General features: G+C 40.8%; 1 protein-coding gene across 2 annotated transcripts; it reads left to right on the forward strand.

The window, feature by feature from the left end:
- Positions 1–32,079: 32,079 nt before the first annotated feature.
- On the forward strand, positions 32,080–46,984 carry VLDLR (very low density lipoprotein receptor). Of its 2 annotated transcripts, XM_061477756.1 has the most exons (19): positions 32,080–32,247; positions 36,348–36,467; positions 37,389–37,511; positions 38,357–38,479; positions 39,819–40,190; positions 40,298–40,420; positions 40,506–40,628; positions 41,091–41,210; positions 41,288–41,413; positions 41,797–41,968; positions 42,301–42,525; positions 42,684–42,802; positions 43,165–43,304; positions 43,419–43,560; positions 43,860–44,006; positions 44,912–45,001; positions 45,373–45,450; positions 45,561–45,730; positions 46,340–46,984. In XM_061477756.1, exons 1-19 carry the CDS (start codon positions 32,109–32,111, stop codon positions 46,373–46,375), a joined length of 2,688 nt encoding a protein of 895 aa, XP_061333740.1. In that variant the 5' UTR covers positions 32,080–32,108; the 3' UTR covers positions 46,376–46,984. The 2 variants fall into 2 exon arrangements, with proteins under 2 accessions (XP_061333740.1, XP_061333742.1); XM_061477758.1 differs by lacking the exon at positions 44,912–45,001.
- Positions 46,985–72,089: the final 25,105 nt, after the last annotated feature.

The raw sequence follows: 72,089 nt of genomic DNA on the forward strand, positions 1-72,089 counted from the left end.
TTAAACAGCCAATATGACTAAGAAACAAGTTTTCATCCCACCACCTGAGAGAGGTTTCCTCTCGGCAATGCAGCTCCATGAAGGCACATAACAGCCAAAACCAAGAGATGCTCAAATGAGAGGACCCAGGTCAAGCACAGGGTGCTATAAAAATATAGGTAAATGCAGAGTCTCACAGTTTTTAGAAATTTTTAGAAACTTGGAAAAAAAATTCTCTGTTCGGTGATGCTGGCGTTATCCATTTTGTACAAATTAATAGCACCTTATCCTTAGAAATTTCATATCCTTTTCCAAAGTTTGTGTGGGTTTGCCCCACACAGTTGTAGACATTTACCAGAATGGCAGAACTTGCAAAGGGAATTATTTTGCACTAGTGACAGACACTTAGTATCTGACACTGCCCATAACTAGACCTGAGACTGGCCCCATGCAATAGGATTGACAGTGTCTTTGGAATGAGCTCCAGGATCTCCTTTAGCTCTGCAGTTTATAATGGATTCAGAAGTTTATCCATAAAAATCATGTCCTTTGGCTACAGTGCCTGGAGGACATCTTCTTGTTTATCTTTTTTGATACTTGTTTGCAAGTATCAAATTCTATGTGAGGTAGAGTAATACACGAGCTGAGAACATCATCTTTAAAAGGTATTGTGGATGTCATCTAAGCAGATAATCAATCTCTTTACAAGTCCTGAAGACTAGTTTGCTTTCAAACCTCATCTTTTGCTTGAGATGAAATTAAGAAGTTTCAAAAACATCTCTTACTGTGCCAAGCCCTCATTTTTGCAAAAGACTTCACTTAAATCTGGGGAAAGAGAGGGATCAGGGATGGTTTTGTTATGAGATGTTTTAAGTCATTAGAGGATGTTATGAAAAGGTAATTGCGTTGCTGTGCTGCAACAAGAAAGCAAAGTATAAAATGTGCTGGGGATACTACTTCCTCCACAGGATGGTTTGGAGTTTAGTACCAATAACTACTATAAATAATTTTAATCCTTCAGTTTAGAAGTAAAAGTAAAAAAGCAAAGTAAAAAAAGTAAAAAAAAAAAGTAAAAAAGTAAAGAGGAAGTGGACTTTTAGGTACCTGTCCTTCTGTACAGTCATGAATACTTGACAAACAATAGCTAATTTTGACAAACTGCCTAACAAATTAATTTAGCTAAACTAGAAGCAAAGCAGATCCTGCTAAGTGTAGTTGAGATGTAGTCCTTTCACAAGGACATTCAAAGCTCAGATATATTGTTATCCCATTCCCAAAGGAAATTAAGAGCATTTACAGCTAACCAGTGCTATTACTTTACACAGTTAGGAAGCAACTTAATGTTCTATAGCTTGAAGAGCTTAAGTTCAAGTTGCTGGCACACAGGAGAGTGGGTGCCACAGTCTGTGCCTTGCTTTTTTTTAACCTATGCTATCTTAATCTGGCACAGATAAACCAGCACACCACTGTAACAGCACCTTCATTCAGCTGCAGGGAGACACCCTTCAGCAAGTGATAAGCACCACCCCTCTCCAGAAGTAAAAATCTTACGAATAACAAAGGCTATTCCTACAGTTTTGCTTAGTTTGATACACTGTCTATATTTCTTTTTATTACTGAAAGTAGAAAGGATCTTTGCTATGGACAATTAAATTCCTGTATACAGGATACAGTTTTTCTTAACAAAGCATTTGTTACTACTGTTGTCACTACTGTTCAGCAAAGATGCCTCACCAGTCAGGCACATTGTATGTTCTTAGGCTGAAGAGGTCTTGAGTGGCTAGTGGTCTCAGGGGTATAAACTAGTCGCATGAGGATTCTGGCTGCTTAAATTGCTGGCTACTTACCTTTGCAGCATTAGAGGAAGGAAAATTAAAGACCTAAGTATTAACTGAGTAGCATCACCTATCAATATGGGCCTTGAAGCCTGTATAACTCAGATCCAGAAGAACTTCTGTCTCCAAAATTCCTTGGATCCCTAGTGTTGGGGCTAGAGAATTGTAAAAAAAGTCCCTAAAAATGCAAGGAACCAGTAAGGTTCACCAATCATTTTTGACAGCATTCTCAGCTGCTTTTTGGGTATTCACTGAACACACCTAGCAGGAAAAGCTGTATAGTGTAGGCACTGAACCATGCTCTGGTTGATTAGAAGTGCCAGTACATGAGGAAAATGCATGACTTGATCAGCACTAATTTGAACCATGTATTTTGGGAATACCCATAGGTCCATTTGTTCCAGAGAGGTACTTAATTACTGAATTAATTTTTCCTATCAGTTAGAATCATATTACAAGCTATCTCTGTAATGTTAACCTTACAAAATGGAAGTTGTATAACTACATTTTGCCTCACACTAGCACTAATCGTTGTCTGTGAGTGCTTTAACAAGTTGGCCATCACAAAATAGATTATATATCATAGCACAAAAGCCCCAGATGAAGATTTGAAGATACAGGGTGTCTTTTCAAAGAATTTGAATAATTCTTTTGCTTCTGGTTCTTAAGTACCCTAATCACAGAGTCATGGAATTGTTTAGGTTGTAAAAGACCTCTGAGCATTAACCTACTGCTGCCAAGTCCACCACTAAACCAGGTCTCTAAGTGGCACATCATCACACCTTTAAATACCCCCAGGGGCGGTGACTTCTCTGGGCAGCCTGTTCCAATGCTCAACAATCCTTTTAGTGAAGATATTTTTCTTTATATCCAACCTAAACTTCCCCTAGTGCAACTTGAGGCCATTTCCTCTTTTCCTACTACTTGTTTCCTGGGAGAAGAGATCAACACCCGCCTTGCTACAACCTCCTTTCAGGTGGTTGTAAAGAGTGCTAAGGTCTCTCTTGAGCCTCCTTTTCTCCAGGCTAAATAACCCCAGCTCCCTCAGCCACTGTTTTGTACCTCAGCTGTTGATATACCTTAGCAGAAAATCTCCAAATGCAGCTGTGATTTCTTCAGCATACCCAGGAGGACAGTGGAGAAGAATTCCTTTCTCTGTATTACTCCTTCTCCATCCAGACTGTTGGTGAAGTTCTCCTTAGCTCCTGGCAAAGGTAAGAGAAAACCTAATGTTTTTCCAGTTTCAGCAGCATCATCTACCAGGTCTGTACCATCCAGGTACACTCTTGTTCAAGGGTGTTCTGTCCTAATAATGCTATTTCTTTTAAATAACTGGACCACAAAAGAAAGCACAAAAAAAGAAGTTAGGTCTGAGAAATTGACCCAAAAGGTTTTGTTTGATAAGCAGTGGGATAAAAGACACCTAGGAGATAAAGTCCTGCACAGGTCTCATGGCCTCTGGCTTGTGGCCTGTTTAAGCTCTATCTCGACGTTGCCCTTTCCACCACACAGTTTAAAAGATTTTTCCAGAAGTTAATAATTTATAGCTCCTTATGCTAAAGGTTTGCAGTGCAGCATCTGAGAAGATTAAAATTTTATAACCAAATGAGGAGGATAAAAGTATTTTTATAATCAGTTCCTCATCAATTTCCTACAACCATGGTTAATACTAGAACTGAGGGATCTATGGTGGGCTTAATTAATTAATTTAGAATAGCACAATAGAGGGAATCTGTGATATATACTTCAGAAATTCCAGTGGAGGTTGTAGTAAGGCCTAAGCTGTTTGCTTTACACTAGTTTTAGACTCTGTTGTTAGCACTCTGCTCTTCTTTGAAGGCTATTTGGATAGAAGGTCCTCACAGCTCATCAGCAGCTGTTAAGTATGAAAGTAATGATTGCTCTCCTGATTATAGAGTCTCCCCTCACCTTAGGTTAAGGAAGAAGCTAGCAGTGAAGAGTCTGGAAATGCATGATGACCCTGTTACTCTATAGCTTACCACACTCACAAACAGGCTATTTCTTATATCACTTAATGCATAAATCATATTTTCCTACTGTTCTAAAAGTGATGTGTGATGTTAGCATAAGTGCCTTACAGGCTTACATGTGACCCTTGATTGTCAGAGTCTACAGTGCCAGTCCAGCTACCTCTCCTATAAAATGCTACAGAAGTAACATTCGATTTTCATTCTGCTACCATTGGCATCCCTAATAAGTAGTTCTCAAAAAAATAAAAAATTAAAAATCCAACATATCAATTTGAGACAAACACAGAGTGCAGTGCACTGCACTTGACATCCGTCTCAAAATCCTCAAGAAGATAGCCATAAATGCACATGTACATGGTGTTTAGTTTACAATTGTTGTTCATGATGGTGGCAGTAATAGTCATGATAACAATGGCTGTTGTGAGATAGGAAAGGTCTTTCTGAAAGTTCTGCCCTGGAAAGAAAGGTTGTGAAGTCAACTTATCTCCTTTCTTAGCTGAGACTGGCAATATTAGCCAAGTATTAGCTAATATTAGTTATTAATTAACTCAATATGAATATCTTGAGACAATGGATTAAAAATCATTTTTAAAATCATGACTTCAGCTTCCCTTTGTGACATTAGAGGCTATTGAAATACATCACAATCACTTCCCAAGTTTTATAATATGTCATGAACATGTTTCTGGAACTGTATAAGACAGTATACCCACAGCAGTGGGTGGATGAAAAGTGTATTCACCAGTGTACTTTATTTTGGACAAGAGCTCTTCCACAAAAAAGCTGCAGAAAACTCCTTCAAGAAGTATGCATGTAGTTGGCTAATTAGACCAGTTTGGTTATCCCAAAACATGCTGTTCTCTAAGGGTTATCTATAAGGGAAATGAGGATGTAAACTGGTTGAGATCAGAATATGATTCCGAGGATCCTAAGGAAAAAATAGAAGGGAGGCAACCTGTAATTTGGAAGCAACATGTAATTTGGACTGCTTCATTGCAAACAAAACCATTTTATAACATCTAATACTGAATTTGGTAACTTTGGTCATAAGTCATCTTTTTAAGGCATATCTCATGCAAAAGATTGGGATTGTAATTCTAAAGTCTGTAAAAATCCCTCTTAGGAAAGCGAATTCAGACTGCAGTCACTCAGACTACAGCCCCATCAGGTGTGTTCCTAGCCAGCAGAAGATTCCTCCAGGTAAGAAGCACAGCCTTTTCATCAGCAGAGCAGTTAGAAGTCTATTCACTTATCCCTGCCTCTAGGATCTCCAGATAACTCAGCATAAAAGGAAGATCCTGTGGTATTGCTTGATTCAGTCCTTGTGCCTGAGAACACATCTTTTTGTGCTCTGCTGTTCCCTGAAGCTGCTCCTTAGTTCCTGGGCTGGCTACAGCTGACTTCACTGAGCTGAGATTCTGACTCAAACACAGTCTTCAAATGTGCAGGGGAGAGGAATACATCTAGCCATGAAACGTTTGCTGACCAGAATGCGCCCTTGCAGAAAGGGGCAATAGATCACCGTGAAAGAGTAGCTTGAGCCAAAGAATGCCAAAATCACTAACCATCTAGAACAAAGAGCTCTGCAGCAGTATGCTTAAAAACTGCCATGTGTATACATTTAACATTTTGCATGCAGTGAACCATTTGGTGTGTATTAGTGGGAGAGGTATCTGATATCTCAGTCCATGGGTATTTGATCTAGAATATACCCTGCTTAGCGTGACCTGGCCATATCTTTCTGTTAAAAAGACCAAAAAATTTATTGCAAGCATTTAACAATTCATTCAAAACAGGACAGAGGGCATGCCTCTGAGCTTATGTAAAAACAGAACAATAAAAGCTTATTTTGAGAGACATCATGTTTTCTAGCTCTTATACTTCTTTATATAAGAAAGAAGAGCATAATAAAAAAACCTAATATTAAACAAATATACCAAGGTACCTAGAAACAATATTCAGAAGCTTATTGCTACAATCAATTACAGTGAAAGATGTAAACTTTCTTCTTTCTTTTCACTACCACCATGCAGCCTAGTCATCCACCTGCAGAACCTAATATGTCAAAGGTTTTGAAGTTTGGTATTGCACAGTGCCAGAAACTCTACCAGTGACAAAAGGAAACAAAAGGAGTTCCTTCTTCCCTGAAAGGGATGCTGTGCGATCCCATTTTATGCAGTAGAATCAGCTAGAAATGGAAGCTACAGATAAGAGTAGGAATTTAAGGAGTTTATTATTAAGAAAAAGAAAGAAGAAATAGCCATTAAACAGAGAATGGACTTGGAAAAGAAGAGACACCAGAGAAGCGCTAGCAGGAAACGCATATCATTGGCAATTGAATCAAGTGGGAAGGTGTTGGAAATGGAAAAGGACAGCAACAGCACACCCTGATAACCTAGGCAGTTCATGTATGTTTTTGACTGATTTACTTTTGTCTGGTCTCATTTTCCTATGCAAAGCAGAGAATAAAGGACGTTGTAAATATAGGCTTACTGTACTGATAAAGACTTATTTTTCTCACCCTCCAATTAATGTGGGCTTCACAATCAGTATAAGCCAAAACAATGTGGAGTGCTCACTAATGTTGCAGAACAAACATCCCACAGAAAAAGAGAAAACTTCATGTAAGTGCTAATGTCAGCACAAAAGAGGTGGAAGGAATGCGTGGTCTGGAAGTTAAGACTATTGTGAACCTGCATACTGCTTATGGAGACAGCCATTGTACTGTCAATCCAGAAACACTGTGTAAACAGAGAAATGCATGACTAGCTTTTGAGAAGCTGCAATTTATTGTTTGCCAGATGCTGCTAATGTAATATTCCTCCTTGCTCCCCCGAGAATACATGAAATTGGTGTAAATGATAAGAAAAGGACATGGGGTACATTCATGTATAAGTCATTATTGGTTACATAAATCTTGCTGGTAGGACAGGACTTGGAGGAAATTTGTGCTATAGCATTTGAGCATTTTGTCAGTAAGGTGCTCTGCTCTGCTCTTTTCACCTGTACGAGTAAGAAGGCATAAGCATTTGAACAACACATCAGAAGTACAGAATTTACTTCTAAAAGTATTTTATCTCGTGAATAATCTACCAAAATCTACCTGATTTTGATGTTCCTGCTGTGTCAATGTTAAGAGGTTATTAAATGCATCATATAGCCAGTACAGAGACATGCAAAATCTGAGTTTATGATTGTTCAAATGCTGTGGCAAAGATGATGAATTGGTTAGATGTAAAAATTTACTATTTCAGATGCTGTTTAAAGTATTTTTACTAGAAGGTTGCAAAAGTATCAGGAAGCTTCAACAAACAAGGCTTAGGACAAAGAAGTTATAAACCTGACTTCAGCATTTTGGTTAACTGCAGATTTTTTACATAGAAATCATAAGCAGAAGCTGCAGTGGAAGTTGTCTTATAACTTAGTTAAAATACATAGATGTGCATATATTAAGCATGTTTAAATATATATGAAAATACATATCTCATATCATATAACTGATATATAAGATGCTGCATTTCCCCAAGTTCTGTCACATCTAGGTGACAAAACGTCCTTGGATCACCATAGCTGGAGCAGCACCACAACTAAATAATTTTGGAGATCAGCCTCAGCATTCCTAACAGAGGATAAGCTGCTTCTTGGCCAGCTCTGCTGTCTGAAAGTCACATAGGAAGGTGACTTTGCTATACATACATACTGCTTAACCTTAGACATAGTTATGAATAGCTCCATTTGTGGATAAGCTCTTAAGTTGGAGGTCTTTGCTTAGTGTGCAGGCTCTGCAGGTCTGGCTTGAGATGCAGGCTGTGTGCCACTCTTAAAAATTTGGAAAACTCATCTTACTGAACCTCAGCATATCAAGGCAGTGTGATGATACTTACACCTGGATTTGGAGATGGTTACAGGCTGTGGCAGAGAGCATCTGTTCGGCCATGCTCTTAGGCAAAGCTTTCTGTCCTTTTTGCTTTTACAGCCTCAGGGGAAACAACTGCTGGCAACTGTTCTTGGTACAGTGTGAACTTCCAGAGCAAATAAAAGTTGCAGAAAAAGAAAACTTTTGAAACTCCATCTTAGAATTCAGTTTTCTATGAAATATATATATATATATATATTTTAAAAAGCATGCAACTCCAAAATGTTTTAAACAGATCTAGAAGCTGACAATTTTCTTCTCAGTCTTTGTGAAGAAATGTCTCATGATTAAAAAACTGAAACAGTACCTTTTGATCTGACTTCATACAAAGTAGCTTTGGTAGTTTTAATTTAGATAATTGTTTTGGATTTTTTTTTTAATATAATTTAAAGCTACTGTGTTGTTTACATCCCAGCTACTTGTGAAAGATAGCTCACAAGAACAAGTCTTGCTAGATAGAAACAAACCATATTTTTTCTTCTTTTCTTGTCTATTAAGGCTTTTTAAAAATTATTTTTGGCAACAGAAATAATGTTATCACTGAAAGAAAAAATAGTTTTATAATAAAAACAACTCCTCACTCATTCTACCTATAAAATCTTCTATTCTTACAATGAATTCTTCTCAAGGAGCTAATTAGAAAGTTCTTTAATTGATGAGCATATGATCATGAGGGCATTTTCAATTTTTCACAGCATCCCAGATGACACAGTTACAGAAAGGCATAACTGAAAAGAGGGAGAGTCTAATTGGAACAATTAATTGAAACAACATCCAGTTAATTTCAATTATAAGAATACTAACTGCTCCCTCGTCCCTTGTTGTGTGGCCTGCTGCATTGGGGTGATGTTCCTACAGACTTCTCAGCAAAAGCTGCATGAGGATCCCATCTGCTACTGATTATTCCTGTATTTACTATTTATATTATCATAATACACATCAGCTTTACTCCTGCATACTCCTGTTCCCAGTAAGATGCTCTATAAAAGCAGAACAGGAAGATTTGTAACTGCAGACATGTGCATGGCTTTGTATGCTTAAATTACCCATTCAGACAGGAAAAACTTAAGTCACTCACTCAAATGCTTTGGGATTTAAATGTGTCTAACACAAATTTCCTCAAGAAATATCAAAGAACGCTTCTACACAAGAAGTCTGTTTCCAGCTAAATACCCAGCTCTGATACTCACCAGACTCTGGGAATAAGCTGCAAAATATGCTTTTTGCAGGCAAAGTTCTAGTGCTTCAATTTGGAAACTAAAAAACGTTGAGCTACAAAACCTTACCACCTGTTCATCATAAAGCAGAAGGTTGTTTGCTGTCATTTTTGCAAGAAGCAACTGCACATCACTGTTTGTGGCACTCTTCAAATGTTAGTTGTGTGTGTACTCACACCCCATAGGCAATCTCAAAGTGATTGCACTCCCTTGCTCCACGAGCTTCTGCTAGCCATAGTGATGATTAAAGTTATGATCCTGTCAGACGCATGGCAAAACATTTCTGAGGCTAGGATTTCATGCTGCATCTTTTGGTCAATGCAGTAGCTTTCATACACAGTGTACTGATGCCACATTCATCTGCAGAAATAATCCAAGTTCTAGCTTGAAACAGCATATGACTTTTGCATCTACATACAGCTGGTTAGGTCTCAACACTTTAACTGTGGTATAGTTTCTTATGGGAGGAAGTGTTTGGTTTTTTTGGTTTTTTTTTTATACTAGCATTTATTTCCTGTGCTGTGGCTCCTAAGTCTGCTACAGGGATCTTATGTAAACAGCCTATTCAGCAAGCCTGTGCTGAGACTGGGACATGACTAATTATAATTTTGCATGGCTGAGTGAACCAGGACTGTACTGTTCAAGAAAAGGCTGTCTGGAGAGTTGCATTGATTCATAACATCTTCCAATACTTTACCTTGCTTTCTCATGCATTTTCCTTCCTGCAACAAATGAGAGAAACTGTTTTCACCTCAAATTAATTTCTCCTTCTCTGTGGTTCCTCATAGCCTTCTCATGTGGACTTTAACAATTTTCTACTTCTAATCCTTTGCAGGAAATACAGTCTGAAGCTGATTTTCATACTGACATAATCTCATCTGCTAGTAGTGGAATGATCAGCTCTCCTGATTATTGACTGTGTTGACAGCTCCTAGGCCTTTGAGTCACTGTGAAGACATGATCTGAGGAAGAGAGAAATGAAAAGCCTAAATAATGATACTAACTTAAATGTATGTCAAATCCTTAATATTTTCTTTTGCAAACCACAGATCACCATATCGTGAAAAAGTAGTGTTTCTTTGTAAATGCATTCTACATAGATAGGCTTCACATTGAGATTATTTTCATCCTGTACTGATTATCTGGGGGAACAAAAGCTACACTAATGTCCAAGGACCAACATGAGAGGGATGATCTGAACTTTGTGCAACCAAGTGTGTTAAATACACTCATTGAGATTGTTCAGGTTGGTCACATCTTAAAATTGTCTTGTAAGACTGTTATAGTGGGTTGACCTGGGCTGGCTGCCAGATGCCCACCCAGTTGCTCTCTCACTCCCCCTCCTCAGCAGGAAAGAGGGCAAAAGTAAGATGGAAAATATCCTGGGTTGGAATAAAGGCAGTTTAATAAGAAAAGCAATACCTGTGCATGTAAGCAGAGCAAGAAGATAAATCTACTCTCTACTTCCCAGCAGCAGGCAAACTGTAGTCCAGCCACTTCTTGGAAAGCAGGACCTGAGGACACAGAATGATTTTTTTGGTAAGACAGATGTCATAATGAGGAATGTCCCTGCATCCTCCTCTTTTCCCTCAGCTTTTATTGCTAAGCATGATGTTATATGGTATGGAACATCTCTTTGGTCACTCTGGGTCCACTGTCATGGCTGGGTCCCCTCGCAGCCTCTTGCCCAACCCCAGCCTACAGGTCTTAGGGGTGGAAGGGCCATATTCGGAGGAAGTCTGGACACTGCAAGCACTGCTCAGCAATAGCCAAAACACTGGACTGATACCACTGGTGTGTTATCAACCTTGCCTAGCCACAAATGCAAAGTACAGCACTACACTGGCTGTTAGGAGCTCCATCCCAGTCAGACCTAGTACAATGGTACACCAAGTTATAGGCTACTGAAGTGACAATACACATAGATAATGGTGCTAGATCAACAGAAATTATATGACTGCTATATTCTGGATCCTACAGTACAACAGAGAAGTCCCTCACTTGATGACAAAAGGGATCCTGGGAAGCTTCTTTGTGGCTTTTGATGGGAACCTGGACCAGGAGTGTAAACACTTTTCCTACTTCTGAAACGCATAGGATATTGGAGATAGATTGTCATCACTTTGTATATAGCAGAGGAGTCATGACAGCCCTGGACTCTGTGAAAGCAGGTGGGTCTTCACCGACACAGTGCACAGCATGACAACAAAAAACTCTGAAGGCAAAAGGACTAGGGCTACATTGCAGCAAACTGCAAAATTCCAGAGATGTGAAATATGGGATACAGGAGATGGAAGCATTTCAGACTTTAATTATTCTAAGCCATCAAACAACTGGCCACACACTGCCAAGCAGGTAGTACATTGCATCTTTAAATGCAAATGAAAGTTTCCATTCCATTGTTATCACTTTTCCACATGTTTTTCCTAGACAACTATATTTCTGTGGTTAGGTAAATCAACTGGAATGTCCAGTACAACTGGCCTGTAGATGAACCTTGCTAAATAGCCACAGCTTCTAAGCCATTAAAAATCACTGAGAAATTGACTACAGCAAAGGAAACACATGAGAATTGCAAACTTAAAAACCAAATGAGAAAACATTTTATATTCTCATGTTTATAAGTGGTTACAAGGGTTGGGGAAAGTGCAGATGTTCTGTTAGCCTCTCGGCTCCTCTGTTGAATACAGCCTAATCCAGGAGCTGGGTGGAAGATTTCACACACTGATGAAATGTCTTCCAGTGGCATTAGATATAACTGAAATAGACCCCCCATATTTGTAAGGAGGTATTTCTGTTCATATCTAGAGATGAACAACAGCACTCAAGAGAGGCTTACTTACAGTTAACTTATTTTTCTCCTACCAATGTGTCTGTCAGTCATGTCTCTGCAATTCAGAAGAGATAAAAGAAAATTTAAAACTTCAAATTGTTCACACAAGCAGCAAGATAAGGATAATAAAATCTCATTTATTAGTATAAATGGATCAATCACTCATGGAAGAAATTTGCTCTGTGATGTACTCCTGTTGCACAATTGGCTAGATGAAGACAACAAGCAGCAATCTTTCAAAACTAAAATATTGATGATAACCGCTAATGATGACTAGGATCAGTAATCTGATCTGGAATGCCAAGCCATATGGTCTTATACTTCCAAGGCAAGATAACTTTTTAACACCACGCACATCTTTATGTTTAAAATATTATATCCTAGGTACTATATCAGTTGTAATGATTTCGCTGTGAAGCCTTTCGACAATCTAAAATTAACTTTAGTAATACAGATCCCTCTTCTAATAAGCTGTCACAGCAGTCATGTCTGTATGTGATCACCAGAACTGTGTAGATGTAAAAAATTCTATAGAAACTAGACTATTTTCAGATTTTAAAATAGGCTTTCATGTCCAATAATCTTATCTATAATTCAATATTCATAGTTAGTGGAGAATATGTCATTGTTTCAACCCTGAATCCATTTTATTTTGTTTGTAGCCTGTACGTACAAGAAACAAAACCTGTGCTTGTGGTTGCAACACAAACTATTTATTGATGATTCATTGATCCAGATGTAATAACACAAAGTCAGCCAAGTGAGCAGCAGAACTGGACTCTGTGAAGAACTGGTCATTGAATTTTGCTTTATAAAAGATGCCTCAGACAGAGTGTGGCACATGGAAAATGCTGGAAGGCTGGCTCACTGTCTGGTAGATGATGCCTGGATTTAATGTGTGTGAGCCTAACATCTGGTTCTTCTTTTATTCAATATCTTATTTACCATGGTCAGCCACCAATCCTGTTCCTTCTCTACTGATGCAAGCATAGGCATGAGTCCCCCATCTCTCTATGGCCCTCCCGCACTGAGCTGCCAGCGTAAAGGACCTTGATAACATAAAAGCTGTAAACATCACTTGACAGGATTTAAATGCATCTTTTGCCACTTTTACTATGCTGCAGTGACATAAGGTAACCTGCTTGTCAGTGAGGGGTGGTTACTATGCAACATCTATGCTTGTGGATAAGGCATAAATAATAAAAGCCAAAAAATGTTGCCCATAGAGACAAGCCAATATCCAGAACACAAGGCTAATCATGCTTTTTTATTGAAACGTATTATAAATACGAACACTATTAGATCAAGAATCACTGCAGGAACTCAGATCTACGTGGAAAAAGAACAGTACAAAACCTGATGGAGAATCTGGGGCATTGAGCTGGCACAGCCATGCATTAAATTTCATTATTTTTTTCAGTTTCTATGCAGACCTATGACCCACTTCTGTTCCCACTGAAATCCATGGTAGATTTAATAGGTGCTCTATTTTTTTCATTTTAATAGGCACTCTATTTATAGAAAAATGTGTAACTTAAAACTATGAGAATTCTAGTCTTGCTTCACCTTCTGCTCCTCAAGGGATTCATACTGAAGAACTAAATGCTATTCCACAGTAGTGGAATACTACTGTTACTGTAAAAATAACCATAAATTGTGCCTAAAATGCTTGTCATAACATATTTAGCTGGTTACACTACACTGGAGAACAGAATTTTTTCCTAGCTACTAAGACATCATAATCACAGTTTGTTATTAAGGCTGTGCCTTGTTTTAGCAGATCATCCCTCAAACAAAACCAAATTATTTGATACTTCCTCATCTTAGACTTCTGCCAATCAATATACGTCAAAGTTTAAGGCTATCAGAATAGACGCTGATGAGGCATGAAAGCTGGAACCTGTGGAGCTGCTTCCCTTTAGTCAGTCTTCCATCCTCTTGTGTAATGTTGTATTTTAGAAGCTGATTCCAGTTTGTTGGTTTTTTTTTTAAAGGGGATTTGAGAAAAAACTCTCCTGCCAACACATCAGGTCATTTCCATACAAAAGATTCAACTCTGTGATACCATGCTACCGGAGGTTTGGTTTCTATGATGGACATAATACAGCTTTCTGTATTTCAGCACAGGAAAAACAACACGGGGGAAAAAAACAACATCTGTTTCATAAAATTAAATACATACAGACATATATGTTACATAGATACGTTAAATAACACACACACATATATAGATATATAAAGTAAATACAGATATTGTCAAGATAAATTGTGGTGGTACTTAAGCTTAGATTTCAGTTACTCCTACTTGTGGCAAATCAATGCCTGGATCCACTGTTAGCCAGACTGGGACTCAGAAACAGTGCCCACAATACCTGAGCTATGATGTGCCTCAGGAGGGGTTTAATAATCTGATGTTCAGCCATACCAGCATACTCAAGGGGTGATGAATGTGTGGATGATTGTAGAGGCAGCACAGTGAAAATCAGTGCTGCACTGAAAGGAGTGGTCTCACCCCTTTCTCCCTGCATGCAGCCATGTGCCCTTTTGTGATAGTGGCCACTCGTGGTCATGCAACAGGCTGGATCCAGGCAGCTGCTCAACTAGCAATAGCGACAACTGGGTTTTAGCCAGGTTGATCCACCAGCCCAGTTCTCTATGTGGCTGTGCAAAACTCACACTTGCAATGGGAAGCCATGGGGATGAGTGGCCAAGCACAGTGGCAGGCACAGTGCCATCCCTTTGGAACAGTCTGGACTACAGCTAATTAAGCAGCCAGAGAGCTGCGAGTGGGTAAAACTGCGCTGCAGGTCAGGGGTGCTCTCAAGCCCTACACCGGGACAAAGCTGACATAGCAGTACTTTAACTACGTGTTAATGTGCTTTTAACTAAAAGCCGTCAATGTTGCCTTGCAAGGCCCTTAAAACTATTTCAATGACCCAGTCCACAAGTACATTTACAAGCTTGCTTAATTAAAGCTATTTTGTTTGAAAGAACTCCAGAGCATGCTATTGCCTTTTCTTAACCTCAGTGTTACAGCTGATGCTTATCCAGTCCTGGGACTCTGGTAAGCTCTTACGGGATACACATAAATGAGCTACGACAAGGAGATATGAACTCCCTTTGCCTGCACACCAACATAATGGGCCTACAGCCAGCCCCAGGCTGAAAACCCTTGCAACTTTGTTAGGGTGACACGATGCCCGAGCTAATAGGCTGTGCTCAGAGGCAGAGCAATCTGGGCTCGGCTTCACAAACATGCTTTTGAACTGAAGCTGGCTTGCGTCCAGGCAGCTGAACACAGAGGCACAGGGAATTTGTGCATGATTGCAACCAAGCATGTAGTCATATTCACAGTATCATCAGACTGAAGGCTATAGCTTCTCTCCAGAAGGTCTGAATGCCTGCAAAGCTTCTATTCTAGATTTCAAAGTACATGCATTGCATTTCACTTAATCTTCCCTTCTGAGACAATGGAAACCTTTTGCATTATGTAAACTATCCAGTCATCTTCTGGCATTGTTTTGTCTCTAATAAATCCTAGGATCGATTTGACTTTCCCTTGTTGTCAGGAACCACACATTTCCGTACAGTTTGAGGAATACTCCTGTAATTACTTGGGTTTTGAAAGGCATACAAGACACCACTATGTATCTTCCAGCTTTGTAACTGGCATGTCTTACAAAGCTAAATTTGGCCATTTTTCTTGTTCAAGACACCTATGTATTATGGAAATCCTCTTTGGTTAAGCTTGCCTTTCGTCCTGGGTTCAGCTGTTAACAGTTGTTTTTATCCTTCCCACAACACTTTTTAAGACTTCAATAAGCTTATAACTATTTTGACCACATAACAATGTAATGGGTGGTTTAGTTCACATCACCTCATTCACAGTTCATCACAAATGAGGGTTAACATATTTTTTAATCTGGCCATTATTGGGTTTGCCCAGTTCTTACTGTGTACGTCAGCCAGACTGTTTGCCACACCACCAATGACATAAAAGCAAGTATTTTTATTACTTGCTTTGTGTATGCAATTGGAACTTAACTCCACTCTTTCACTCTCTTCTCCTCTCTTTCTCTCCCCCCTCTAAGTCTCTCGACAAAGCCCTAACGCTCTGTGTCTCTGAAAATATGTAAGGTTATGCTAACAGAAAGCAAAAGAAGTGTAGAAAAAACAAACTCTACACATAGAAATGATAGGCTATACAAAGTGCAGAGCAGAAAATGAGATCTGTTGTTAGATGTTAGAGAGTACTTGCAGTAATAAAGAGAAATCTAAAAATCAGCACAGGACGGGAAGGAAGAATTAGGCCCACTATTTTGTGAGTCGGGTAGAAATCAAAATGTGGTATTTCAAGTGGGGTATAGGCACACCATGTACATTAGGCAAGTATTCTGACAACTTAGGTGTGTCTGGCAAATACCTGCACCTAGATAAATGTTGAATTTTCCTTTAAGAAGTGAGCATGTAAAACTAACACATGTAATATCTCAAAAAGAAGTTCAAAGACTTGTCTAAGTAATGAAATAATTCTGTGCCTTACTGTGTAACATCTACCTAATGTTAAAAGAAACCAGCTTTAATACATGATGCTAGGACCTGTTGAATGTCATACATAGTTGGTCACAAGCAGTTGTTTCTTTCTTTTGAAACTGCCTATATTATTTATCATTTCATATTTTGCAGACTTCTCAATAATCATAATAGTTTATTTGAAATTGAATTAGGAAGCATGATTCATTAACTGGAAATTGTGAAAGCAAAACTCTATTAAAAGGTACCAGTATTGATATGTCTTTAAAGAGGCAGAAAAAAATCTAACGACACAGAAAAAAAAAAAAAAAGGCATTTAAGGATATCAAGTCGTAAAATGAAATTAGAAACTTTCAAATTATTCAGTTAAGCAACTGAAGTTAATGGCTGAATGCAGTTTTCCTGCAGTAAATTCAACAGCTCAGTTACGCAAAATCCAATAGCAAAAAAGAATCAATATTTTTCCCCTCTGGCAATGGAAGTAAGTACCAGCTGCCACACTGTATGTGTAACTGAGATCAGTCTCAAGGACCAGTATTCAGATTTTCATCAGAATTAGCAAGGTGTGTTTTTTAAACTGCCTATGTGCCTCAGAAACTTAAGTGCCTGTAGTGAGAGTTAAACAAGCAACCTAAACTTGATTGTTTAAACTACCCCTGGGTACCTTTACCCTAATTCACTTAAATATGCGTGTGGGAGATGCCTTCAACAGAAACAGAGTGAAATCTGAGAAGAGCCCACTGTATAAATGAAGGGATTCCCACAACCTCCGAAGAGGGCAAGAGCTGGGCCTAAATGTACACATAAACCAGCTTTATTGCTCTTGCAGTATTTGCAGTTTTTCTGCATTTGATGGTAAGAAATTTATAGGAATGTAACTCTGGTTATGCCAATGTGGCATACTGTATTAGCAAAAAATAGCTTGTGCCATGTTTTTAATATGTATTACAGCTAATCTGGTTCATATATGAATGTACTCCAGCTCTTTATAGAGTTGCAGCTGTATTACTCAAAGAGAAACGGTCTTAACTGCTGATGTCTAAACTCCCTGTTCTGTGGCAGGTTTAATCTCTTGCACCTTGAGATCCCTCCACCTATAAAGCTGAGGTAGCAGAATATCCCGTCTCTCATCCCTGCTATGGTGGGAAATCCATTATAGATTGTGAGCTGCTTAACTTGTGATATATCAGTTTCACCACTATTCTTAACCTAAGCCATTAGGAGTCAATCAAGGCTTTTTTGCGTCTTCAGTGTTTCAAGAAACAAGAGTGGGGAAGCATTTGTTAATTAACAGGCTGTTTTCAACATCGTATGATTTTAAAACTTTTAAACATTTAAATAACATTTAAAAAAATTCAAAACAAAACGAAGCTTGGCTAAGCAATACAGGTGGGAAACATTAATTCAAATGAAAAGCTGTACTATTTAGAAATGGCAATCTAAATAACACTGAAACACAAATTCCTTAAAAATAGTATCGCAGATCACTCTTTCTGCACTATAAAAAACACACTTGGTGAGCCTACTGTGCTGGATGCTAATATGTAGGTATTTTTTTTAACTCAAATTAAATTACAATGTCGGGTCACAGTGGAGCTACTGTTCTCCTACCATGTACATTCCTGTGCATTTCTGTTGATAATAATTCAAATCAAGGAATTTAGGTGGAAGGAAAGTGCTATACCTTCACGTTAAGTCATCTAATGAATATGAGTGTAAAGAAATGATACACTTAAAACAGCAAGAGCTCAGAAAAATATTTCATTCATACATTAACAGGGAAGACAACAATCTCAAGCATCTTTATGGTGAGGCAAACTATAAAAACCTACCCAGTCTGGCCTTTCAAATTGGAGGTGTGAGGCTTACCAGTGGAAAAGAGAATAGGGAAGACTTTCATGCAGAAGTGAATTTGGCCATGAATGCAGTATTACGACATTGCCCCTGCACACACAGTTTGGGATGCTCATGTTTCAGTGACAGAAATCTTGCCTTCCAACATGAACTTGCCAGAGCTACTACCTGGAAAAGGTAGGACTAAGAAGGGAGATGTTCATATACTGTGCTAGCTGTGACCCAGTGTGGTGGGCAATTATAGTACAAAACTCTACCTGCTACCACATGGATCAGCCGCTATGAAATAATAATACAGAACTTGTGAGGTCCTAGCTTTGGGGTAGCTGTCATTTGACTTTTATTACTCTGTAATCTGCAAGTGCAGAAGTATAATTTCCTGGAAAACTCTGCCTTGGACACAGACACAGGGCACAGGCCTAGGAGGGATCTGGCTCATTCCCCAGCAGCAGGGTCAGAGGCTGGAATGGGACAACCATGGAGACAGCCTCATCGCCTGAGCACACAGGGAAAGGGAGCAAGCTGCTGGCTGCTGTCCTACTCTCTGCCTTCTGCCCTCTTCCTAGCAGAGGTTAGATGTCATCACGCATCTGCACCTTGACTTTTAAGTGCAAGGAGTCCAGCCAGCAGTGAGTACACTGATCATTTTATCCACCGGATTTGCATTCTTTGACTTCTAGTGTGATGTTTTTGTCTGGTGACATTTGGATCAATTCAAAAGCTGAATTTGTGCATAATCTTAGGACTGCTTTTGCCTCACAGAACAGCTGAATTTTTCACCTCTGCTAAGTGTCCTTGAAAGTTTCTTCATACATCAGATAAACAAGCTCTAAGCATCTGGCTTGTTTAACCAAGAGTAAACCTATGTAATTTAAATTAGCAAAGATACACTCACAGCCTCTTGTTCTTGTCCACATAACACAAATGTAGCATCCTCAGCATACTGTTAACTTTCTCCCAGTAAAGCTTAATGCATCAAATATCAGGATGAAAATTGTAGATAACAAACTGAGGAGTCAACAATGTCTTGCTGTTGCAGAAAAAGGCCTGGAGTCTTCATTACTGGGTGGCTTTAAAAACACATTAGACAAATATCTGTCAAGAGCTCCTTCACAGGAATATCTGAGCCTTTTCTAGTGGCTCTGGAGGGGCCTTTCTTGCCCAGTTTTTCTTCAGGTCTGCCTTAAACTACTTGACCTCCAGCTGCACATCCCCACATGCCAGCCTACAAAGGCAAATGCTGTCAGTCCTCGCTCACCCCCTAAATCTCCTAAGAGTCTCACTGGAACCTATAAAAAAAAATAGGTGAAGACTTCATGATTTTATTTACTACCATCATCAGTATTAATAATATTTAACATGGATGAAAACAGCTAGAGAATAGTAACAATAAGAGTTAACTGTCACAATGGAGAGACTCTGCACATTGACATTATACTTTAGGTTTCTAAGGAGCAGCTACACTGCACCTTTACAAATATTCCTTTTCTGAAGCCTTTTTTTTTCTTGGAATGATCCATCTCCAGATTATACAACACACACGGAATGTTACATACTTCCCCTACACAAGCAGATACATACTTAACCCACATATGTTTGCAACACAGACAGGATATTTCAATTAATGGAAGTTATAAATGCTTTTCGATAAAGTAATGGACTGAAATATTAATAAACTCAAAATTAAGAGTGAAACTAATCAGCAAAGTGACCATATAAGTACTTCCACAGCTGCTAACACAAAGCTAAATAATAAAATATCCTTGGCCAAAATTGAAGCCTGGGAAGAAAGTCTTTGCTTCATTTATATCCATCCTAAAAGCAGAACCACAGCAGTTAGCTTTACCCAGGCAGCTGCCAGACATGCCTTTGGCAAGATACTGCTCTGAGAATTGTTACTGCTCAGTTACACAGGGGTGGAAAGCAAAAGCCAAGCATGTTTACTGAACCAGAGGCCTGCAGTTAGGCCCATAAAACTCTGTAACTTTCAGACTCAGCAGCAAGATGCTTCTACTTAAGGCCCAAATACAGATTCTGCACCCGGATGTTAAGCATAGATGTATAAAATACTGTCTTTACTGAAGAATTGGGATTAAAATTGAACTAATGGGAAACTCACATTAGAAACCACATAGAAGACATATTGACATTTCCTTAGAAAGGTTGAAACTCAGATCCAGGTAAAGATTAGGTATGAGCTCAGTTAGAAAGTGCCATTGCAGCTGGATAAATTCCAGAAGAAATTCACCACTCTTCTCTTGACTATCGAGGGCCAGGGGCTGGTCCCTCAAACACAGAGATGCTCCAGTTTGAGCACCTGGGAAGTGTCTGGTAAGATTTGGGTGCCCCAAGGCTTTCTTTCTTCCCTCAAATGCACAGCTTCTGGGGATCACTCATCCAAAAGCAACCTCCTGAGACAATAATTGCATTCAGAATTGGAAACAAATAAAACAGCGCTAGGGACTCCGTGGTGCAGTGAGGCATCAAGAAGTGGGTAAACAACCAGGACAGCTTAACGTGGCAATGGCCTTCCTGCTGAACCAGTCCTGTGGCCATCCCTCAGGCTCATCTGCATGAGTTCTTTCACAGAACCGTCTCAAAGCTTGAATTATTGATACCTCTGGAGCACAGTACATCAGTACCTACCAGAGAACTCTCTCCCTGCAAAATACACAAGAAACAGAGCAGATCCCACTGCCACTAACAGCCTGCTGACAAAGGACTGAATGTTGCTCTGACCTTAACCCTATAGATGGGCTTTCCAGCTCCAGCTGTAGGGCAGCATGCAGCACTAAAGCCGGTCACATTATTATTTTATAGTTTTTCGCTAGGGCTGCTTATTTGTAGCCTTACCCCGCTTTGCTAACTCTCAGGTTAAAAGCAAGAAGACTCCTTGCTTGTTACTCATTCAGAGCAGTGCAACAACCATGACAAACCAGAGTAATATCAAGTCTTTTGGTGGCACTCACGGACAGCATGCAGACAAGCACATGCTATGTGAGACTCTGGGAACTCACATGTTGAAACACGGAATGTTGTAACACCACAAGGGCTTCTGCCATATCCAAGCCAAATACAAGTAGGCCATGACCCCCTTTTTTTTTTTTTTTTTTTTTTTTTATTCTGAATAACCCAAATAAAACCTAGATAAACCCCATAGCTGTATACACCTGCTGCAATTAGTTAGAAAATGATGGTGTCACCAACATAGCAACAGAGTGACACACACAGGAAGCAGAAACAGAATAGGGTCATACTGAACCTTTTTTTACATGCTGGCTTCAACCACTGCCTATAGCTGAAGTATCAGAACAAAACACATCTTTTACTTCATCTCTTATCTGAAGGGGTTCTTTGGCAACTTGCCACCAGCACGAATGATGTTTACACATAACATAAACAAGTGTACTTGAACATGACAATAGAAACAATAATGAGGACCTAGTCGCAAAGGGCTGAGTAAACAGCAGTCAGAGAGAGACGAGACATGCTTGGAGCAGAAAATACACTTAATTCCAATGGAAAAGGCAGTAAGATTGACCCTCATCTCACTGAAGACACTGGGACTCACAATCCTAGCTGCAAAGACAAATTTCTGTATGATATCCCATTGGAACAATGTGACTGTCATACATAGAAGGATGTGGGTTTTTAGAAATACGATGCAGAGTAACAGACTGACTGCTGTAAACTCTTGAAATGAGTAGCAGCTGGAGAAGCTCATCTACATCACTTAATCTGTCCAGCTCCACTACACAGGAATGCCCACAGCCTTGATTGCCCATCTGCAGTGATGCTGCTCTGCCCTCTCATTCACCATCCAATTATTCTCATTGTAAGAAACACCTCCTTAATGACTTGAGATTTTCCTGTTTCAGCTTCAGGCCACTGCATCATGTCTTTCCTTCTTCTGAGAATGTGGACAATTCCCTTCTTTCATTTATACTATTATCACTGCAATTATTTATAGTCTGTAACTGTAAATCTCCTGAGTCCTCCATTTAATACAGTTCTTTCAGTGTCTTTTTCTGCAGTATGTCTTACTTTTCTATCACCATTCACTACTGGCTTTGTATTTTCTCTAGTTTTAAAATAATTTTTGTATTATGGGGATTTAATAGCATTCTTCATTCAAAATGTATTGGTACTAGATGATCTAAAGGTCCTTTCCAACCTAAACTATTCCGTGATTCTTTGATTCTATTTTCACAGTATTTGCCACTAAATTACTTGAGCACTTGCCAGTCACTAGTAAGTATATGCCCTGGATCTGACACAGGGAAAGAGGCAAAGAGGCATAGAAAAACTAAGATGCACACAAACATTTGAAAACAAACCCAATCCATAACTTGGACGTAAATCGCCTGAGCTAATGTTCAGTATCTTCACAACAATAATCTTGAGAAAAAACAGACAAGGTAGCTGCAATTCAAAAGCCTAAGGAATCACTCATTACATGCAAATAAGATTAATCTTCTTGTATCAAGAGATACTGTGCTGTATGGGCACTGAAATGATTAATGCTAACTACAGAGATCATGATAAAATGGATCTCCAAGGAATAACACAGACGTGACAGAATAGCAATCATGACAAAAACACAGCTTTGAAAGGGTACTTGTCTGCACTTTAAACCATTCAGATAAAATGAAATAATGGTTATAACATTGTAGTAGTTTTGCATACTAATGATGTGATAGACTTAAAGAAAAAAAAGAGATCAAAATCAGTTTGGAAAAGGAGGGCTCTAATAAGATAGAAATTGAATTGGCCACCCAATCCCAGTTTCTCTATGCGCCACCAAATATGGTGACAGACAGGCACAGCTCTACAGTGTTACAAAGGAGAAAGATAGTGTAGTATTAAAGACTTGAACTTCCCACACAGATAATAAATCCTACTGATAGCTGTTGGTTCTGGCTACATCCACACATGAGTGATGGGCATATCTTCACCAAGTAGACAATGAACCCATACTGCTGCAGTTGACTTTCAAGTGTGTGATCCATTAATTTTTCCACATGATCTGAATGATCATGGGCCAACTCACTTTAAATCAAATGAAATGATATACAGAACTAAGTTCTCTGCTGCAAAAGATCATTAAAAAAAAAAAATCAGAGAAATACAGAGTTTAAGAGTTTCGAATGCCTTAAAATATTCATCCAATATATTAATAAAGAAAGTGCATTGCATATGACACAAAGATTAAAGATTCCCTAAGTATAACTGTGTAACTAAATTAACACTTTATTTACTATTCAAGAGAAACAATGACTATACAGTCATGGGTAGGGCAGATTAAAGGAAAAAGGAATGCAGAACAAGAATTATCAAAATTAAATAGAAGCAAACCCCCGAACATCTTGTAATGAAGCAGACAGTCTCTATCCTAGGACACATGCTACAGGAGAACAGATCAACATTGTTTTGCATTTGAGGAAGAAAAGAAGTTTCTCAAACTGCCCAGCCAGTCAGACCTATAGTCTGACTTCAGTAATGTACAAACATGGAAAAGAAGACGCCATAAACTTCAATATGCTTGGAAAATGGGAGAAAACACAATTTGGATTGACTAGAATTAGACTGCGCCCAGCTAACTTGAGTCTCTCTCTCTGTAAGTCGTGAGTTTTTCAACAAACTATCCGGTGGTCTTGGAAGTTCTGGGGTAATGGCTGGACTCGATGATCTTAATGGTCTTTTTCAGCCTAAATGATTCTATGATTCTACATGGGACTTACTGAAGTATCTGAATCCAGCACAGGAAACTATTACTTAAGTAGTAAATGCCAGCAATTTGTACAAAAGTTGCCAGATGAGTAACAGATACCTTAAAGGGAACATGAGAGTAAAGCCGAAAAGGAAGTATTCAGACAAAGGAGGTTACTAAAAGTTCATCTGTGATCAGCCATGGGACCAATCTTAGATAATATCATCACCAATGATATAGCCACAGAAATTAGGAAGGGATTAACAAAACTAAGGACATGAATTTGGACAGGACACTTATTAGACAACTGACATTGAACTAAATAATAGAAATTGACTAAATATCTGTGAATAGCTATGCAGAAATGTCCATCTCTCCCCTTTGATTATACAGGTAATTTTGCACCTCAAGTTAAATACTTAGGGTAGGTGGTACTTACAACAGAGAATATGGCACCATATGATGCAGCTAGAAAATGGCACACAGCTTGTCAGTCAAGGTATTTCTAGTAAGGAAAGTATTAATATCAGTTTAATACCAGCATAGGAGGCTGGCTTGAAACCTCTTTGCACCCTGGAGTACCACTTACTTTTCTGTTCAGTCAAGTCCAGGAAAGGTGGATTCAGGCTGTGAGAAGAGCTGATGATCCCAAGCACAACGGCCAGAGGAATGGTCTATCACAAGTGAAGTGCCCAAAAGAGTCTGGCTAACTTAGCTTGTAAAAAAGGGTTCTGAGAGAGGAAAGGGAATAATGTCAGCCACAGCTGCTGGAATTGAAAGTCAGTCTCAGAAGAAACAGAAAGAAAATTAATAGAAATACATCCTGTGTGGAATTTAGAAGACAACTAGATGTCATTGTACAAAGAGAAAGAAAAAAATAATCAAGAAACTCTCCACATACAACCCCCTAAAGGGTTGCAACATGTTGTATGATCAATTTATGGTTTACTTATGACTTAAGTTTCTGCAACATGAGACTAGACTAGACTGAGCCTTCCCTTCCAATCTTCTGTTAATTATTGTGCAAAGACACTTTTCTTTTTGAAAACACTTGTTTCAAGGAAATAATTTACCTTACAAGAATAAAACGTGTCTGTATCTATCCTATCCAGGTATGTCCTAAGATAGCCCAAGCCTAAGAAAGCTGATTTTCAATCAGTAGAATGAAAGTTAGAGCATATGTATTGCTATAGACAGACATATTTATGTTATATGCTTGAAACAGATACAGAAACTGTATTTCATGGCATCAATTAATTTAATTTCACAGAAGTAACTTCTTTGCGAGCAAAATCTAACAATGTTTCAGCATGCAAAACAACATTATATGGCTTATAAATGCAGACATCAGTACTGATCAATTTCAGTGTAATTTAAAATTTAAAGGAAGTGCTGTTATACTGCATTTCTTCAGTCTACATGTCTACCACTTCTTGCCAAACACCACCTGCACTAGAAAAGAGCTTGACCATTTGCCTGTCAAATATTTTACCTCCTCCCAAATGACAGTATCAAAAAAAAGACTGTGAAACTCAAACATATGGGGAAGAGGGAGGGCTAGTTAATGAAAGTGACAAGAGTTTACAACACCCTTATGGATGATAAATGAAATCTGCATTTTAAATATGTCTAGGCAATGCAGATTGTGACAACAGATCATTTTTGCAGCAACTATAGGACACAGAAAATACAACCTGCTTTTACTGCAACTAATCAATGAGCCCAGGGCCGCTCTCTCGCCATGTCTTTAGTTTATTCTTTTTTTGACCACCAAGCACCACAGCCTCTGTGGTAAAAACAGGGAGAACTCCCTCGACATGGTTCTCTGCTGGTTACCCTTCTACAGAAGTACACTTTTCTGCCATGTTTTCCATCTTTTTTGCAAATCAAAAACATATTCAGAAATGTCTTTATTCAGGCTAATATACTGTATTCTGTTTCCCTATTATCCTCCAAATCTGAACATTCTCAAAATGTTCCAGATCATCATTCCATTCACCATCTAAATGGAAAGTAATATTTTTTTTCACACATCTGCAGTGACATCCTCATTATTTCAGTATCTGATTAAAAATTTCTCTGCTAGCATACAAGAACATTATGGCCCACTCTGAGCTTTCCATTTATTTTTGTTTCCCATCCTATTACCTGTGCTCTGCAGGCACACCACCATAATCCCTGCTTAATTAATCATATTCTTTATTTCTAAAACACACACAAGACCATTTTTCATCCTTTGCAAAGAAGAAAACAATCCCCCACCACCTGATATACAGAGGCTTTGGAACACAAATGTCAGATTTCCCAACACTGCATGTGTACTTCCACAAAGGTGAACATACACACTGTTAGTTATGAGTGCACATTAAAAAAAAAAAGGCAAACAAACTTCAAATTTATATTTTTCCACTGGAAAAGTTTACAAACATGTATTTCTGGAGGAACATGAATAAATGTTTTTATTAACAGATGCCAGCCTCACAAGAAAACCTCATCAGAATCTACACCAGCCTATGTATACTGAAAATAAATCTTGCAGTATCAGCAAGATCATTGTTTATTTGGTTTATTACTAAGCATATAGAATTGATGTCACATAAGGGTATGATATTCTAAAGAGTATCACATTTCTAAAGATGAAAAAAAAAAGTGGTAGTCACACAGCTGCAAAATGGGCAAGGCGGTATTTTGAAGCCACATTCTGTCCCACATTTGACAGAAAGAAATGAAACCTCTTTTGCCACCACAACTGAAGTTTTACCACATATAGGCTGAGAGAGTTGGGGCTGTTCAGCCTGGAGAAGGCTGCGTGGAGACCTCATAGCAGCCTTCCAATATCAGAAGGGGGACTATAGGGATGCTGGAGAGGGACTCTTCACTAGGGACTGTAGTGATAGGACAAGGGGTAATGGGTTAAAACATAAACAGGGGAAGTTTAGACTGGATATAAGGAAGAAATTCTTTACTGTGAGGGTGGTGAGGCACTGGAATAGGTTGCCCAAGGAAGCTGTGAATGCTGCATCCCTGGCAGTATGCAAGGCCAGGTTGGACAGAGCCTTGGGTGGCATGGTTTAGTGGGAGGCATGGTTTAGTGGGAGGCGTCCCTTCCCACGGCAGGGGGGTTGGAACTAGATGATCTTAAGGTCCTTTCCAACCCTAACCATTCTATGATTCTATTACTGGGGAAAAAAAACAAACCCAAACAACCAAAAATGCCAGCATAGTGCAAGTTTGGGCTCCAATGCATAATTTACAACTCTATCATTTGCAAATTTATGCAGTGAATGCACAGTACAGGACCACTAATGAAACATGGATTTGGGTTTTGAAAACAAATACTTCTGTGTTCTGATCCTAACATGATTTTAACTATGGTGATGTCTTCAAATACTGCAACACTAACTAAAACACATTCATGCTCATATCACATATGCTAGATCCTCAGAAACAGTGATTATACAAAGTCATTATAGACACTTACTATAGTAAGTGACTATACAAAATAAAATTACTAATCTGTACTACAGAGGAAATCCTGTCGTCACAGAAACCAGGAGCATATTCCAATTGGTGCTGGCAGGTCAAGAATTATATCCAGTGCTTTTTCCATTGTGAAGAATACATCCAAAAGAGACAGGTATTTTCTACCCTCCTTTGGAGATGAACTACCCACGTTTCTTGTACCACTAACAGTAAAAAATATAGTAAAAATTAGGATTAAAATCACCAGCAAAGTATCAATTCTCTCTGCCTCATTTTTACAACTTAGATGATGATGATGGTTGGAAGGGTAAGAGGGACATTTTTGTGAGTCTTCATTTCCTGTTTGTTGGGTATCCTGAGAACAACATAGGAAAGGGACTTTATTAGAGCAAAATTGTTTGTTTCTTTTTTCACCCTAATACTGCAAACAAAACACAGAACACATAAGCAAGTAGCACTTTTAGCAACAGTATAAACCATCATATAGTTTGTAGAGAAGCCTTGCAAAAAAGATTTGTCCCTCAGACATAGCCATAAAAACATGGATCAGAAGAATTCATGCACATACTAATTTTAAATTATCCCAAAGGATGCATTCTGTCTCTGTCTCATGCTCTGTACAGCTCCTCTGAAGTCAGAAATACAAATCCTGTCTGTGTACTTCCACAATACAGCCACAAATACACCTCCTTTGATTACTGCCAATTCAGGTATGCACTGACTTTATGAGCAGTTAATGTCTTTGTTGGGAGCACATACTGAAAAAAAGTATTTTTGCAAGTAATCCTAAATCAGGATGTTATACCATGATACATAACTGCTGCTTTTTCTACCCATGAGGCTTTCCTTCCCTTTAGTAGATTAAGTTGTACATTGTGGATGTATCCTCACTTCATGTCCTTCACTAGAGAAGCTGGAGGCAAAAGTCCCATTGATTTAAGACCTGAGGGTGAATTAGTAATCCCAGTGCTTCAGAAACTCATTTAGAAACGGAGGCTACAGGGTCTTTCATGTGAAAAGAGAAACAAACACAAACCACACTGAACCATATTATGAGTACTTCAGAAAGTCCTTTATATTGTTTATTGTCTCTTGTATGTTGACCTTACACTCTATGACCCACAGCATAAATTAATAATCTCAAATGATGCAAACATATAAATCCAAATGCATTATCAGGTGAATTGATGTTGGAAAGTCTCAGGGGCCCAAATATTCACCCCAATTCCCCAAAGGAAAGGCAATAATGATGCCATTTCTTGTTACTTTGGTCATTTTTTTAAGGCAAAGGCAATTCTTAACTGGTTCACTTAGCTTCTTGGCAATCATTTCCATCTTTTTTCAAAGGAACATCATAGACATTCAAGAATATTCACCAGTTATGAGTCAGAAAATAGGAAGGAAACCTGAAGACTTCTCCAAGAACAATTAGCACTAACAAAACTATTATGCATAATGTTTACTACATACACCACTTGACATTTTACACTTCTTTGAGCACAGAGAGGTTGTTCGATAGAATATCCCCACAAAAATGGCATGTCCTCTAATAAAAAATGAGAAATCTGCCACAAAACTTCAAACCTAGTGAAACTCTACTGAATCCAAGTGCCCAGTACAATAGAAGAAGCCACTGTTACAAACATGGTTTAAGAGTGGTTTTCTCTATTGCCTCCCTCAGCCAGCTTGGTTAGAAATTGCTCTTGCATAATGCCTAAGTGGTTTTGGAAACACTAGCCCTGTACTCCATGTGTCATATATACTTAAAGTCCATATTTAACAACATTAATGCAAATAAGTTCATATTTAACAACATTAATGCCAGAAGATGGACACTGGCACTAGAGGAGCAGATTTTCTTTGAGATTTTCTTCAATACAGGAACTTGTTTAACTGAGATGGCAATGCCAGCCTTCTCTTCACATTTCCCCTCTGTGCTCCCTGAGGTTGTCCACTTGCTCATCCATCTTTTGTCTGCAGCTTCCTGATTTCCTGACAGCTGAAGAAGTTCCACTCAGAACAAACATGTCAAAAACCAAAGGATACTGAGCGTCACACATGGAAACAAATCAAATGTTAAAGCATTACCAAGACTGATGATAAAAGGACTTACAAAAGTCAGCTCACATTCCCTACAAAATTCAGTACCATTCCTAAACATTAGACTTTCCTAAGCTTTATCCCAGAAGCTTTATCCCAGGTGCTTCGGCTCCTACTTCATCCCTAGCATAGTAGGACTGCTATTCCCCTAAGCATGCATGCTGACAACAGAAACCTATGATTTTATTCCAGTTCTCTTGTATAGATCTATTCTGGCTTGTATCCTTGTGGGTATGAACAAAGTGATGCTACAATTTATTACACAAGCTCCAGATCCCCACAGACACCTTCCCATTCTCACCGGAAAAAAAGCCTTTGGAAGACTATGGCTGCTGCATGGACACAAAATATGAGTGCAGATGGTTCTCAGCTCCCCTAGATCCCACAGATCTCCTTGAGGGGCTGGCAGGTTACTTGCCCTTTTCTTAAACAGAGCTCCTTTTCTGTCCGAGTTCCTTTCCTGGAGATTCCATCAGTCTGTGGATGATCAGACTCATGCACTTACCTTCTCATGCCTTTTAACTTGGCTGAAATGCCAAAAATTATTTTACAGCAAGTTCTGCTTTGGAGTCCAAATCCTCAGGTGTGCAAAGAACTAGGTACGTCCAAGATAGAAAATTGCTTCCCCGTTGCAAAGCCAGGTGCAGGTGCTCATAGAGCAGCAATAATGCAGTGGAAAAAAGACTACTTTTCCTCCCTCCAGTAAATCTGTATCTTCCACAGACAAAACAGGAAGACCATCAACTACCAGCATATGCTAAATTACGACCAGCCTTGTATTTCTGCATGACTGGAGTCTTCCTGTATATTGTTGCACTCAGTGTATGGCTTATAAAATATTTCTGTAAAGAGAACAGGACATTCGTGAAAATGCTGTCCATCTCAAAGCACAGCAGACCATGCAACAGTGAGCACCAGACTGAAGGCAACGTGTGGTGCTGAAGATCTTCAAGAAGAATTTTTTCAGTGTTCCACTTACTCTAAGCCATCTTCCTGAGGACACCTGTAAAGCCCTTTGTACACAGTAGATTTTTCTTGCTTGAAGCAGCATATGTTTGAAAGAACCTAATGCTACATACCAGGCAGGCTGGGAAAGCAGTCTTTTTCCTGCTGCCCCAAGGCCCTAAGGTAGAGGGACCATACCAGAAATATCATTCCCAGATGTATTTCAGTTACCTGAAATAAAATTTTGACTATTTCAACAACTCTGATGCTTTTTCATTTCATTCAATTGTCCATTTGAATGACCTGAATATTCATTCATTATATAACTGCAAGAGATAATCCACTCCAAAGTTATTCATGCAGTGTATGATTTGTCTTTAGTGGTGTCATGACACAGCTGGATGTGATTCAAAAACAGGTTCAATCTGCAATTAATGCATAAAGAAACATGTTATGGCATTTAGGAAACACAGTCTCAAAGATACTTGCTTCACTGGAGGAATTACTGAAAACAAAATATTAAGCTAGTAATTCAAGACTTCATTTCCAAGGGAAAGAAGCAGCAACAAGCTTTTTCAACATTTTTGGATGGAGCAGTCTGCTAGGGTTTACATCTCTTTTATGATACTAACAGCACAGCACATACAATTACCATAAAATAGCAAGTCCATGAAAAAAAAAGAAAAAAAGAAAAAAAAGCAGATCACTAAACCTCAATTGTAAATGCTAAACATGCTGCGAACAAAACCAGATTTGCATTTGACCAGCCCTTCTTTTCTTTATTTCACCAAGGCATAATTGGATGTTCAAAATGCTACAAAAGTGGAACAAAACTACCAATTCTCTTCCTTAGAATAAAAGGTTAAGCTTGTAATTACACAGCTTCAGCGTATCAGTTTGTACAATTACTAATTAGCCACCATCCCCGATTGGAGAATACAGAAGTAGTGAGTTTCTTCCTGAAGAGCTGCGCCTACTTCATTTTAAGTGAAGTTCTGCTACGGAGGGAGGAAAAATCCCACGGGCACGCCGGCATCTGCGCGTGGGGCGGCGGTCGGGGGGGCACCAAACGGAAAAAACGCTTCTTTGGACATAACCATCCCACAACGCGGATGTCGGCACGCCTTGCTGTGCCGCCCAGCACGGGGGTCCGCAACGCCTCCTCCCCGCGGCGGGGCGCGGACGGACACGTTCTGAGTAAGCAGGCAAACAAAGCAGCTGCCCCCCCCCGCACCCCCTGCGCCGCTGCCAAAGTTCCCTCCCGCTGGGGCTGCCGCACACCACCGCGCAGGGTGCCAGGGCTGTCAGCGGGGTCGCACAGCCCTCAGCTCCGCGGAAGAAAAGCTGGGAGCGGGGGACACGGCACCGCACCGCACCGCGCCGCGCCGCGCCGTACCTCCGGAGCGCCACTCACCGCAGCGCACCGCGCCGAGCCGTGCCGTGCCGTGCCAAGCCGGTGTGCGGGCGCTCCGCGGCGGCCGCAGGTGCCGTGGAGGAGGAAGCGGGGGCGGGCTGCGCTGGCGAGCCAACCGGGGCCCGGCGCGGCGCCGTGAGTCACCAGCAGCCGCGTAGGGCGGCCGGGCGGCTGGTATAAGAGCGCCGCGGGGACACCCTCCCCCCGTGCATGTTTCTAGCTCCCTCTTCTCCTCGCTTCTCCGACCACGGCGGTTGCCAGCCCGCCCTCCCCGCCTTTTCTCCGTCCCGGCGAGGCGATGCGGTTAGACGGGCAGCACGGAGACCTGAGCGAGGGGGCAGGCAGCCTCGGTCGCGGCGCGAGACGGCGGGCGGTCTCGTGCTGCTGGGCGCTGTACCTGCTGCTTGCCCTCAGCTGCCTGCGCGCCACCGCCGATGGTGAGTGCGGGGCCGGGGGGGGGGGGGGGGGGGTGGTGCTGGGCGCCCACCGCTGAGGCTGCTCGTGCCGCCACCCACAGAAGCAATGTCTTTTTCCCTTCTCCCACCGCCCTTCCCTTTATTTATATATTATTCTTTCTCCTCTGGCCGCTAGCCCGCTGCGCGGGGGGGGGGGGGCTGGACGGAGGGGCCTTCGGGAGTCCTTGCCGCCTGGGTTTGCCCCACGCCCCTCTTGTCGGGTCTGAAGCCGCCTTCCCCGGCGGCCCCTGGCGGCTCACGGGGGCGATGAGGGTGGGCCCGAGCCCCGGCGAGCACCTCTCCTGGGAGCCACCCGTGTGCCGCGGGAGGGTTTGTCTTCCTGCGCGATGCCTCGTGATGACGGGAGGGTCTACGTGCCTGCGGGGAGGGTAGGGCAGGGCTGGGGCTTTGTCCTGGAGGGAGGAAGAGACGTCCTTGGAAAGCCTGAGGCGTTAAAGGTGCTGTCAAACTACTGTGCAACTTTGGCTTTGTGGCATACAGCAGCATTGGCATGGCTCTGGTTGTGGGCCAACGGTAACCACCGCAGGGGATCTCCACCTGGTGGCAAGGTTGGGTCTTGCCAGCGCCGGTCCCCTGCGGGCCGGGCTCTCTCGCTGGGCGCTAGCAGCGCTGCTCGTGGCGAGCTTAAGAGTTGCCTCCTAGCGCAGGAGCAGCTACCCCAATGGCACATTAAGCCAATTGAATGGTTAATTAAAAATACGTTCCTCTTGAGTGGAAGCAGTAGTTGACTGACTCCTTTCTTCCTTCGGGAACTGAGGTCCAGACTACTCTTGAGGTGGGAAGTGGGCAATTAATGTCTCTGTTATACGACTTTTAGTCTTCCTGACTAATGCCCTAAAGTAGGCCTCAGTGTCAGATCTGCTGTGTTGGCAAAGTATGCTTAAAGGTGGCTGGATCTTGTAGTCCTCACTGTGCACAGGAGTCTGACGCAGGGTCTGTCAGGTAGAGCCCAACCAGGGCACTGTTGTATCCGACTCTTCAGACAAGGAGGAGAGGAAATATCTGCCTAGTCACTCCTCAGTAGATTGCTTCTCTATCCACTCTACAACAGACATGATTAAATAGCTACAGTATGAAGGACCAAGCTGGCAATCACTGAAACTGCTAGTGCACTGTAGTAAGAAATTGTAGCAAGAGATACAAAGTGGAAGGCAACTCTAGGCCACCAAGACAGAGATTCTTCCCCCATTTGAGTTAGTGGCCCCGCCAGTGCTCTCCTGCTTGTAGTTGCAGTGACTCCCCCAGGGTCTGGAGGAGTCTTAAGCTAGTTCCTCTCAAGGTTTCCCAATCGCTGTTGCAAGCTTTTCTGGGACTTGGTGTCAGATGACAGCACACAAGTGTCACATGTTTGCGGCTGCCCAGACAAGTGATCTGACAACTTGCTTAAGGGGCCAAGACAGTGAGGGGAGAGGTATGGGGAAAGCTAGTTTAACTTGGGTAGTCATTGCGACTGTGCTCCTTCACCTTACACGCATTGCTGCTTATGAGCCTACTTCTAGCAAGTACCTACCTGGGGAACAGTAAAAAAATGTGTGTTAGCAATCAGAGGCTGTGAAGTTACTGGTTCTCTGAATATTTTGCCTAAGCCTTATCCCAAGGAGGAGAAAGGTGTAAAGGTGCTTCTTGTGTATGAGTAGCAAGTGAAGAGAAGCCTTGAATTAGTGGCTAATTGATGCTGATCTAAAAATCATTAAGTGTCTGGTGACTGAAGCCGCAGATGAGCTATGACTGTGTCACTACAAATAACAGCAGATTGGGCTTGTAGTGTCATGACTAAGTGATTACCTGGTCTTGCAGGACTGTGCTTGGTGTTAAACATGGGACCACAGTCACTGGCTGGAACTAATCCTTGTCTTAACTGGAGCTCACTCCAAGTGGCCCTTAGAGTTTGATAGACATCTTCAGAAGTAGCAACAGATGCTGACTTTTACCCTTGTGCACCTGTGTGGGTGTTGCATGCTATCAGTTCCTGTAGTTTGTGAGCTAACAAAAATGGTTGCTCTGACATTTTGAGTGGTATCAGCTGCAAAAGCAATGTAACCTTTTTGGAATGGGTTATTCTAAGTGTTGTAATTGTGAAGTTAAAGCTGTTACTCCAAGCTGAATTACTGTTTCATTTAGCAACATGTGGAGCTTAGCTGCCCTGTAGCATTTGGTCAAAGTGGTGTTATGCTTGTAAGTCACAATATACTAACTAAGCAGTCTTAGCAAGCCTTTTCGGGTTATTCTAGCTTGAAATAGAGTAACTACGGACTGTGGAGTTATTTTGGGATCTTCTGGGTGGCAGGCTTAGTCTAGTATCTCTAGTATGCTATTTTGGGAAAGGTTGACTGTTCTCATTCTGAAAGCCTGGATTGAGAATGTCTCAAAACTACTAGGAGTCAGTTGTTGTGTATTTTAGGTGGTAGTACAGTAATAACTGGAATAATGTGTGACCAGGGCTTGCAAGCAGAAGGCCTCCTCTGTTAGAGGTTACTGGACAGCAAGGTGATGTTATGTCAGGTTTAGAGCAAGATGATAGTTGTGGCTTCTGCACCCTCTCTAAGCTGTCTGGGGTGTGCTTTCTAGAGTAAGGCAACCTTCTTGTTTGACAGCTCTTGCCTAAATTATAGTAGCTTTACAAAACATGCTATTAGAAGGTGCATGCAGGTGTGACTCCCATCCTGAAAAGGAAAGGAAGGATGGAAATGCAGAATATAAGAGCTCATGTTCAGTTTTTTGGCACTCTTTGAACGCTGCTCCCATGGAACAAGTTGTTATGGCTTTACTCTGATAAGTGAGTTAGAGTTTACTCAAACAGTAAGACTGCTAAAACATTAGCAGAGCTCAGTAAGCTGCTGTTTCAAATACTTTATTTCTAGCATGAGTTTACGTGAGATACTCAGCAGGTAAAATTGTCCATGTTGTCCTTGTTTATAGTTTGTCCATGGTTTGCAATTGCCCAGTGCCTGATGGCTGGTCAATGTAATGTGAAATGGCTGAATGCTTCCTTCTGCTTGGAAGCTGTCTTGCATTTTGCCTGTCATACACAGAAGATACAAAATAACAAGTAATGTTCTGAAAAATTGATGCCCTTTGTAAGCCCTGGAATGTCAAGACAAACCACCTCTACTAAATGATGCAATAAACCAAGGAGGAGCAGGAGTCTTGCATCATGCTGTGGACATGTGCAGCCAATACTAATGCATGTAGTATAGCATGCTTACAGATTTGCCTGAATGCATTACATGGAACAGCTCTGGCTTAGCTGCTGGAGAAGCAGGCTGTTGTGACAGTTATAACAAAGCTTCAAGGTGAAGTAGGCTGCCTGGAGGGATGGGGTTGTGCAGTTTTGGAGCGGAAGGTAGTCTGAAAAATGCACTCTAAGCATCATGCAGAAAGCAGTACCTTACTCAAGTGTACTAACAAATAAAAACCGTTACCAGTTATGAATCAACAGATCTGATTACAGAAGGAAGTTGTAAATTATCTGTCTCTCTTAGCATTCCCTTTTTTGTATATGAAGGAATGTCTCTGGGTGCCCTTATTTGAGGAGTAACATGAATCATGAAATCTTATTTAACTACAGAGCAAATATCTAAGCTATATTTACAGACATTTTGGGGATTCTGCTGTAACGCAATAGCAGCAGAGTACTGAAATGCTAGTCTACTTTGACATTAGTGAAGTTTAAACCCCATTTGATTACAACTTGAAGAGTTCTGAGAATGCAGTGCTAAGCACTAGACAGCATAGAAGGATGTGTGCACACGACCTCCCTTGCAACCTCCCATGACCCTGCCTTGAAAAGGCAAACTCAGTAAGAAGAACAATGAGACTGCTTTGCTGTTGTTTGGCAGGTGGACACAGTGCTTAAGCTCTTCACTTGCATTGTGAAGGAAAGCTTCTGGCTTTACTTTCATGACTGAATAAGGTAACTACAAAGATCTGGAACTCTGATCTGGCTTCATGCTGATGTTCTGCAGTTTATTAAGCTGGGTGGCTTCCTAATCAGCAGTGGGGGAAAGCAAGAAAGTATTTTTAAACAAGATTGGGTCTTGCCTGTCTTTTTTTCATTGAAGGTGCAAGAGCAAAATGTGAGGAATCCCAATTTCCATGTAGTAATGGACGCTGTATTCCTTTACTCTGGAAATGTGATGGTGATGAAGACTGTTTAGATGGCAGTGATGAAAGTGCCTGTGGTAAGTAATCAAAATAGTACCTCTGTAGTAATACTTGCTAGTTAGTGGGGGCTAAAGCAAATAGGTGAAGAGATGCTTATCCTATCCAGCATTTCTTGCAGTCAGAATGCAGAGTAAAGGCCAGATTCCCTAGCACAAGTGGGGGACTATCTTGGTGCCTTGTATCCATATGAGGCAGTTGAATTTTCCTGAGTGTTATGAAAGTCTCCTGAAACTGGTGACTAATAGAAAACCTCATGACCAGAAGTTTATTTGCAAAGGTGGTCAAGAACAGAATGCAAGCCTGTTCTCAGTTCTTCCTTGAAGACGTATTAGAAAATATTTGCTATTAGCCTGTAGCTCTTGGCTATTCCATGGTTAAATGCCCTGATTTATTTGTGAAAGAGATGCTGCCGAGTCTCCTATAAACACGAAACCTAGCTTTGGCAGCCAACTCTCGCTTTAAGCATAGAGGCCAAGATAGATGACTAGAAGTACTTAGAGATGAGGCAAAACAGACTCCATATGCAACACTGGTGTGTTTGAGCTGCTGGTCTCCTCAAGCAGACCTAAACTGTTACCTTAGGGTTACATAGTTCCAGGCTTCTGTAATGACAAATCAAATGCCATGATAATAAACTCAAGCTTTGAATATCGGTATCAATAGACCTTACATTAAGTCCAGTGTGTTCAAGGCAGCAGCATAGTCTCCCCCTTAACAACAGTAGTTCTTCAGTGCCTTATGGGAAGAGAAGTATTTCTCTGTGGACAGCATAACTCTCTAGGAAGTTAAACAGTGCTGTCATTAGAGAGGTGGAGGGCAACACCAGACATCCAGGAACTAAGGATATTGCATCACTTTCCTAGGGCAAGGCAGATTACCTCTGTCCTTAACAAACAAAGCTCTGGTCTTTAAATAAGTGGCTGTCTTCTCTCTTGCAGTGAAGAAGACGTGTGCTGAAACTGATTTTGTGTGCGCCAGTGGACAGTGTGTGCCTAACAGATGGCAGTGTGATGGGGATCCAGACTGTGAAGATGGGTCTGATGAGAGTGCTGAACTGTGCCGTAAGTGAACCTGGCTTGTTGGTGCAGGCAAGCCTGCACAAAATAGCATTTTGACTTCTTCTGCTTGCAGTCTGGCTCCCTTCCTAAAGAAAGAATGAACTTGTACTCAAGAGTACCTTTCCAAGTGAGAGCTTGGCTTTGGCTCCTTTAGGTCTTGACAAGGCTTTTTACTACTTAAAAAGATACAGAACTGAGCGGGGACTCTGCACTTGTACCTGGTAACAGATAGCAAGTGCAAGGTTTTGCTGGCAGACAGAAGCAACAAGGACAGCATGCAGGCCTGACCATTACTGTGGCATGTGATCACTGTCCTCCAAGACGTCTACTTTGTAAATTAACCAGAGCTGTGTAGGAACTGAGCAACTGACCACATCTTGGAGTGTGGGAAGCAGAAGTGCAGAGGCTTGACTGTGCAGTTTTGTAGTTAGCAGTCCCAGTCTGAGGTGTGGTAACTAGTCAAGGAATATAGGTCTGTTAAGCTTCAATTCTCTGTATCAGTAGGATCCATGCTGAACAATACTTCAGCCCCAAGTCTTACTGCATTTTGGTGTTAACTGCTGCCTACTACTATGTATTATAGCTCAGTTTTCTATAGTGTAACTGGTGTGCAGTTGCAAAATACCACTACAAAGATACCCTTAAAATACTAATCTATTAGCAACTGGAAGAATCTCTTTTACTGAACACTACAAAGTAACATAACCTCTCCCATGATGGAGCCATCAGCTTAGATGGATGTTGGTATCTAATTAACTGCAACTTTGTCCAGGGCTGAAGCCTTTCAGGACAGCTGCAAAAACCCAAGATCAGTAGCTCTTAAATTGAACTTAAACTTTTTTTAATAGATATGAGAACATGCCGGGTAAATGAAATCAGCTGTGGTCCTCAGTCAACCCAGTGTATCCCAGTGTCCTGGAAATGTGATGGTGAAAAAGACTGTGACAGTGGTGAAGATGAAGAGAATTGTGGTAAGGGAAGAAACAGTGGCTGCATAACTCTATTTGAAATTGACTTGTCTAGAAAGGAGCTAGTTGGGCAGTATGCCTGGGAAGATAAATTTCTCATGGTATCAGTATCTCCTAAAGCCTACATTGACTTTGTATTCCAGCCTGTATAGCAAAATGGACTTTTTCTAACACTCCTCTACACTGCAAAAGCAGTGTAAGCTGTTCAACATTTATCTTTGGTCTCTAGCTATTTTTTTTCTCCATAGGAATAGGCTAAGTCACGTCAGGCAAACTATCAGAACTTGTTCTCTGCAGAATTTCTCAACAGGTAACTCTAGTTGCTGCTTACATTAACAAATGGTCTCCTAAGAGTGTAGCAGAGACTTGTAGCCAAGGGTACAGTACTTTACAGCTCTATCCTGGAGTATTCTGTGCACTTATGTGAAAGTGCAGACTAGGCAAGCTGGGTTTCAGGTCTTTGGGGGACAGCTTCAGGCTGGTTTTCAAATGAAGCTGACACTGCCAGTGTTGGAGTGCAGCATTCCCAACTTTCTTTAATGAACTTATATATATGAGTTGTCTGAGGTGTCCTGCGACAAATCTGCTGCAACCAGAGCCACAGGGCTGGCTTCCATCAGAGCCACCTTACCTGGATGTGCTAGAAAAACACAGATATTCAGATTTTTGCTGTGTGACTGGAGTTGCTGCCTTACTTAGCAAGCACATACATTAATCTGCCAAATCTATAGACAGCATTTCTAATGGAGCTGTTAAAACTGTCAGTCTAGGCATACTGAACTGCTAGCCCCACTCCCATTAAACTAGCATAATTTGTACTAGTGTTAAGTTGTATGGGTGTGCCTAAAACCACTGCATAAACTGGTTCAAGATCTTGATTTGTTATCCCCACTGGTCCAGGCAAAAGGGCCACTGCTGTCCTGGGGACCAGCACTAAACACTTCAATTTCAAACTACAGTGCATGCTGACCATCTGGCTACTTTAGTCTTAGCCTAGAGTTAGCAATTCTCTTACCTTCTGTCTCTGGTTCACAGGGTTTGAGCCTATTTTCTGAAAGGCTCAGTCTGAAGCAGAACAGCTTAGCTGCTTCAGAAGGAAGTTATTTTCACTCAGTAGCTCAAAAATGATGCCTCTCACTCATAACATCCAAAGGCAAGGAAGACAGTTTGTGTGGGCCCCAAGTGTCCTGTGGGTAGTTGGTTAGGCTTTCTTAGAGCCTTACACAGAATGCTGAACTTCTGTCAGCTAACAGCTGGTAAAGAACCTGCAAAGCAAAACACTTGCATACAAATGTCTGCCTTCTTGTGATAATCTGCTAATCTCTTATTTCTATTATTGCAGGCAATGTGACTTGTAGCCCAGCAGAGTTCACATGCAGCAGTGGGCGATGTATTTCCAAGAGCTTTGTCTGCAATGGTCAAGATGACTGCAGTGATGGCACTGATGAGCTGGAGTGTGCACCTCCTACCTGTGGAGTTCATGAGTTCCAGTGCAAAAGCTCCACTTGCATCCCCATCAGCTGGGTGTGTGATGATGATGCTGACTGCTCTGACCACTCAGATGAATCTCTGGAGCAATGTGGCCGCCAGCCTGCACCTCCTGTGAAGTGCTCTGAAAGTGAGGTGCAATGCGGCTCGGGTGAATGTATCCACAAGAAGTGGCGCTGCGATGGAGATCCTGACTGCAAGGATGGAAGTGATGAAATCAACTGCCGTAAGTTAACTTGGCCTTTCTGTAGGGGGTCTTGCTTGGCACCTGTTCTGTTTTCTTTCCTTCAGCAAACCTCAGGAGGTTAAGTATGTAATGACTGTGTCCTCCAGCTTCTCGGACTTGCAGACCAGACCAGTTCAGATGTGAAGATGGTAACTGCATCCATGGGAGTAGGCAGTGCAATGGTGTGAGAGACTGTCTGGATGGCACTGATGAAGCAAGTTGTAGCAATGGTAAGTGTGGGACTAAGCAGGGATTAAGTCTTTGCAGAATATCTCTTGAAGCTCATAGTTGCCTTCACAATCTTCACAATCTTAGTTATTCAGTGCTCTGGACCTGGCAAATTCAAGTGCAGAAGTGGAGAATGCATAGATGTCAATAAAGTCTGTAACCAGCAGAGAGACTGCAAGGACTGGAGTGATGAGCCTCTCAAGGAGTGCAGTAAGTGAATGAACTCATTACACAATGCTGATCTCTAAACATACTTGGATACAGCTTCTGAGCTATCAGATACCAGTTTGGAATGCCCATCTGCACTTTCTTGGTGTCAAACATACAACCAAGAGCAACCTAGTCAACAGGCTAGTAACAAACTACTAAACTGCCTATTGGAATTACTTCTGTATGGCCAGAAGGCACTTGAAGGCATTAGAAACTCTGAAAATTCCAGGAGCCTCAATCTTTCTCTCCTGCTGACAACTTGTAACACAGTAGCATGCTGATAGCTGAGCAAATATGAATTTGAGGAGGGTCTCTTACATGTGACTTCAAGTGTCCAAGCGGTTTATCATATGTGGCAGGCAGTGCTAGAAAATGGGTGGGTATCTGGTAAAGTACTCCACGACTAAGGCTTTAAGCCTAAATAGGTGTGCTGTCTCACAAGTGCCAATTCATCTCTTGTAGACATAAATGAATGTCTTGTGAACAATGGTGGATGCTCTCATATCTGCAGAGATCTTGTTATTGGCTATGAATGTGACTGTCCAGCTGGATTTGAGCTTATAGACAAGAGAACCTGTGGAGGCAAGTATCAAGTAGATTAACATGGACCCTACTGTTAGTAATGGAGATGAGAATAAACTAAATTGTTGTCTTTACAGATATCGATGAGTGCCAGAACCCTGGTATCTGTAGTCAAATCTGTATCAACCTGAAAGGGGGTTACAAATGTGAATGTAGTCGTGGCTATCAGATGGATCTTGCTACGGGGGTGTGTAAGGCAGTGGGTGAGTATGAGCATAAGACCTATATCCCCACTTTAAAATAAGGTAGTAAGTTAGGTACTGCTTATGCTATTGTGGTTTTGACACTAGTTGTTGTGCTATTATCAATATAACTCATACAGATCTGAACACTCCTAGTACTTTAATGATGTCATGATACAGTACTTAAAGCAACCTGACGTAAACTGCTTGTGCCTGCTCACTGGGCAGATGGACCACTCCCTATTAAGGAGGGAGAAGAGATGAGGTATGGTACAGCCAATACTTCTGTCATAATCCACTAGCAAGTGTGAAGTGGTAAATCCTAAATATGACTCTTCAAACTTTTCATAAAAGAACAGTATGTGACTGTATCTCTAGAAATGCAGATAACACTGTTTTAACAGGGAAGGAACCATGTCTGATTTTCACCAACCGCCGAGATATCAGGAAGATTGGCCTTGAGAGGAAAGAATACATTCAGCTAGTAGAGCAGCTAAGAAACACTGTAGCCCTAGATGCTGATATTGCTGAGCAAAAGCTTTACTGGGCTGACTTTGGCCAAAAAGCAATCTTCAGGTAAATGGACTCAGCTTCTGAACCCTAATGTGCTCCCCTAAACCATCCCACATTTTACCAAAGAGATACTTCTCTAGGCTTTGGTGATGAGAACTATTTCCTGATGTCCTAAAGAAAAAGTACAGTAGATGCAAGTTCCCACAACTGGCAATGTGTATGCTTATTGCATTTTAGTAACTGCTTCTACAGTTTTGAAAAAGACACTGTGGAAAGTCACAAATGCATCTTCTGCGTTGTCTGCCTGACAGCTGCATGCAATATTTGCTGAGGCATACCAGGTGGTAGTATCTGTGGAGGAAGGGGGTTGAAAACAAGTAATTCTTGTCTTCTAGTGCTTCTATGGATACCCGTGATAAAGTTGGAACACACGTCAGAATCCTGGACAACATACATAGCCCTGCAGGAATTGCTGTTGACTGGGTTTATAAGAACATCTACTGGTCTGACTCAGCATCAAAGACCATCTCAGTGGCTAGCCTAGATGGCACAAAAAGAAAGGTTTTGTTTCTTTCTGAGCTGAGAGAGCCAGCTTCTATTGCTGTAGATCCTCTCTCTGGGTGAGTATTTGTCCTGGTCCTCTTAAAAAAGTGGACCTACCAGGTACTCCATGTCCTGATAACTGATTTAGGTAGCCTTTGTTAGTTATTGGTCATAATTAAGAGTGATACTACACAGTACTTATAGTGCATCATACAACATAAATTCTGCTTCACAGCTTTATGTACTGGTCAGACTGGGGTGAGCCAGCAAAAATTGAAAAAGCAGGAATGAATGGATTTGACAGACAGCAGCTTGTGACAACAGAAATCCAATGGCCTAATGGAATTGCTCTAGGTATGTTGAACTTGTCTGTGTGCCAGAGACATTTTGGAGCTTTAGCAATTTGTTTGCTGCAAAAGCCAAGGTCATCCTTCAGAGAACTATTTTCAGCTTCTGAGAATGGGAAGCTCCTGCATGCCTGGAGAAACTGCAACAGGCACAGATAGCACCTCTCAGATACTGAAATGGTTACTTTTCTTACACTGCTCTATATCATAGTTAAGGCACAGACCATGTAGGCAGCACTGCAGCAGTACGGTAAGAAACTAGGGGAACACTGCAACTATTCTTGAATCTGTGGGTGTTTCAACTTTTGCAGGAGACTTTGGTGATGTTCTCCATGTATATAGTAAATATGTTTGGTATTTTCCTCCTAGACCTTGTAAAAAGCCGCTTATACTGGCTTGATTCGAAACTACATACACTGTCAAGTGTGGACTTGAATGGTCAGGACCGTAGAATTGTGCTAAAGTCTCATATGTTCCTTCCTCATCCTCTTGCTCTCACAATATTTGAGGTAAGAATGATTTTCTGTAGTAACTGTCAGAGATCCTCTTGCTAGTACATAACTACCAGTTATGCTGCTGATAGCAGTGTGGAGGTAATGGGATGCAATGACTTTCTCTTCTAGGACCGTGTGTACTGGATTGATGGAGAGAATGAGGCAGTCTATGGTGCTAACAAATTTACTGGAACTGAACTGGTTACCCTAGTGAACAACCTCAATGATGCACAGGACATCATTGTGTATCATGAACTTGTTCAGCCTTCAGGTAACCCTAATGGGGTTTATAGTATATAGTATACACAGCACTGCCCTGCTTGCATGATGGCAAAAGGTATTCCTTCCCTGTATAGCTATCTACTTTGCTTAGAGTGCATGGAGCTTCATAACACAAGCAACCCCACTAGGGTTGAGAGAGGGTCTAATTGTAATTCCTCTTCCTTAGGCAGAGCAGGTACAAATCTGTAACCTGCAGAGACAAATAGCTCTACGAGAGCTAGTGAGCAAATAATTATGCTATACCTATTGAATACAAAGGCTCACTCTTAACAACTTTTGTACCAACAGGCAAGAATTGGTGTGAAGAGAACATGGCAAATGGAGGCTGTAGCTATCTGTGCCTGCCTGCTCCTCAGATAAATGAACACTCTCCAAAGTACACTTGTACATGTCCTGTTGGATACTTCTTGCAGGAGGATAGTCTGAGATGTACAGGTATGGTAACATGACTGAAGTATTTCCCAGGATAGATGGGGAAGAAGTAGGGGTACTGAACCTGCTGGAGGCAAATATGGTAGCATAGGCTGTGACAGCTTTGCTTGGCTTAAGCTGATATAATTAATCTTGGAGGGGTGGTCTTCTAGCATGCATTAAGATGGCCCTCAAAGTCTGCAGGTGCTGTACAAAGTTCATGCTTGGCTTCTGTATCATCATCATTTGCAACAAGACCTTATACCTCCATGCCTTTCTGGAGACAGCAAGCACATGCACAAAGCATACTAAGCCCTTTTCTTATAAAACAAGGGGTATAAACTAATATGGCTCTACAGTGTATAAACAGTGTTGAAAAGCTGATAGGTGACCCTTGCTAGCCAGGGACCTCCTTTTGTGGTCCAAACATGCTGCTACTACCCTCAGCACTGACTGTATGGCAGGCTTGTTTGTCCAGTGGAGTGGATAGAGAAACTCCAAAGTACTACTTACTATATTGCGTATTGATTCTGACTGCCACAGTTGGAGCACTGAATGCAGGGATGCTGTTCGTCATTGGCTGCTCTAAAGGGTTGCTATAGAAATTGAAGACTACCTAACCAATAAACTTACAGAATTAAAATGCCACTTGGAAAACCTGAAGTGAGAAATGGGGTGGCTTACTGTTGTCATGACTCTAAATACCTAGATTCATGCCTGATTAACTGTCTAGCCTTGTTCTTGGAATTAATTTTGATCAGAAACCTTCAGCTGAGCGTGTGCTAGTGAAAAAAACTAATGTCAGTGTTTCTAATAAAGCTAACGGGCTGCATGATCACTCTGCATCTGCTAAACATTTGCTACCATGGCTCTCATAGCTAAGCCATTGCAGGACTTCAGGATTAATTGGGTTCTTGCTCTATAATTAGTTTCAGGTACTGGAACAACTGTGGCTTACACTGAGGCTAAAGATACCAGCACAACAGAAAAATCTCCAACTGTTGGACTAGTTCCTGGAGGTACTGGTCCCAATAACTCAGACTGCTGAACATTTAGAGAAATTAAATGAAAGCTGACCCACTAGTCTACTTGAAGGTTTCTCCTTTGCATGCAAATAGAGAACACAGGCCAGGTGTGTGTAGTACAGGTACAGCAGCTGGAGCTGTAACAGAGCTAGTTCACTTACGACAGCATGGAACCTATAGGTTCCATGTAATTCCAGGAGTGCTCAGAAAAGGCAAGAAATACAGCTTCCTACTAATACAGGATGAAGCCTGCTAGGCTGGTTTCTGTGGTGTTACTGAGAAGCTTCTGGGCTTGGGGATTGCTTGCATCTGACAGGCTGTCAGCCAGCCAATAAGCAAGCTTACTACTTGAAATTCTCATGCAGGTTTCAACATCAGTAGTACAACATCTGAAGTAACTGCAGCTGGAGGAACATCAGCAGTTTGGACTGTTCTTCCTGTCGGTGAGTACAGCATTCACTGGCTTTCAGGACTCATTGTGGTGGGACAAGCCACTCTGTCAGGAGCTTGACTCGACTGTACTCCATATTTGCCATCTGTTTTTCTCCCTAAGTATTGCTGGTAATGGCTGCAGTGGTCGCTTACTTCATGTGGCGTCATTGGCAGCACAAGAACATGAAAAGCATGAATTTTGATAATCCTGTCTACCTGAAAACTACAGAAGAGGACCTTACAATTGATGTTGGAAGACACAGCGCTTCAGTAGGACACACCTACCCTGCAGTAAGTAGACCTATTGACATGTGAGACTCCAGGTTAATCCTCAGAGCAGACATAAAGACTGCCAAATGGTACCTGACTTCAGGAGAAGTCTCTGCTCTTGAAGGCTGCTTGCTGCAGTGGAGAACTTGTAGGGTTCCAGCAAGAAAGCTGGAGAGGGACTTTTTGAAAGAGCATGTAGTGATAGGACAAGAGGTAATGGCTTTAAACTGAAAGAGGGTAAACTTAGATATACGGAAAAAATTCTTTACTGTGAGGGTGGTGAGGCGCTGGCACAGGTTGTCCAGAGAATCTGTGGCTGCCCCATCTCTGGAAGTGTTCAAGGCCAGGTTGGATGATGATTTGAGCAACCTGCTCTAGTGGAAGGTGCCATTGCCAATGGCAGGGGATTTTATTGGGTGATCTTTCCAACCCAAACCATTCTATGATCTGAACTTGTCCTTTTAATCAGGTTTAAAGTTGTAGTAGGCAACTACTGTCCTATACCTGAGATGGAGTAATTAGTGCTGAATGTCCTCATAGCCTGCAGAACTAGCCCATTTCAAACTGCAGTGTAGTAGTGATTTCTTTTGTAACTGTTACTAGTAGCTAACTTGTACTTATTTTATACAGATATCTGTTGTAAGCACAGATGATGACATGGCATGAGCACTGGATCAGCAATTGCTTCCGGTTTACTTGTGTTTTACACTCTTTGGGGATAGTAACCAGGTTTGTGGCTGAAAGACTTCCTCCATTCTTGGAAGAAAGAAGATACTTTATGTATGGAACACTTATGTAAATAACTTTTATACACCTTAACAACAAACTCTGTAAATACCTGTCCACAACAATTCAGCTTTTGGTGGTTACTGTTTTATCAGTAACCCTTGGATTGGTCAGTCAGTAACACCACTGACCAAATATAGAGCACTTTCCATAGAAAGCCATATTCCAGCCACAACTTGTAACACCTGTACATATGTGTATAGGCCACTTGTAAATACTATTCTTGGAAAATCACTGTCAAGCACTTTGAAGTATTTCAAATGTAAATTATTGTACACTGTGTTTTCCAATAATTTGGGCAATGGCAATAGGAAAAAACGGGTTACTATGATTGCCAAAAATTTGTAAACATAAGTAATTTTGTATGTATGTTTGGAACAATCTTGTCTCTTACCTCTTGGAGAGATACAAGTATGAATGCTCTTTAAGAAACCACCATAAATTTTACATGTGGAGAAGGGGAAAAAAATAAAAAATGAAGCAGTTTAAGTATTGGTCTCCATTATTACATTAGCACTGAAGTTAAATAGAGTATCTCCTGATAGTGTGCTACAGTATCTCCTTATTTAGTGTGCTACACTACTACTTCCAGCCAGCACATGAAGTTTCTTTTAATTTATTTCAGCAGTACTCAAGATTGCTAAGACAGTACTGACCTGCCAGGTACCTGTTTGTAATGTATTTGTGAGAGTAATACGCGGCAGGGTACTGGATCGGTGGGTCACCTTTCACAGGAGTACAGCTGGACTTCCTAAGTGAGGACTGACTATGGCTAAAAATATTCAAACACTATAGCAAGCTGTTAGGAAGCAGCACTGACAGATGCTACATGGAGACAGACCAAAGCATTGTCTGCCATGTAAGTGTAGGGTCCTTGGAAAGGATGTTGTGCACAAGCCCATGGTGATACCAAGCTGTTAGTAGCTGTTCTTCATTACCATGCCAGTGTAAGTTGGATCTTAGTAGCTGTTCCACCTATACAAAGGAAGAGCAGAGCTGTGACTTGGCAGCCTGCTCCTGGATTTATTGTCTGAAAAACCCCTATTGCTACCTGTGTAATGACAGAAGTCCCCTGCAATAAGCATGAATAAGCTAATGTCCCCTTCCCTGGGGAAACTTACTCCATTGTAATGGCTCTAGGAATACTGTACCTGGAGTCTTTCTCTTGGGTGACTGTAAGAGTGAAAAATAAATCGTACAACTCTTCTGGATCCAGGAAGGTGATGTTAATCTTGATGGTAATTACTTGGTACTATACTACCTGAATGTTAATTTTAGTAGCATCAAGTATGTTTCTTACCCTCTACACAAGCATAGTTCATTCATTAGGATTGAATTAACTTACAGGTTCTGATGTCTTCATGCATTTTGCTGGGTGATCAAGTTTGGAGTAAAAAAAGAAAAAGCTTTTGATTTTTATGGTGTAAATACTTTTTAGTCTCCAACTAAGTACAGTGTAGTTTCCCTAACCCTTAATAGTTTCTTTAATGACAATTTTTCTGGGATAAAGTTGCAGTTTCTTCCCCTGACACTGGGATCTTAGCCTTGCATTGCCACCCTGTAACTACTGTAGAAGGAGGTGCTACTTCACTGTTGCTGATCTTCCCCTTCAAGGTGAAGAAGAAAGGATGCAGGTTCAAAGCTACATAGTTTGCAGGAAGTGAAAATCTCCAGCCCATGCTTTAGTGATGATTCGTTAAATCACTCTTAATCAATCATGTCTCTAAAATAGTAACAATAAAGATCTTGTCAGAACTTGAGTCAGTTCCTAGGCTTGGTTCTAGTGCAAGTTATCCTTGCAGTTACAGTTGAAGTCTGCTTTCTTAATGGTCTTCTGTGTACTGTGGATTTCTTTCTTGACAGATGAGGACAGCTGTCAGCTTCTGAAGGTTTAAAGAAATAGTTTCTAGCAAGCTTGCTACTCTCTGGGGAGTTGAAGCTTCTAGCCAGCTATCTCTGGCAACTCTTGTCTGGCTGTAAACATTTTCAGTATCTGGAATGCATGTGGACAAAAATGTCTTATGAAGATTAAAATGTAGGCAGAACTCTAAAGTTCTGGCCAAGAGTACTATATTTTGCTGAGTACTTTCTGGGATAAAGTGCTTTCATATCAGCCTAATATGGAAGGATTATTAGTTACGGGATAGAATTAGATTTTTTCAGTTATATGTTTAACTTGGGATGCTACAAGGTATTTGTGTTGAAATGTGAGAAAACATAATTGTCGTTCAGCTTGTTGGTTTTAAATTTGCATGCCAGCTATGTACAGGCAAAATGCTCTGCTTTTTCAGTCTCTGTACAGAAGATAAACGGTTCTGGTTTTGTTTTTTTGGGTTTTTGGTTTTTTTTTTTTCTGAAGTTCATTGCTGTCACTAGTATCATACCAAAGGGCATGTGGAGTAGACTGATACTGACACTTCTTCCCAAGGTTATAATTCAGTTTAATTAGCAACTTAAATCTATTTTGTGAACCTGAGATAGTTCTCGGGGAAGCTGGGGTCTCTAGGAACTTGTTTTCTGACTTTAGTCCTATGTGCTGAACATAATTGTCAGACTAGCACCTTGGCAGACAAAAGTAGTTTCTGTAGTCTATAGCAGATTTAATACTTCACCAGATAAAACTTCTGTGCCTTCAAATAGCGGGAAGGAGGAGGTGATACAAGATACTGTACCTAGTTGATGATATTGTTTGGTTCTTAATCTCACTAGGTTTATTCTGCCCTCCCCTCCGTTTTTGTATTACAAAATTGTTGTTTACTTCCGCAGCAGGCTTGGAGAGGAGTCTGGGATTCCTTCTGTAGAAACAGTTCCAACTTGCATAGATAAATGCCTTACTATTTGAACAAATTTTTTCCCTTGCCATCTGCAACTGTTTAACTCTGTTTTATTGATCTGTCATGTGTCTGTCTTGGCATCTAGTGAAGGTGGCATAGCAGTACTGAACATTACTGTGGCAGCAGCCTGTGACTGTACTGTGACCACTAAGTGAAGTCTCGGAGATCGTGAGATCATCATTGTCTCATCTGCTCTGCTTGCGGTCTCATGGGCTCCCAGAGCAAAGGGACATTAATATCTTGTTTGTTCAGGTTTCACTGTTCAGATGGCTGTGTATTCCTCTTGAAGAGTTTGCTACTAATAGACACATAAATATGGCTTTAGCTGGTTATTGAAGTAGTATTCAAGGTAATGGCATAATTTTTGTTTCCAAGCTGAATGAAAAGCCCTCTGGTTCTAAATACTGCATGTTTCTGTTCTGCATCTGCTAACGAGTGTGAGCACACAGCTAGTTTTGCAACTGGCTTTTTCTCTCCCTTACAAATATTCAGATTTCTCTTAATGCTGTCCCTTTGCTCCCACATTTTTTCTGCCTCCTATTTGATCTGCCTTTGAGCAATAATTTGAAATATCTACAGTGCCAGCAAAAAACAGAGGAAAATGAACATAAGGGAATTGAAGTTTCTCAATTTCTCACTTCTTCCCCTTCTGTACCTCATTCTGCTACAGGTAGCTGCAGTGTGCCTTTTCCCAACCCAACTTGTATTTGATTACATTTTTAATGGACATACTTTTTCTTTTTTTCTTGCTATCAGGTCTCTGCTGAAACAATGAAGATCTGTTTATCTATTTTTCATGTAAGTGCTGAATCTTGCTAGTTTAGGAAAAGGGACAGAGACAAGAACTCAAGCTAAAAGAAATGGGATGGGAGACCTCAGATAAAGGAAAAAGCTTGCAGATGCACTCTTCATTCTATTATCTTGGATGCAAGTGAAAGCCTGCCACTACTTTCTATAGATATGCCACATCATACCTATGAAGAAACATGCTCCCATTCTTCCTTTGAGCTGCCTCACAGCAGGGTTCAGTATTGTCACTTACTGGAAGAAGGTGGTTGAAGAGGTCTGTTCTGTTGAAGTGCAGAAGTTAATATATTCCTGGCTTGGTGTTTTCTGCTTATTTTTTGTCAGAAAAAGCTTCACAATTTGCCCATACTAAATGAAAAAGGTCTTTAAGAGCAGGAAAGGGACAGAGAGGCTGTGAAATCACAGTTGCTGTATATGTAGGCTGCTGAACATTGAAAATGAAGACTGTGGAAAGGATGTTTGTTTTAATTTGTCCTGCACAGCCCTAGTCAGGACACTTAACACGCCTATGTCAAGCCATGGAAAGTGCTTCATATCATATATGGAAAAAAACCCAAGCACTACAATCTGGACAGCCTACTGAAGGCTAATTTAACTAAAACACTTTCTGGTCTATAATGAATTGTTTGAACATAGGAAACACCATGCATTAAATCAAGACAAGTGACAGTTAAAACCAAATATATTTTTTTGCTGTGGCGATATGCTCTGTATTAAAGCTGAGGAGGTGGTTGGTTTTTTTTTCCCCACCTTCTCTAGATATGCTTGGAGTCAAAATTCAAATACATGGAAATATTTTACTGTACTGACAGTGCATAGATTTAAAACAAATAGTTGGACAGTAACCTGAAAGGATTAACTTAACATTTAGAACAGTTGTTTCCTCCGGTGGAAAGTATTTATTCTTGAAAGAGCTCTTGGAAAGGCTGAGCACTGAATACAGCGAACACCGTAACAGTCTAGAAGCAGTGCTGCAGGCTGTAAGGTCCCTTTTGTGGATGTTTGCAAGTGAGCAGTGATGGTTCTGTTTGAGCAACTTACTCATTTGGGGGGGCTTAAATATATGAAAACTTACCCATCCATTTAAATTAAGACTTAGACTTTCTAGTTAAAGAAAGGTAGCCTGTGATTTGGTAGTTGTGTAATGTGTTGTGGTTGCAGTTTTTAGCTCATGAACTCAACAGTAGAGTATGTGCTATAAGAGATTGTTCATTCCTCTCAGGCCTGCATTGCAAATGTGCTTAGAAGGCTATGTCTCGTGGGGACTTAGAAATATAAGTAACTTATTTAGTGAGGGGTGGTTAAGGAACAGTCTTTATGTTCTTAATTTGGGCTTTCCCCTCATGCCAGGGTACTGTTACCACTGTAGTAAAACTTAATGGATGCAACTCCACACACACTGCATGGAGGTACTAGTGCGTGATCAACCCTTATATTTGCCCTTAGACGTTCAACGCTTTCTCAATATTCTTCTGTCCAAATTGGGATGTTACAGCCTGCATTGGAGGACAATAATATGGGTAAAAACTTGAGAACTGAGGGTTGTGCTCAAGGGGTTGGGTTCCACCTGGAGGTGGGTAACAAATGAGGTACCATGAGGTCTATCCTGGAGTCAGTGCAGTCCAACATTTTTATCAGGAACTCTGAGAAGCACATGGAGGATAAATAGGTGTTAGGGGCAGAATCACTGAATACACACAAGGGCAGAGTTGCTGTTCTAGTGGGACTTGCTTAGGTAGAAGGAAGGGGCTGACGGGTGCAATGAAATCTGCCATGGGCAAAGGCTAAGCTCTGCGCTGGAAGGCAGAGCCTTGCAGGGATGCAGGCTGGGATCAGGCAGCAGCAAGGATCAGCAGTGACAATGATGGTGTGTGAGCAGTCCAGGGAAGGGCAGGGATTGTCCACTCAGTGCTCATCTGACTAATCTGGTCACTTACGCTGGGCCTCCAACAAAGAAAGGATATTGATAAACATGGCCAAATTAAGGCAGCAGGATGGTCCTGGACTGGAGCCCTTGGGGTGGAAAGAAAGTCTGTGGGACCAGGGCTGGTCTAGCTTGGAGAAGGGACAGCTTTGGTGGCACCCAGCAGCATATCCCTGGCAGCAACAGGAAGGGATGGAGGAGACTCAGCTGGACATTTCACAGCAGTGGGGAGGGGGAGTGGGGTGCGAGAGGCAGAGGCACAAGCTAAAGCCTGACAGGATAAGTCTGGAGCTAAGGAAAAGGCTTTGCCCCAGGACAGCCCTGCAGTAGAGACAGGGCAAAGGGAATTTGGGCCTTCTCCAGCCTGTGGGGTTTCAAGGCCCAGCTGGGTAAAGCCCTGAGCTATCCTGAGCCCATGGCAGAGCCTGCTCACTGCAGGGGAGTGACTGGACAGCTCCCCAGGTCCCCAACAGTTTGAGCAGGATCCTGTGATTCTGTGATATGTGTGAATATTGAAGGAACAAAAGAATTGATCAACCTTGCAAAATATTGCTCTTTTGATAATATACTTCTTTTTTTTTTTTTTTTTTTTAATCCTGAAAATGGAGGTAAATATTATCCCTGTAGGTGAGAATTCTGTGGTGGATGAAATGGAAGGCAGGCAGTAGCAAATATTCATGCCATCTTTGCAGAGAATGGTCTAGGCCCAGTCATCTGAGCACTCCAATCGTTGGCAGCAAAGTTTAAGTTTGTGTCTATCGCATGATGCAGTTTTCCATTTCTTTGTTATGTGTGTTGGTTGGCACTAGTTCACTTGTTTCAGTGGGGTTTCCCTTGTGATCTTTGAATCATATTTTTGCAGCTTTAACTTGCCAGGTAAAGAAAACTTTACCAAGGTAGAAGCATAGCTTCTCAGTGGCTAAAAAACTTTGTGCTTCGAGAACTTGATTTGTCTCCCTAAAGCGGCAATGATGTTACATGGTGTAATGTCACTGGAAAATGTAATCTCCACAAAGGATTAGCAGAATCAAATAAATTACAAAATATTTTTCTCCAGTTCCAGCATCATCTGAAATAAATAGCTCAAGAACTTTATACTTCAGTATGTGTCTCCCCTTCAGGCTCTTGAAGCCTGCAAGTTAAGTGAGGCTTGAAACTTGTTTACTTCCTGGCACACTTCCCACTGTGCATTGTGACTTTCTAACTTTCAGTTCGTCCCTCTAGTGGTGAAAGAAGTTCCCCCCATGAATCTTTTTTTAAAAAAATGATGCTTAATAAAGCTTCAGTGCAAAAATTCCAATTACGTGTGCAATTACTGATGCAGGAGCAACTCGGTCATTCTGGTTTTCCAATCAGAAACATTGGTTATTCTTTGATTAAACAATGTCCAACACTCCCCTGCAGATTTCTTGGTTGAAGAGCAGGACAAAGTTAACTGGAGGGTGTGATGGTGTCTGTAGAGTTTATGTGTAAGTTGTTGTTTGTGATCCCTACACATAACAAAGTTGCTGCTACCAGGTAAGATCTGGCAATTCTGTAACATACCAATCTATTATCTTGCCTCAGAAACAGAGTTCGAACAATTGCTTGAATCAGGTGAATAGCTGCCAGATTGTAAAATGTCCTACACATAGAGAAATAGCCAGCTCTTCCTAGCCCCTTCTTTGCCAGCTTCCACTGCTGGTACAGTTTATGTATGTGAACAAAGAGAAAGAAAAGCTGTAAATCTGCTGATTTACAGAGAGCATAATTCAAATGCTGTAATGAGAACTGCATTTCAGTATTTGATACAATGCACCCACTTGAGAGGCAAACCATTCAAAAAAGCCATTTTCTCACCATCTTTGGGGCCAGATACAAATAGCCATCAACCGCTAAAGACTTAATGTTTTGTTAGCATGTCTTTGTAATTCAAAGGTCACATGCAAGCAACAAGCATTCCCAGTTAGTTGACGCTACCTGAAGGGACCAGCAAGAATCTCTAGCAGGAGACTGCTTAGTGCTCAATGTACATACGTAGTTTACTCTGACATGACTTTCACTAGGGGCTATGCCAACTCTTTCATCCAGCGTTCAGCACTTAAAAGGATCCACTTCGGAGTATGGCTCCTGCAAGCAGATGTGAAATAAATCAGCAATAATAATTAGACCTGACATTTATTTTGTTCTTCTCCTCATTGTCTGACATTTCAGCAGCAGTTAGGTAATTTAACAAACACTATGTGGCACTTTTTTACATGGTACTGTAGGGACAACTGATAAAATGAATCTTCCTTTAAATTATTTCAGAATGGTAGGAAGTCAAGCAGCCAGCCTAGTCATTTACAGCTTAACAATCACACTAGTGAACCAGTGAAGAATTGAAATAACTACAGCTTGTGTAATTCAATTTATTCTTTTCAGTGAGCCTGTTCTGTTCTTCCCATAGGGAGGAAGTGAAGTTTCTCATTCTGCCTCAGGAAATGGGGCTGAGCCAGGCATCTGATATGTGGAAACTAATATTCCAGTGCCTCTGGTGCACCTAGACATGTGGTATCTTCCCCTTTGCTTGCACTTCCCTTTTAGTTCTCTTGGAAGACTCTTGATGCTGTGAAAAAAGGTCTGTATTAGAGAGGAGTATGAGGTGGGTAACCAAAGGATGAGCAAGCCTGAGCTACCCAGTACCAAAGAACCTGTTGTGGGCAGTAACCACAGAGTAGTGAGTGCACTGTGCGGTGGTCTGGGCTATCTCCCAGTTTTGTTTTTGTCATCCCATGCCCTCAAATAAACTTTCAATCTCTTTTGTGTTGACGATAGGTCTCAGAAAAGAACCTACCCAAATCCATAGTCATCAGGGTAAATCCAAGAACACAAGCAAGACATGCACAGACTCTACTGCTCATGTTGGAAAAGGTAGGGCAACAAAAAAAACCCTGCAGAAAGTCTGGGAGGCTTCCAGAAGGCCTGCAGCAACATCCTTAAGTACTCTTTGAATACTGAGTCCCTGTCAGAGAGTCTGGTGCTTGTGGAAAGACTCCAGCCTCTTTCTGAGGGCAGCGTACAATGCCTCATCCATCTGTTGGGAGAGAGGAACAAGGAATAATAAGCAGGCAGAAAGACATCCTGTATTACTTAAGATTTTCAGAAATTAAAAATGAATCAGTACATTACAGACTAGAGCATAAAATCAGTTTAAGTCAAAGGTGAAGATACCACATTAACTTGTCTTTCATGGGAGCCTTCTCATTACAGGCTGTTACTTTGTGAGCTGCATTAAGTACATAGAGGAGAGGAAAGAAGGATTGCCATTTTCTATTTTGACTATGAATGAAAGTCCAGAAGACCAGCTAGGCACAGCTCAGCTACTAAAATGATGAGGATTAAGAAGGCCATAACCAGTCACTAGCCAGGAATATCCATTAACAATTCTTTAATTCATGTTGATGCTTTTCACTTAGCACAAATAGGAAGGAAACCAAATCAGTGTCTATTTTCAGCTTGACAATTTATAACTTGACTTGCTTGGGACTTACAATTTTGCTTCTAAAAGAAGTACACAGACAAGTGTACCAACAAAGAGTCCAATTTACTTTTTACAATGTTCTTGAGAGAGGAAACAAATGTGCAAAAGCCACAAAAAGCCTCAGCCTGGCACAGAAGAAAACGCCTCGCTCAGCAGTTTATCTTCTTAAGCACAGAAGCTGACACAGCTATAAAGAGGCAGTGTCTCAGGATCCCCTGTCACTACAGAGACTGTGCTCCAGTCCATCATATTCGATTGTTTAAGCTTTGTGGACCTTAGAGGTATGACTGGACAATACAGTCCTGTGATTCAGAAGGCGTCACATGTGCCTTCACATTAGGTATGTATGAAAGGCTATTAGATAGCTGTTACGGTAAGTAAGTGTAAAGTGTATTCCACTCATTCTGCTATTTGTTTTCTGGTTTATTTAGAAAAAATCATTTTTCTATGCCTCAGTTTTTCCTTAACAAGTCACAGGGCCACTGTGAATATTAACTAGAGCTTGTAAAGTTCAAGTGGAGTATGGGTGCATGCACATCTATGCATTCATACACAGAAGCACACATGTAGATTTCACTTAAGGATGCTCAGTGCCATCATTTAACCAAATTTTAGCAGACTTGAGGTGAGTGCGTGGCTGTGTTCCTCTCAGTAGACAATGTAGGAAATGTGCATCATAACGACATTTACTTCACTGTTAGTCATAAGATTCTGCATTAAGCATATAAAGTTCAGTCCAACCACATAAATTGTGTATATGTTCATTTTGCAAAATGTACTACACTAGTCTGAGATGCAAGCAGCAATTCTGAAAGTAACAAGAATAGTAAATAGAAAAGGTAGTGTCATTAACTGGATTTCAAATAGAGAACCACAGAACCATCATCTCGTACAGCCTCCTGCCCACAGAAGGTCTAATTTCAAAGCTATATCAGGTTGCTCAGGGCCTTTTCTGATGCAGGTGGTGGAGTTGCCATGACCTTGGGGCAGCCTGCTGGGTTGCATTACTCACGCCCTCAAGCATTTTTAAGATTTTTTGTGTGTCTCACAGTTTGCAACTTAGACCAGACTTTACTACTGAGTTGTTGATCAACCTGTCACTAAGATGTTAGTTTCTTACAGTGGTGATTCAGTAAGGCTTTCTGGTACAGTGTCACAAAGCAGGGCATTGTTCTTTGAAAACAGTAATGGACCAAAATGCGTATGTCAGCCTCCTAACTAAGTGTTATTCTCTGGAATAGCTGACATAATGCTTTCAGGACCTAGCTCAGTGAGGTTTTGAGTATATATTTACATGCTTAAGACTTAAGTTTTCTGTTAACTCACAGTCCCAGTGGGTAGCTCTGAGTTCATCTGTTCAGGCTACATGGGAAGTTCAAGAATAACCTGGATTTGCTTTATGCTGTTTGGAAGACTTATATACAAGATTATATACTGTATTTGTCATGCTTTAACACACTCAGCATGAGTACATTTTCAAAAGCAGTAACCTAATAGTATGAGCAAATGCCTTAAGGACATGATGGTCCTGACTGTTTCAGATGCTTCTATTAATTTTATAAGACTATGTCACTAAGAGCATTTCTAAAAACCAAGATTCCTCTTAAATTTAATAAATAAATTGCTGTGATTGTGACCTTTACATTATTATAGTGTTAAACCATTCCTGTCCTAAAGGCATGGAGATTTTATCAGAAGTGTAAGTTGAAGGAGAAGAAAAGAAAGTGTCTTGGACCTTTTGTCAAAAAGAAAAATCTTTTTTGACAAAAAGAAAAATCAGGTTAATGAACTTGTATCACTATACCATTTTGTCTTAAGGGTGAAGGCCACTGGTGTAGAAGCTGGATGTACTGCACCAGCTTCCCCATCTGTTGCTGCATGAGAAATGGGCAAGTGAATAAAATCAGCTATTAGAAAACTGCCTGATGATATTAAAAAAAAATTTTAAAAAAATCAGCAATTTGCTAGCTCTTTGCTAAAGCTATCCTACTGAACATGTGAATGGCTTCTTGACTTGGAAGACAATTATTTTCATTCTGCCTATCTTAATTCACATGCTGCACTGACTACTCCTTGAAAGTAGGCACATTTCCACCACAATTGGTCATTTCTAAAACAGTCACAGTTAAGTGTTCGCTCTTCTGTGTTAATATTGCCTGTGCGATGTTTTCATCTGTAATTTCCCCAGTGCTACTCTGCCTTCTTAAAAGGCTTCTTAGCTCATTAGCAAACACGAGCAGTCTGGGATAATCAGCGGTGTAGGAAGCACGAGATCACCCTCGCTGGAGGTTAGGTCACCCCTGTATTGTTGAGGATAGCAAAGCAATCAAAGGGATTTTTTCCACTTTGAAACACAGTGCTGAGCATTCGAGTTGTGGTGACGAAGTAATAACTCACTGAAAAGCTGGGAGTCCACTCCTCACATAACCTCTACCCCTTTGCCCTGCTGCAGTAATGCAAAACGACCACAGATCTGCCTGCAGGAGGACTGAACACATTTGGAGGTTGGTGTGACAGGAGATGGCACTTAACCAGAGCTCTGCTGCAGCCTAGCAAACCCTGTGCTGAGTGGCTCTGCTGTGGGACTGATCCCGTTTGTGCTCAGGTATTAGGTCGGCCCTGAGGAAATGGAGGAGCACAAAGGTTGCGCAGCTGCTCAGGTCCTTCCCGCACAGCTGGGACCTGTGCCAAGCACAGGCGAGACCTGATGATGTGTGCTGTCTCCCGCCCTCCTCCCTGCAGCAGCTGTGCACTCCAGCACCCAAATAAATCCCAGTCACTCCATGGTGGCTCTTTTGTTCCGCTGTTTTAAAACTTGGAGACCCATTTGTGCGGCCAAGTTAACACAGGGCTCAGGGCTCAAGTCTGCATTGTTGTCTGCTTTGTGCAGTAATTGAATGGGCATGCCAAGTGGTAGTTAAACAGCACTAAACCCAGACCAACTTTTTCTATCTTTTGTGTAAAGACAAGTGATTGTACAAGAAGCAGAACAGAATAGCTTGCTTGATGTAAAACAAGCTGAAGATTTTGACATACTGTTGTCATTTCCATCCTAGCTACAACTAATTAAAATTCACTTCATGCAGCTAAAAAAAAGGAGAGGCACATATTAAGATATAAGCATGACTGAACTCAGGCATAACTACGAACATTATGTGTAGCATTGTGAACACTTTAGGTGGAAAAATACTTTCATTTTTTCCTGAATATTCATAAAAGTTTGCCCTGTTTTCAATGAAATCAGAGCAAAGTTATTTGTTGTGGATAAAGGTGAAAATGGAATGTCAAAGATTAAATAAAAACCCAAACAAAACAAACCTATGTATTGGGAATATATTTTTTTTATGGATCCTGCTTCAGAGCCAAACCCCCAAACCCACAGCCAAACAAACAAAAAAACCCAAAAAACAAACAAACAAAAAACCCCAAAACATAAAAAAAGAGTCACTGGAAGCAACATTTTATTTTCTAGTATATTCAGATATGCAGTTTTCCATCCAGTATTATTGTGAGACATGACATGATTTTGAGGGTATTTCAGCTAAATAAGCAGAAAGAACCATGTTAGTTCAAAGCTTCCAAAGAAACCTTATACCTGAATATCAAGACCCATAAAATAGAGCATAAGGTTGGTTTAAGGAAAGGATATGATTTAATTTTTTGTTATTTAGCAGAGTATAAACTTTTAATGGAGGGAAAAATAATAAATGTAAGAATGTAAGCCACCAGCAGGAGCAAGGAAATTTGCACAGACAAAGAGCTGGTTTACAGCTTTTATTTTCTGTGCTGTACGTACACCAAAGGAAAAAACTATGACATCATGGATACTTTACTTATGACAAGTTGTTGTGTCCACCACAGAGGGCAACATAATAAAGCTCAGTCAGGCACTCTGTCATCCAGCTGGCAGACAGTGGAATATAATACTGTCAAAGGGTGAGCCAACAAAGAAATAACGACAGAGAGACAACGTTTTTCTGACCTATGACCACCATTTTAGTTACGTTAATCCAACAGATTGAATGCAAAAAAATCTACTTAAAAGGCAATGTGTCGGCTGCCAAAAAAACTTAAAAAATTGCAGTCTCATGCTGCTTCCAAAATGTTAACTATGTGCCCCCTCCATGTGCACACACAAAGACAAGACACAGAATGGTCACAGCGTAACACTTATGTTATGCTCAGAAGTAATGCTGAGTTCTCCATTTAAAGGGAGCCAAGTATACAAGGGAGCGAATTAATGTTACTAGACCATCTGGAACTAGTTTTTTCTCAGTCTGGCCCTTTTTAATTTGTTCTCTTATATTGCATTAATGTCACTTTTTCCTCCATCAGAAAGAGGGGAAAGAAAATCAGGAGATAAGTGCCTCCCAGTTTAGTATTTCCACTGTCTTTATGTTAATGACTTTTCCGAAGCTCATGGCTGCACCTTGTGCTATGGGACAGCCTATAACAATTCCTCTGAACAGCAAGCTTTTACACTTGAGCATTAAGCTGCAGACTTAATTCTGCATCAGAGGATAAACCCTTATAAAACTATTTTCAACTCATTTTCCACCATAGACTATGTGTTCAAAAACATTTAATTTATATAGAAATTAATTCATAGGGTTTCTTTCCCATAACCGAAATAAACATTTGTTTCTATAGCACAGAAATCCACAACAGCCTATTTCAATAAGGTTGCAACCTTATTCCTACTATTTTAATTATAGTGTTTTAAATGCATTAAATTATTGTTTTATCTAAGTAGAATAGAACCATTGTTTCTATACTAGTAGATTTTATTCAAGTGCTTGCTCTGAACCAGCACAATTCTTTTGTGATTATGTCTTTCTTAAACAAGCTGAAAGGAGGACAAGTCACTAAACTAAGATTTTACCTTTTTTAAGAAAGTTCTTGGGTCCTGGTAATGGCTGAGGCCAAGCACCATGCTATAAAGTTGAATAAAAAACAGCCTTTCCAGGCATTTTCCTGCTCAAATAATTCAATGACAAATAAGGCATTGAAGCGGAAAATCTATGAACTGTTTTATTGCTGTAAGTCTGAATCCCTCAGGTAGGCTGTGGTTGTGCTCTTCTCCTCACAAAGCAGCATGGGTATCCCCTGACAGGTGAGGAGGTGTGTATGGTGGGTTTCCACATGTAAAACCATGTTAGTTCAACCAAACTGATCCAAAAATATCTGTGGTTCTTTGTGTTGTTATTTATTTTAGTTATGTTTAAACCTGCCAAGAACTGGCCTGATTTAAGCCTGATTTAAACCTGAAATACATGTGTCCAGACTGATATATCCCACCTAATTACACTACAGACAGAAAGAAACAAATTAACCCACCACAAAGGAAAAGTTTAAGAGAACATGTAGATCTTTGGTTCATCACAATACAGCTACATACATCCTCAGCTTTGTGGCTTTAGCTGCACTTAGCCCTTCAGCAACAGCCTGGAAATGTCTGAACCAGTGATTGCAACTGTTATTGACCTCATGAGTCATAAATCCTCTAGCATTTTTTTATATTATAATTATAAGATATCTGGTGAAAAAGGCCTATTCCTGAACAACTAGCCAAGCATGCCATTAAAGACACAAACATGGTAGTAGCGTTGGTTGTGTTAGCATCATACTTAGTGATCCATTCCATGATCCTATGATTCTATGTGTTGTCTAATAGATTATGAAAGACAGATCCACATGACTTGCATGACAAGTGTAATTTCAGTTGGCTTCTTTAGGTTCCTTTTAAACCAACCCTGGAAACTCGTAGAGATGCAAAGAAGGGCTTGGAGTCTGGCACATCAATAGGCAGGGGTAGAAGATGCCACCACCTGGGTGACTTATTCCCCTGGAGGTGCAACTGTGAGGCTTAGAGCTCTCCATGCTGCTTCCACTTTCAGACAGGGGACATGAGAGAGGCACTCTGTTTCCCATGGCTCCTCTGTGAAAACCAGTGAGCAGGCCCCATGGGTTACCTCAGAAAGCCCAGTGCAAGGAGCGAGATTTAAAACCTCTGACTTAGGGCTTTCAACTAGACCCAAGGAACATTACACTTAGTAAGCACGGAAGTAATAAACCTGCTGAAGTGGCTCTTTGGTCTTCTGTATTTCTATCTGACAAGCAGTCCACAGGCGAAAATCACACCAAGTCTAACGTGCTTGTACACCCAGGACAGCTTTTAAAGTGTCTGTGGGTTAATGAACTGAGCTTCCTCAGGTTACTAAGAATCATAGAATCGTAGAATCGTAGAATCATAATATCATAGAATGGTTAGGGTTGGAAAGGGCCTTAAGATCATCGAGTTCCAAACCCCTCCCAAGCGCAGGGACACCTCTGACTAGACCATGTCTCCCAAGGCTCTTGTCCAACCTGGCCTTGAACACTGCCAGGGAAGGAGAATGATAATCCTCTGACTTTTTTTGGCCTATTGCTAAACCATGGCTTGTCCATGTAAGTCCAGGCCTTTCAGAAACCTTTACTACCATTAATTACTTCCACTTCCCCCCCAGCTTTTCAGCCATACTTTCTATATTCTCATTTCCAGACTGACCGACATAAAGTTGCTTTCAGGGAATGTAGCCTTTAATTAATCAACTTACCAGCAGATGTGTTCTGCAAGCTATAATTTCTTGTCTAAAAAGACATTTTCCTTCAAAGAGAATTTAGGGCTGGTAGAAAAGATCAAATTATAACCATAAAAACTAGCCAATGTGGCAAATTTCATCTAATTGATCCAGTAATGTGGTTTGGCTGTCAGATCTTTCAGGTCTCTGCTGTGAGTGACCACATTGATGAATGCCCACCTTCTGATGAATGCTGAGGTACTGAAGCACATTCACAAGTTAAAGAAATGAGACCACTATAGAGTTTTTCAGAGTGATGAACCACAATAATAGCAATAATGTTTTTTACTCCACTATTGACCATAGTGAAAACTGGAGTTAAAAAAAGGAACAAAGATTTCAAAAGCTTGTAACTGATCCCCTAAACTGTTCTTCCTCCTCTGTAATTCAGTTTTACAGCTATTTACATACAGAATTGAAATGTGTTGAGATATACCTAGTTAAAGTTTTATCAATGTTAAGAAAGCACAGTGAGCCCGTATTCCTTAGTTGAGTTTCTTCTGGGCATTATCATGGTATAAAAGCTAATGAACAGTAAGTCTTCTTCTCTTGAAACAGTTTTACGGATGCATCACCTGTAAGGCCATCTAGGGGCCCAATGAAGGTTTTGACTAAAAAAATGTTGACTCTAAGTAAAAGGTCACAGCCTGTGGCTGCCAAAGAAAGCAGAGAAATACTACACATTTGTATTGTTGTTGAGCAGTTTTGTTTAACATATATTTATACAGTTACTATGCCTACCTTTCTTACCAAAATCAATCAGCCAATCCAACTTACCTATATATCTATCAGACTTTTTGCGTAAGTTCAGCTTTTTGCTGCAGTGTAAAAATAATAATAAATAATGATTGGAAATCTTTGCCACATCTCTCACATGTGTAGCCATGCTGGTGGCTGTCTGCAGGAGCACTGGAGCTGGGGTCAAGGAGTAGCAGTTGAAGTGCTGAGGTTCCACTTGCTGCATGAAATCTTCGATGGCAATGTCTTAAGACCAGCCTAGGTCTGCTTTAATGAGACCACCTTAAACAGAATTTGTGAGCTGTAAAATCTGTCTGTCTGGAGTACTGGTTAATTGCTAAGCAACTGGTGGTCATTTCCATTCCCACTAACAGCTACCAGAGAGCTAGAAAACACAGGATATACTTTTTCCTCACTTTCATGTCCCTGTCTTACCTGTCTTTTTACACCTTTATTAAATTCAATAATGTATCTAAACAGCCCCTAACTGGGAGATCTCAAATGAGAATGTCACATTTGAGAAAGGGATGCAGAAGGCAAGCCAGCAGGGAACTCCTATCCCAGCAATCAGGGTCAGAATTCAACTTTTACACCCACAACGAGCAGATGAAATTACAGTCCAGGCTGAGAAATCACAGTGGAGTTCCTGTTAATAGAAAATTAACTCTGGGCACTTCATAGCTGGGTACAGATGCTTTTCCTATCCAATTCAGCATTAATCACTATAATCTCCCTCAATAAAAATGATTGGTATTTAATTGGCTATCATCACATCCTGTCACTTTAATGTTGCTGTGTGGCCTGTGATGAGTACTGCATGATTTTATCTGGGGCATGTCTGAAGGCTGTAAATTTGAAGGGGCTTTCTCCAAGGCAGAAAACAACAGGTAGTTAGGACAGGTTGATAACATAGTACCTATTGCACATTAGCAGGGAAAGTGAACACAAGAGTGTCATCTTGATTTTGATGTTACTGATATTTTAGCATATTCCAAAGCTGCCATAAAAGTAAAGGCTTCATTGTACTAAATAACGGATAGGAACAGGAAAAATGATTCTACCCTAAAGTGTTTCCAGTCCATTAGGAACAGAGTGTAACATAATAAATAATATCCAAGCAAAATATGTACAATATACAACACTATGGAAGACAATGTTTGGTATGTTGTCATAAGAGCCATGCTTTCTATACCCAGGACTAAATCTTTAACTGGACTGCATATCACAACCCTTAGAGCCACCTTCAGACATCATACCAAAAACCAGAGCCCTGAGCAGTACTGTAAGACTTCATTCCAAAACAGGGAGAGATAGGAAGAGCTGGGTATCTGTGTTAGGATTTCCCTAGTCTGCCCTCCCCCAACAAAAACCTGATGACTGTAGTGCCCCCAGAGTTTCGCAGGTAAGGCATAAGTTAACGTGTTTGGTCAAAATGTAACAGGGAAGTTAGTATCCAGAGCAGCCACTGTATAGAAGGAAGAATCAGAAACAAAATAAAAAGTCAGAAAAGCATTATTTATCTCCAGGCCAAAGAAACCTAAAGCACAATCATATAACAGATTTGCCATATTTGGATTGATACAGCTGTGTTTTAATTAGCAGAATTGGTAATAAGTGAATGGCTTAGTACTTGTTTGAGAATGTGTCCCACAATCATCTGCTGCACAGGCCGAGACTCCTACCTACAAGTGCAGCAAGATCCTCTCTTCCTTTTTGTGATGGAGTCCCAGGAGCTTAGAATATATTTGCCCCTTGAGGGCTAGCCGCCTACAGGTGTTATTAGGCTTAAGAACATAAGATTTGTTGTTAAGCTTTCTGGGGATATGCCAAGGTCACAGATGCTGTGTGCCACATAGTACTTTGTTAATGGATTATTTTCATGGCATTATTCCTTACTCGCTGTCTCCCCTTCTACTATTGTCTGTAAAGTTCTTTTAGACATTCCTTTGACAAGCTTGATTTCATAGATATCAGCAGCTTCATCTCTTCATTCTTTGACCCAAGAACTGCCTAGTAGGAAACTCTACAGATGGATATGTGTTATGCCCTTTCTGAGGATTCACCTTCTTCTGCTTGAAAATCTCAGCCTTTAAAACTCAAAAATTATGCTTTTTTTTTTTTTAAACTGAGGGAAAGAAAGAAAAGTTTTTTCCTCCTCATAGCTCTAACCCCTTCGCCTTCACTTAATTAGCCTCCTACTGGTTAACCCATATGTATTCTATGAAACCAATATGAAGAGGCTCATCTTGCACATTACTGCCTACTTAGGGTCCCTACAATCCACGTAGTATCTTTCTGTTACTACCAATGTGCCAAGCAGCGGGTACCAGCTGTCCTGGAAAGGTGAGATTGGGTACAGAAATGTAGACAGCTCTATTAAGATCTGGTTTCTGGAACTTAATCAGAGTGGGAAAAAAAGGCAAACTTCTGGTTGGCCAATGTTCATATAAATATATTCCCACAGATATTTAGGTGGTATACACAAAGGTTTCTAAATTTCATTAAGGCTTTCTCCTTCAGGGTAGTGCTGCTCGTCTTTAAAGCAGGAGTGACACTATAGGGCTAGAAGTAGAAATATTTATTGTCTAAAGTAGAAATACCCTCATTCACTAGAAAATATTGATAATTATATCAATTTTGTATTACTCCTTTTTTCTCTACTGAGTATTACTAAGTAACAGTCACCAAGAAAACCATGTAAAAGCTCCAAGAGAACAAAAAGCCCCATGAGAAATGTGTGCCTCTTTCTGCTGGAGTTTCAACAATATCTTTCATTTCAGGTTTATAAGTGGCAGAAAATAATGTATTTAAAAATCTCTAATATTCTATGCTTAATTTCTGTCAGATTTCAAAAAGTGGACTAACACAGGACCTATGATGTCCTGTGATTATACATTAACTTGTAATTAATGGTTAGATACACCATTGCATCATAGAATCATAGAATCATAGAATAGTTAGGGGTGGAAAGGACCTTCAGATCATCTGGTTCCAACCCCCCTGCCGTGGGCAGGGACATCTTGCGCTATATAACTTAAGATCCTACAGAGAATTTAAACTGTTTTCCTCCATCCCCAAGAGCAGTCACTGAATCACGAGTACCCTGGCCAGACTCCATTCAATGTTCAGAAAACATACATGCACCCTACAGTCCCACAAGGACCTCGTGTTCTTAGTCATTTCCTGCTTTACTCTGCTTTATTGTGCAGTGTTAAGGAGCTCAATAGGTGCTCTCTGCCAGCTGGAGACAGCTGTGATTCTGTGATGAATGAAGCAATCCATACACTGTGGGAATCTGAGTTTGCTGGATGATGTCCTCAGTTAGGGTAAATTACCTTGAGCCCAATAAAATTAACCAAGTAGTGCTGATTTACTGCCTGGAAAAATGGAGATGTTGGTTACTGTGGAGTGTGGCTCTCAGCAGCTCATTAATGAGGTCAAATGGAATCATATTTTTATACCTCACAGAAACAGATTTGAATGGCTCACAGTTATTTAGCTGTTATTTAGCCGTGAGAGAAAAAGGGCTACGAAATATGCCCTAATTCCTGTAGTCACTTCTTGATTATGGAACTGTTGATTCAAACTTGGATGTCACACATAAAGAAAGCCTACTAATGTCAAATTCTGCCTATCCATCTGGTTCTCAAAAGAGCTAAAAAATGTACACACAAAGACTTCACCACACATTCAAAGACTTCACGACACTATTCACAGCCAAAAAATTCCTTTCTCAGAAGACAAGACTTGAGGAAAAAATGTTACCTGAGCTCCCTCAGCAGATGCATCAACATTCACCAGAATCCTTATTCAACCAGTTTATCATTTATTTTTCATGATTTATAGAAAGATTGTTCAGCACCACACCACCCATAAAGATTCTTGAGTTTATCTTACGCCTTGTCAGTATTCACTCACCTGATGCCAAATTACATTGAGGAATTCCGCATTTAGGCCCAAATGGGTATGCATTATGATTCAGAAACATTTTACCTCAAGAATTACTGCATTTGCAATCCTGTGCCAAGCAGGTAATTGTAGCAGGATATTGTGAATAGACCGCTAGGATGAGCATTGTATTGCTCTCTTTGCTGAATCCTTCATGAATGCAAAACCATTCAGAATCAGACATATTTCCACCATCACAGTTTGAGTCCCTGAACAGATTGTTAACCTCAGAAGTGAAATCAAATACAGTAAATTGAAAACACTTCTGGTTCCCTTTTACCCTGAGGCACACAAATGACACGTGTGTACCTGCGACGGCAGGCACTGATCACTGTACTTTTTTCAGGTTTGCTTTTTAAAAAAATCTTCAGCCTTTTCCCCGTATTTTATCAGTCAAAAAATCTGAATCTTACCTCGCTCTTTAAGCCACAATTTGAATACAGTTAGGTGGATAAAGATGACTTTACGTCAGGAGTGCAGGCTGGTAGACTCTTTTTGCTCAAGAGCAAATTTTGTTCCTGGGCAATAGCCACTGTTATTTTTCAGGTGTAAAGAGCATATCCTCCTGTGGATTACTTATTTCGTACCATCGGGTGTGCTGAAATAAAACATTTTTTTTTTTTTTAAGCTTGAAATTCAGAGGGGAGCATTATGCCAAAGTTCCCAAACTGTCTTTTGTTTCTCCAGCAGTTCATTTCATTGTGTCATTCTAGTAACAGATTTTCAGCGTGATGGTGAATGAGTTGTTACGTATTTAGGTTATGTGCTGCAAGAAGGAGGAAGGGCCATCTGGAGTCTCATGATAGCCAGCTCCTATGAGAATACTTTGTCTTGGATGTTGAATTGGTGGTACACATAGTAACTGACAAGGTGGCACACTAGGATAATACCAGACATTGTGCTTAATTTTTCTGGACTGCTAAATGGTTTTACACACCTGAAGATGTTTTACCTGATCACGTGTTTTAACACCATTTGGAAGAACTGTGTTCTCAGTGCAACAAGTGAAAAATGCCCTGACAAGGACAAACTGCATTCTCACAATTACATTCTCTAGTTCTTACCCCAGATGTGCCAGTAAAACATCCCCTCTGACCCAGGGAGTAACCTCTGGCATAAATCAGCTTTACAAAGGCAAAGGCAAAGGTAAAGGTAAAGGCAAAGGCAAAGGCCTTCCCATTTTTCAACCAGTAGCAGCTTTCAGGATATCTGTCTTAGGAAAATTTTAAGTTGTGCAGGTTATAAAATACTTCTTTAGCAAAGGAATATGCTCTGCTTTCTGTTTAAACTATGTTTTATGTTTATAATTCTTCATAACACTGTTTCTGCATATGGGATCACAGCATACTATATATTCAAAAGTTATTAGAATAGAAACGGAATTGGCACCACTGTGTGAGTACCAACTACAAAAGAACACGTGTGCTGCAACACTTAGCTACTTACAATTTTTCTCAACATTTTTATGTGTATTTTGACACACCTAGGAGCCCTGAATATTTACTCAAATCCTTAATTTTATAAATACAAACAGCAAGACCGTTTCTGCCTTCATTACTTCCTGTCCATGGTCAGATTACAGGCAACAGATAGAGCAGCTAGGCAAGGTCATCACATGAGAAGAAAATGACCACTTGTACCAGGGCACATAAGAAATACATCTAATTCACTCTCTGTTCCCTCACAGTGGCCATCTGCGAGTGAGTGCCTAGGGAGAATTTAAAGACAACATATAGCAATACTTTGCCAGAATACTCTGCCAATCTTTATAGGTTGCTAGGTCGAGGACTTTCTCACTTAAATGCAGTGTCTCGCCTTATAATGGATCTTCATGTTTTATTTCAAGAACTCATCCAGTCCAGTTGATGAGCCATAAAAATTTCAGCATCTGAGGTGTCTTCGGGTGACAGGCTTCATAGCTGTGCTGGTTTTGGCTGGGACAGCATTAATTTTCTTGGTTGTAGCTAGTATGGGGCTACATTTTTGATTTGTGCTGAAAACCACTTTGATAATACAGGACATTTTTGTTACTGCTGAGCAGTGCTAACACAGTATCAAGGCCTTTTCTACCTCCCACCCCATGCTACCCGCAAGTAGATTGGGGGTGCATGAGAAGTTAGAGGGGAAAAAGCCAGGACAGTGGACCCCAGCTAACCCAAGGGATATCCCAGACCATGTGGTATCATGCTCAGCGTATAAAGCTGGGGGAAGGTTGACAGGGGGGCCACTGCCTGGGGACTGGCTGGGCATTGTTTGATTGGTGTTGAGCAATTGTTTTCATTTGCAACACTTGTCTTCTTAGGGTTTATTTTCCTTTCTTTGTTATTTTCCTTTCAATTACATTATTATTCTTAACATTATTATTATTAAAATGTTACTTCATCCCACAAGTTTTCTCACTCTTACACTTTCGATTCTTTTCCCCCCATCCAACTGGGGGTGGGGAGTGACCAAATAGCTGTGTGGTGCTTAGCTGGCCCCTAGGGTTAAACCACAACAACAGTCTTACTGTTCTGCAAAGGAGACCCTCTGCAGTTTCATTTGGTGCCCATAACTCCAGAAAATCTCTGAGCATCCCTGCAGCATGCACAATCTTGTCATTAGCCTGCACCTCAGTCGTCTCTTTTCCAGGCTTAGATCCAGTGCCAATTTAGCCACACCTAAGGAACAAGAAATGCAGGATTCTTTCACATGGACAATAGGGTCCACACGAGAGCACATCAGCTGTTTTGGCCCAAATTTAGACTGCCTGAGGAATGTTAGGCTGATTTTCTTCGGGCCTGGGCAAACCATCTGCCAGCATATGCATGAACCCTCAGCTGTGTCCGTCCCCATCCATCACAAACACACACACACTCACGCATGTGCACACGCAGTTGCACGTGCAGCAGGAGGGAACTGCTCCATGAAGAAAGCAGCAGGTTGGACCTTACACTCAGGGCAGATTATCCCCCAAGGGAGAACACATAGGGTGGGTGATGGCAGCTGTGTGAAAGCACAAGACTGTCCCCATCAAACTCATCGATGATGACTGGCAGTACAACCCCAACCCAGATCTGCATTGGTACCAGATGGACAGCAAAGATTTTGGTTCAGATGTGTGCAATGCTTTTGGTGGAGTCCAGCATGAAGTGAATTTCTTCACTGAAGCTGAGAGAAGGGGATTAGAAACAGAGCAATAGGAATTTCTCAGCTCGGTGTGCTAGGACACCTTCAGACTCTCACCTGGTGATGTGACTCAGCCTTTGCTCATCCACATAGCCAAGACAGACCTGCACCACAACTCAACTGTGCCAAGTCATGGCCAAAGCCGGCTTTTTCCTACCTATCCACATTTACACTCATGTTTTTACATACACCTGGCAGATGGGGAAACTGCAAGGTCTTGCTTTTTAACCATCTCGCTGAATTCACTAAGGCAGGGAACAAGGCTGTGTCTGGTCTCATCAACATACTAAATACTATGGTTATCACACAGAGAGCAGCAACAACTCCAGAGTGATTAATTACCAAAGGCACTCCAACTCTCAGGAACGCAGTAAACAATTAATATAATTAAACTTTACAGCTACACAAGGATTAAAATACAAAAACAAATCCACTTTTTTCTTTTCATTAGACAGGACATAAACTCTTTTGTGAACAGGCCTAATAAAAGGAATTTCCCTTTAGGGCATTACTGATGAAAAATGACAAGTGTAATATCTCTACGCAGCACTTTCCCGAGGATCTGTCAGCAAATCTCCAAGCCTTGCAGTTCCAACTACTCTGAGTGAAATTTTCTCTTTCAAGGCTTTTATTAGGAGCTACTTTCCTCCTAAAAGATATTGGGGTTCTGGCATTATGAGTCTGGTTCATTAAAAGTGAAATTTTGCTCTTATGGATAGATAAATGTGCTGTGAGAGGATTAAGCTGAAGCGCAGAGCATTCTTCAAATGAACTGACATTTTTTTGCTTGAAAGAGCCAATGCTTCTATCCAAAACATCTGTCTATTTATACCTCCAATCACCATGGCATCCAGTCACAACATCATGTTAAAAACAAACACAAAGCCACCCCTTAGTTTGTCAGTCATCATTATCAGCATGTATGAGCCATCAGCTCCTGTTTGCATTGCTCATGCAAGTAACATCTACAGCTTCCAGGATGCTGCATCTGCAGTCTGAATGAGTAGCACTCACTTCAAAGTACAGACAACAAGCAATGCTGAATCCTTAAATCCTTCCTCCAATGAGTTTTTTTTTTATCATTGGTTTTTAAGGTGGAACTCCATTGGCAGCTTGTGTAGGCAAAAGGCTAAAAAGAGATTTGTCTTTCAGTGACCTATTAACATCTACTGCTATATATCATAGTGTCTAAGTATCAAGGCATCAATTAATCTTAAGTGAACTAAAAATCCATCACCTCATATTCTCCATCAGCATAATTCGTTACAGCTGCAGATAAAGCATCATTCCATTCTACTGTGCACGATATCATATTGATTTACATTGATTTATTTGGAAGACTTGCTTCTGCTATCACAGCTGCTAGAGAGAGGGGGTGAGGGGAGCGTGCAGGGACAGCTTTAGCTTGCCTAAATCAAATTAAGAATGGACTCTGTGTGCTTAAAATTCATTTGAGGCTCAGGGAGCAGTCTAACCCACTTGCTTTGCATTGCTACAAAACATAGCACATAAATTAGCTCATTCCTCACATGCTAACCTTATCATTCTGCTGGCTCTCCCTGTGTACCCTGGTTAGGGACTGAGCTAGCCCTGCTCATCCTAAGGGGCACTTGAGGACACAGGAACAGCCACTAAAATTTGGTACCTGCCTCCCAAAGAGAGCTGAGAGCTGTGGTCTGGGCAAGATGTGGGTTGGGCTGCAAAGGTGCTACTTCCTGGGGAGCAGAAGGCTGCCAGTCCCATGCTGTTGCTGCTGGAAGGATATGGTGATGGTCGTGGTGCAGTTGAGGGGGCAGGACCTCTTTTGCTCACCCCACAGACTCTAGCACTCTAAACTCCCTCCCTAGTGCCTTTTAACTTGGAAGCTTAAATTAGGTGGAATGAATTATGCCATCTGTTGTTACATGTATTATGTATGTCTGTGTTTCTTTAATTTATAAATCAGGCTGCAGTCAATTAAATTGTATTCCTTATAAGCTGCTTCATTTACCAAATAGGCTATGTCTTTTCTGTGATCATTACAGTATAGACCCTCTGGATTTAGCCATCCTAG

This window comes from Pezoporus flaviventris, unplaced genomic scaffold (genome assembly GCF_033815535.1).
Source record: "Pezoporus flaviventris isolate CSIRO_AGI_PZ_B2104156 unplaced genomic scaffold, CSIRO_AGI_Pfla_v1 ptg000108l, whole genome shotgun sequence".
Lineage (NCBI taxonomy): Eukaryota > Metazoa > Chordata > Aves > Psittaciformes > Psittacidae > Pezoporus > Pezoporus flaviventris.

Excerpts from the sequence above, each read along its gene's own strand:
- VLDLR (XM_061477756.1), top strand. The coding sequence starts at position 32,109 with ATGCGGTTAGACGGGCAGCACGGAGACCTGAGCGAGGGGGCAGGCAGC. Across the intron at positions 40,629-41,090 it reads TGAGCCTCTCAAGGAGTGCA|ACATAAATGAATGTCTTGTG; the intron begins GTAAGTGAATGA and ends CATCTCTTGTAG. Across the intron at positions 43,561-43,859 it reads TGAACTTGTTCAGCCTTCAG|GCAAGAATTGGTGTGAAGAG; the intron begins GTAACCCTAATG and ends TTGTACCAACAG.